The 72,089-nt window shown below is 44.7% G+C and overlaps 1 protein-coding gene across 4 annotated transcripts; it reads right to left on the bottom strand.

Moving 5' to 3' along the window:
• Window positions 1-8,329: 8,329 nt before the first annotated feature.
• On the bottom strand, window positions 8,330-51,944 carry slco4a1 (solute carrier organic anion transporter family, member 4A1). Of its 4 annotated transcripts, none has more exons than XM_088937176.1 (14): window positions 51,814-51,944; window positions 43,796-44,037; window positions 28,841-29,800; window positions 24,828-24,918; window positions 22,788-22,909; window positions 22,286-22,397; window positions 21,018-21,172; window positions 20,516-20,711; window positions 18,925-19,093; window positions 17,696-17,871; window positions 16,908-16,972; window positions 16,327-16,475; window positions 14,719-14,877; window positions 8,330-10,300 (listed from the first exon to the last, which is right to left on the bottom strand). In XM_088937176.1, exons 3-14 carry the CDS (start codon window positions 29,640-29,642, stop codon window positions 10,295-10,297), a joined length of 2,202 nt encoding a protein of 733 aa, XP_088793302.1. In that variant the 5' UTR covers window positions 29,643-29,800; window positions 43,796-44,037; window positions 51,814-51,944; the 3' UTR covers window positions 8,330-10,294. The 4 variants fall into 4 exon arrangements, with proteins under 4 accessions (XP_088793302.1, XP_088793301.1, XP_088793300.1 ...); XM_088937175.1 differs by having other exon boundaries at window positions 18,925-19,099; XM_088937174.1 differs by lacking the exon at window positions 8,330-10,300 and having other exon boundaries at window positions 11,216-14,877.
• Window positions 51,945-72,089: the final 20,145 nt, after the last annotated feature.

Genomic DNA, 72,089 nt, shown 5'->3' on the forward strand with positions numbered 1-72,089 from the left:
GGCTGTGGAAGAATACATTTTGTGCATTGCCTAGGTTTATTGCTCATTTGACCCCTATTTTAAAGTTGCGCTTCCAGATGATCATTATTGGTTTTTAATGTAGTAGAAAATGAGAGGTACATTTAGACAAGTTATCATCTAATTTGGAGACTACAGGGCTTTTAATGAGACTTTATGAAAGTACTTCTTACGTTGTTTAGCTGTTATGACTCCTTTTAGAGTGCAGTACAATTCCCACAGACGTGCTGCAGGTACAGCAGGGGTCAGGTCTACGCCACTAGCCAGCTCTGGTGAGGAACCTACAATAGGTGACATACAGTATGTTTGGCTGAGCTTGCTTGATGGTTGAGCTGGCTGAAAAGGTTCAGCTGATGGATCCCAAGACCTTGGTCTGGTGGTGTAGCTGCAGGGTCATTGCCCTGAAACATGTACTTGAGCATCGCTACCGGTACACCACAGAGAGCACCCGTATGTCGGACAGGTTGGTATTGTGCTCGCTATTCCACATGAGGGGTTTTCATTCAGACAGGAGCCTCAGCTCCGCCTGCTATTCTCCCCGGGGGCGGATGGGGGGTTACAGCCCTGGACATTTGGAAGGCAGCTCTACAGTGTTTGGCAAAATGAGTTTAATCTTCCAGTCCGTGTGTGTCTGTCATTTGCAATGCCGTGAAAAAAAACAGCTAGAGCAAAGTGCAGAGAAGAGAATTTGAACTAACAGAGCTGATGAAAGCCATGTTTGCTCAGAAGGTTTATTCACACCTTACTGGACCTGGCAAAGCAGCACCAGGAAGGAGCTAGCTGTGCACAGCGAAACATCACAGCTAATGAACAGTACAGGAGGTTACAAGGTACAAAGTTAAAAAAAATGTAAAAGATGTTCTTTTCTCTGGTGGTATTTTTTATTTCTAATATGGCTCAAAATGTACATCTAAGTGTAACCTAATTTTTCGGGGGAGACTGCACTTTGTTGCCATAGCAAAGCAAATTTGTTTACCAAATTCTCCATTAGACAAGTCTGCCTTGTACAATTAGACCTCTCATCATCCTATGTGCATACCATGAATATATTCCTGCTTAATTATCATCCTCCAGCTTTCTGCTTCATGTGATTCCTTAACCCCAGTAATATTCCTGTCATCAGTCTGAACCATGAAGCAGCTTTAACCTTTAACGAGTGCATTTTTTAGGTTCATGAAGAAAGGCAGGGGTTTCCAGTCCTGGTCCTGGAAGTCAGTGTGTCTACAGGGTGTCCAGTCCTGGTCTTGGGGCGTCAGTGTGTCTGCAGGGTGTCCAGTCCTGGAGAGTCAGTATGTCCACAGGGTGTCCAGTCCTGGTCTTGGAGCGTCAGTGTGTCTGCAGGGTGTCCAGTCCTGGAGGACCAGTGTGTCTACAGATTTTCTAGGTATTTAAAGCAGCAGCACCCGAAGAGCTGGGAGACGCTGTTATACTGGTCCAGCTCATTAAACAACCAGCTGGATTCGCGCATCTACTGCTGAGCTGGGATGAAAACCCACTGAAAAACCGGCCCTCCAGTGGCAGGACTGGACACACCTGAACTACGACAAGACATTTTTACTCCCCTCTGCTCACGTTTTAACTTCCCTGTTGAAACCTTCTCTCTCCACAGAAACACAAAAGATGAAGCATTTTATTCCGAATCTGACCTGGCATGTGTTAAAATGTATTTATGTAATAAAAACAAAGTGTTCTTTTATTAAGTGCACCTCACAGCATCACATCTGCGAACGTTAGAGGTGCTTCTGATTCATGGCTCTTTCCAATACAGGGCATTCTGATCCCCTCAGAGAAAGGATCTCAGTAAGATGTCATTCTTTCTTTCAGAAGGCATTTAAAATATCTCCATGCTCCTAAATGAGAAGCCTTTCAGGACTGTGTTTTCATCTTCAGTATTTTCTTCCTTTTTGAATATTAACAGCAGACACAGAAAAAATAAAGGACAGTGGAGGTCAGAGTCTCTGCCCTAGGCTCCCACAATTTATGAAACTGAAAAAGAAAAGAAACCATCTCTTTTATTATTGAAATCAGTAGGTCTCCAAGTGTATACACGTGAGGGGCAGAAAGGAGGACAAAAGAATTAATCTGTCGTATATCCAATGACCCGACCAAGAAATCCCTTTATTGTCATACGGTTTGCTAAGGCAGTGTTGGCACATCTTTTACCTTAATGTACAGACAGCGCGTCTGAGCTGTCATCCAAACAGGACATAAGGGGGAAGCATTCGAGTTTATGATCTATGATATATACAGTACATGTAACCATACATGCTATAGAATACTTGTTAGTGTTTGAGCCAGACGGCAGAACAGACCAATGTAATTATGGTTTGTTATTCCTCTAAGACGTTACGAAGAAGAAGGGCACTTAAAATTGAGGACAAGAGACACTTGTTTAGTCAAAGTACAGTACACGAAAGAGTTGTGGAGGTTTGGATCAAGCACAGAGTCAAATCACTTCTTTCAAGAAGGGCCTGCTGCACTTTAGGGGTGGGTCACCTGGGTCCCCTCTTATACGTAAACATCTTCAAGATCCTGTGGAATATACAAGCAAATTATTATTATTATTATTATTATTATTAGTGGTAAACAATTATGGCTTTTATATCTCATTATAAAAAACAGGTAAATCAACTACAGGGTCCTCTGGGCAAGTGATTATACAGAAAGGCTTCCCAATAAAGTGGATTTGAAAATGAGAAGGAGGAGGAGAATTATGAAAAAAAAGTTGATTGAAGTTGCATTGAATAAGCAATATTAGATGTAGGACTGTTCTTGTCAACCGAACTGAAAAGGCTGTTCTTTATGAAAATATTTTTATTTAATTTGTACATGCAGTATAAATACAATGGAATAAATGTTATGGATGGAACCAATTTCACGCATATGAATATTTTTCAGCAGATACATACAGTATAAAGTTGTTGCATTCTGAAATAGTTTGTTTTATTTCATGAGCCTCATGACACAGCAGAGGAAAGAGAAGGACTGGCGAAGAAACCCATGACACAAATGAGAAGAGGCTGCTAGCCTGTTTGCTAGCTAGTAGTTATTCATTTGTAGTTAGTAGTGGATCCATGGATCTTACTCAGTTGTATTTTTTTAGGGAAGCCAGGGTGTCGGCTTCAACAACATGGCTGAGCTGCTTGTTCCACACTCCCACCACCTTTGGTGTACAGAAGTGCCTTTTGTTCTTCTTTCAAAAGCACGTCCCTATACTGTAAGTTCCTGTGTCCCTTCTGGAGCATGAGTTTCACTGCTGATTTAGTAAGAAATCCAGAGCTGCCCTAGCATATACAGCAGAACTGTTTTAAAGTGTGTTGCAAACTGTAGCAAACCACCGCAGACCATAGTGAGTGTTTGCTATACAGTAAGTGCAAAATGATAAATAAAAAGGTAAAATTAATTAAATTAGACAAAATGTCCATGAACTAGCAAATTTCCTGTGACACATTTTCAAAGGGGTGTTTTATTGCCAAATAGAAAAGCACCACTGTGCCAATAACTTGGCCGATCCACAGCAGCATTAAAACCAGTTATCACAACAAAAACGTACTGGTGCTATCCACCAGGGAGAGAGCCCACATGATGTCATTAAGCGCTAATTGCATTTTCTCAAGATGCAAGGTTGGAGATAATGTGCTTTCGGCAGAATTTGTGGTGGCTTAATTAAATCCAGTCAAAACAAAGAACACAAAGAGAATGCAAAGGAAACCTGTATTTGCTCAACTTTCCCCAAAATGCCCTAGAGACTCCGCAAGCCCCAACATGACAAATTATATTTATTTTTTTTAATAAGTGCACATTACTTGGATTTAGGAGCATGTACTGTAAGCATAAACACTCGTTTCAGGATATTGACATCAGATCATCTGAGTGTTTGAATTCACATTGCAAAATCACAACCAAATGCAAAACGAAGGGAATTTGTCCATCAGAATAACCCCTACAGAACTGTGACTTTACTTTTCCTAGAGCAAATACGGTACAAACATAATGCATAATGAGTACAATGAACAGGTATACAATGGCAAAAAAACAAAAACCCAGTCATTTACAGTAAAACCTCTGAAATTATATAAAAATTCAACCTCTGATCAAGCCTCGTTTTCTTCTCTGTGTAGTATTCAGAATGTTTTAATCTTTTTTTAAATGTAATCCTCCACTGGTAATAGCTAAATGCCAGGGCTCTAGCGGGAAATAAGTTATCTCAGTGATCGAGAGCGTAATGATTTTTCAAAGTCCTATTAATCACAGAGCTACAATGTGGATGTGTTTTCCATCTGTCTCTGGTGAGTGCTTTATCGTGAGCGGGTCAGAGTGAGCCAGAGTCTGAAATGGGACGCTCAGTGCAGCAGGTGTGCCCACTCCACGGCCGGGGAGCCAGTCCAGCTTACACACACACATTCCCTGGGAAGCATACTGTATCTCTGGGAGCAGGGGCACCCTTAAAATAAAGTAAAAGAACATGCGAGCTTCGCACACAATGGGCCCCTGGCTTGATTCAGATTCTAAACAAACTATGAGCCAGCAATGCCAACCGTGTTCTCACAGTTTTACGTGAAAAAGTGTCAAAAGCCAAATGCTGTCTTGTGTAAGCCCTCCTAGTTCCGTTAAAGATACAGTATGCCTTCGTGATTTTCACTTCCGTATTTAATTTAAATGGCCTTGGGCACAATAAAAATGGTTCTAATGTTTTTCTCTCTTTACAGCTTTCTATTAGGAATATAGTACAGAAGGCAGACTGCTCTCTAGTCGGGTAATGTCGCCCAAGAGTGAAATACAAGCAAAGCCAGTGTTCAGATTAGAGGAGGCGGCTTCAGTGTTTATTTCTTTAATCTGTTTTATCCTAGCCATCAGCATTGACAGCTGCCCCTGATTGGCACTTATTGCAAGAAGCGCCGGCCCTGCCATCGTTAGTTTTCAGAAAATGCGTCATTGAGACTGACAGTGTCTGAGAAAACTGCCAGGTGCAAATTCAAGATTCCCAAGTGTAGCTTGGTCTCGCTGCTGCAAGCATTCAGGGGCAAAGTGAATGCTCAGAGAAAGACAGGGCCAGTTCTGCTGGTAGGCTTGTTTGTTCTGGGCTCAGGTCTTACAAGTGTGATGTTTGCTCGGGCAGTGAGGTGCAGGAGCTTGGACATGTGCCCGTGACACCGATTTGTGCCGGGGGGCCGAGCACACATGCACAGCCACCTGTGTCCTCTTTAGCGCTGCAGAAAGCATGAGCCATCACTGTTCCCTAAAGCATGTGCGCTTGGCCTCAGCCCCTGGGCAGCGTGCAGTTCTGGTTGCCCAGCGATCGGACAGCAGTGGGGAGACCAGTGTGGTCCTGCCACAGCTGAGCGAGCACGCACTCTGTGTCATGATCCCTCAGGAAGAGATGGAGTGTGCAGTCGGTTATCTTTTGTTTCCAAGAAAAAACTGCTTGCCTGCTACCCTGAACTGCAATTAATTTCACTACATGAAGCAATATGTTTTTAATATATTTTTACCCATTCTGGGTTGGCACAGTAGCATGACATTGAGCTGCACAGCCTCAGAGCTTCACTTGAGTAAGTGGATGTTGCATGTTATCCCTGCGTATGTGGTGGTGCTGTCTGGGTGGAGTTTGCATGTTCTGTCTGTGTTCATATTAGATTTTGCCAGGTACCCTCGCTTCCTCCACCTCCTACAGACATGCTGGCTGGCTTTGATCAGCTACTTTAAACCTTCCCTTTCTGCATAGCCTTGAAACGGACTGGTGTCTCGTCCAGGTGTGCTCCCAGTGTCTCTGGGCTCGACTCCAGGTTGCTGTGACCTTTGTCAGGATAAGCAGATTTCAGATAATGAACAGATGGATGGAAAAACATTCACATCAACGGGTCAACATCTTGGCCAGATCATTGGTGAGGCAGAAAAAAAAGAAATCCTTCCAAAATCAAGATGAAGCAGAATTGTGAGTGGAAAAGTGCAAAGTGTCAGTCCTTGCAGTCACATTGGACTGGCTTTCCATCTCTCTCCAGAGAGCAGCACTAACCAGTAGATATGAATTCAATGAGAGCTGCCACTTTGCTGCTTGAACTGGACTAATTTGATGTCAGGGTCTGAAGGCACAAATCAAACACAACACTGTGCCCCGAAGTGGGATTCCATAATTTATATTTGGAGCATCTCAGTGGTCAGCATTTGACATGGTCTCTTCCTGGAAGGAGAGAAGAATGCCTTCGGCTTACCCTGGAGGAAAACGAGCGACCTGGCTTTCACATCAGCACGATGGCTGTCGAGGGACAGCTTCTGAAGAACAAGATACACACTCATCTTTGCCCTTTGATCTTTAATCAGCAGCTAGGCCAGCTTTAAATAAGATGGTGTGGTCTGTGTAATCTCTGTTGAACCCAGTCACATGAAAACCATCAATGCCTTTCGGACATGTTATTAGTGGGAATTTGTGGATAGGCATTTTGATTGTGCTACACTATACAGTATATTGTTACATGATTATTAGATGGTGCCTGTTAGGAAACATGTTTAAATTCCTCAGTGTGAAAGATGAATTGTTGATGTTGGTCATAGAGCCAGAACCAATTGTCATTCTAGGTACATGTATCTGTCTTAGAAGCAGGTTTGCATTGCAAACAGAGGAACCTGGACTTCCTGTTTCTAAACACTCATCTGTTTTATTAATGAACGCATAGTATTTACTCACCATTCAGGACTACATTGGTGTTCTGAAGGGCATGCAAAACATTTTTTGATGCTGTAGCTACAGAATTGCTACATGTTTGCTACATGTATTTGGCTACAGTATGGAAGACAGCAGAATTTACTACTGTTGATACGGTGTGTTTACTTGCAATCTGTTTATAGTCTTGAAATCAAAGAAACACTGTGCTGCTCAGTGCAGTGTTTTTTTTTAAATAATCAACATTTACAGCTAAACACCGTGCCATTCACCAAAATCATTTTCCCACGTTTTCAGGCCACAAAGCATTTCAATTCCTAACATTTCTAAATTAACGATATGAAAACAGGTTGTTTCAAACTTACGTCTCACACAGTGCTTATAGACACGGAAAACATAACTCATTTCTAAAAAATACATTATTGATACCCCTTGTGCCAAAACGTGAGTTGATTTTGATTTATTTTTGTTATAATTATGAACAGTAGCTGTTGCAGGGTCGTTCTCCCTAGCTGGGCTGAGCGACTGTGTTCGTGCGGTGCGTGTGTGAATACAGCACTCCAGCGCCACACGCTTGTGGGACTCTGTGCTGACATTACCTTGGTCTCCTAAATGTGCCGCTTCAATGCTGCTTTGCTCGCAGGCGGAAGCTGGGGCCTGCATCATCCCCGCAGCTCTTCTCCCAGAGACACGTTTCCTGGACGAGCGGAGAGCTCGCCGGGAGGCGTCCAGGGGGGGGCTGAGGTATCTTTGGAGACCGAGGGCTCTCGGCTTTGAGTAGCCGACAGCCCAAAACATTTCTGTTCCTCTTTCAGAGGCACTTGCTGTATTCTCACGGGCACCAGAGATCGTCTTGGCAGACTGGTAACACAAAATTACATGATAGAGATCGGGATAATGAAATGGAGTTTGTAAGGAACGTTTACCAGGGATAATGCGGAGGTCTCTCTCACCTCCGCTCCTATAACTCGTAGTCCACCAAAACGTCCCTTCCCAAAATACCGGGAATACCGTGGAGACCCAGTTACACAATATTCCAGTTGTGTATTTCAGTGGTAGATCTGTGTGTTGAAAATCCAGTACAAAATACACAGATCTACCACTGCAATACACAAATGGAATATTATGCACAGAAAAAATATTATTTTTTTGTGGAAGGGGGGCATGACACTTTTTTGTTTTGTGCCTTTGAACGTTGCATTGACTTCTAAATTGAGCTCTAAAGTGTTTCAAAATACGTAGCTAAACACTGCTTAACTAGTTTCCCCGACTGGCGCTGAACCATGGCATTAGAGCGCCACCTAGTGAACAAACAAAGGAAGACCAGATGTACGGACACGGGGAAGGAAATGTTCAAGTTCGCAGGAAAATCTCAACACACAAATGTGAAATGTGAAGTGCGAGGCTACTGATCACCTAGGTGAGTCCAGTGTGTAGTGTACTGTAGGTGCACATTTATGATGTGTATTTAAATGTCAGTTGTCATGGACGAATGTATTGGTTGTGCACATTGACAATAACAGTGTTTCTTTGTCGTGATAAGTGTGCAATATCAGCTTTCAGCTCGGATGTGTATCTTAATGAAACTGCGAAAAACTTACCATGAATATGACTTTTTTGGGGGGATCGAGGTTGAAAAACTACAATTACTTGACATTTTTAATACGAACTTTTATTTAAGCAAATTGGTACAAAACATTGTTTCATAAAAAAACGTTGCATTGTTTAGCAACGCCAACAAATGTGCTGTCAGTTTTAGATGCAAATGTAGTTCTGAGGCAGATACAGCATGTACACTTTACACCAGACAAAATCACAACTCAAACCACATTGCATGTGCTAACAGCAGCTTTTCTTCTTAACAGCTTGTTGTTCTCTGTCTGTAACAGAGCCGTTCATTCTAGTTAATGTTAAAATGGCACTAAATTGCCTTTTGAACAGAAACAGGATGAAACAGTAGCACAGACTGCAGAACCTAAAGAACTGTTGAGCAGCTCTTAGCAAGCACTTCACAGAACTACAGGCAGATACATTCTGGGTCTTCTTCATGCTGAAAAGAGTTGCAGGGAAGCAGCTACAGTGATTGGCTTTCAGCATCTATAACCTATAATGGCATCACACTGTAATCCTCCATACAGGACTTTCCCTTTCAGCCAGTCCTCAGGAAAAGGAGAAATACCGGCACATGTGTGTCGTCAACATAACTTATAGGAAAAGTAGAGTTTTCTCTTTAAGAGACAGTTGTCCAGGTGGACTAGCTTTTCAGCCAGATAGCAGCAATACTTTGAATTTATTTAAAGCGTAACTTCAGTCATTCTGCTCTCCACGGCAATGGCTGCAATGAACATTTATTTCACGATCATTAAAGTAATATCCACTAAACTGCACACTCTAAGCACTTTACACCAAAATGTTCCACGCCCAATGAAATATTATCCTTTAACCTGCTTGCTTTGTAAGCCAGATATGTAGGTTTTGTATCAATCCCGCCTCAAAAGTGGTGCCGTGACTTTTATCTTCCACCACCTACTCTTAGGAAAGAGAATACTAAAAATATATACACGCACAAGCACGCACACACTGCACGACAATCACACCCACCAACCCAGAGACATCACGAGATACAGGATTCTCTGCCACCGTTATTCTTCAGAAGATCACATTTAAAGTGCCTGTAGCAGTACATCATAAATCGAGGAAGAGATGGAGCTCTTTGTCATTTTCATTATGAAACATGCATTTCCGAATGCCAGCATTTTTAAATAATCTGGACTACTTCACAATTTCTTGTGACTCTTTCGTTATGTTTTACACTTTGTTTTGTTTTACACTTTGTTTACATTTTTTTTTTAATTTCAACACAAAAAGTTTGAAAGATCCTCATGTTCCCGAAGGACATTCCTGGGCCAGTTCAGTGTGCAGACCAGTTCCTGACCCTGGTATTTCAATTGCTGTGCTGACTCCCTGTTTTCTTAACCTTTCTCAAATAAAACTGTGTTTTTCATCAGCGCAGTTGTTCCTCTTATTTTTCCTCGCATGTTTAACAGAGCTACGACGGCATTGGGCACAACATTGCTGGAATATGAGCAAAGACCAGCTTCTCCAGCTCCAGCCGTGCACGGTACAGTAAACTGCTTTGGACCAAAATACTATCAAACCAGACAAACACACATCTATCCGTTTTCTACTCGGTGCAGCCCTTTTAGCACACAGCCATTGAGGCAGGCTGACGTAACGAGTACTAGTTACAACTTGTTTTGTACAACAAGGAAATAAAAGGACTGGAATGTCCTGGCCTCGCATCTGTCTTGTCCCTGAATCATTTCATTTCCCTGAGCCCAGTTCCGTCGGCTTTTTTTTTATCACGAGGAGCTCTAAGAAAAGACAAATCCAGGCAGGGAAATTGATTTTCGGAGTGGTGTGCTCAAACAGAGGGTTTGGCAGTTTCTTCATTCCTGCTGTGCTTTCCCACAGGTTCGTGTGAGCAGGATGCGGCCCCACTCCGCCGCTGACCGCCCTGCGCTCGTCTGGCTGGACCAGGCTGTCCTCGTGGCCACGGGTGCTGGGGGCTGGGAGGCCCTGGGCACCGCCTGTCCCCATGCTGCACAGGCTTGTTCAGCACTGCGTCCAGAAGCAGAGGAAAAGGGAAGAAAAGGAGAAAGGTTAGTAAAATGATCAAATGCACTGAACGTCGTTTGTCACGAACGACAAAAACAGATGATGGGCGCTTCTGCAGTGCCCAGAATCCCGGGGTACAATGTGAAATGTGTTGAACTGGAATCAAGGGTCTTCGTTGTAAAATGTGGTTTTGGTTACAAGACAGGTGTTGGTGCCCCTAGAGGCGGGACAAGGGAGAGCAGCCAGAGGAACTCCTTGTCTAAAGCAAAGGAGTTGAGAACTGGGTCAGCTCCGGGAACCTCCTTAAGATCATCAGCATCGCAAGGACCCAGGGACACAGTTGGAAATGAAGTTCGGGACATTTAAGACTGAAAACAGGAGACTGTCCTTTTCACAGAGGGATTGTGGGGGTGCTGGAACCAACTCTCAGGCCCATGGAGTTGAGGCTGTTGCTGGAACATTATTTAAGAAAGGATCAGAGAGAAATCTTGAAACAAAACGTCACTCGCAATCAAATGAGCAACTGTGTCTCGTGTTCTTAACAAGGAGGGGACAGTACAGAATGGGCACACCTGGGGGGCAAAGTGATTCCCGGTGTTGAGACCGCTGGAACACTGCCCATAGGAAGTGGGTTTGGACTGCTTGGTGCACCTGTCTGTGGGATCGTTCTGCACCAACAGGTTCATTTCTTATTCGAGGTTCTCAGACTGCACCTGTGCTGAAAGGTCTATAGAAACTGAAGGGTGGGCAATGCTGAATCAGTGGCTTGTAGACAGTTTGTCAGCTACAAAACCTGTGAAAGCTGACGGTACTTATTTATAATCTAATACGATGGATAGCGGGGAATGTGAAACAACAAAAAGAAAACTCACGCTGAATGAACGAGTAAATAAAAAATGACGCACAAGACTTTTCATGCCGTGCATTTCCTGCATTTTAGTTCTTCATTTAAAAAAATGCTTATATAGAATTACATTTATGTTGCCATATAAAATAACAAACAAAAATATAGAATACTTGTCATTTCAAATCAAACGATAAATGTAGGCATTAAAAACAATCTGCTTTTTACAGGGAAATACAGAATGAGAACTGTTTAGGTCACACAGTGCCTTTTGCCACAACAGAATATATGAACATCAGGTTGTAATCACAGACAATGATAATGACAGGTTTATAAGATCAAATACCAACTGTATTAAATCTGATGTTGGCAATTTAATTAACTGCCATGTCAAGAATTATGAGACCTTATCTCCAGTATTCAGATGTTGATGTGTCAGTGACTTTTTTTTTTAAACTGGAAGAGCCAGCCAGTAGTCAATTGGGTGTTACTCACATCTTTGCTGGCAGCTTCAAACCTTCAGTATTGCGTACGGAGTGAGGAAGCAGACCCCTCCAGCCTGTCCACCTTGTCTTTTAACATGTCACAGGCTGCACCTGCCCCACATGCCAGAGGATCAGTGCTGACTGGAGGAGAGACATGTTCCTCACAGGCAGCACCGCCTCATGCCAGAGGATCAGTGCTGACTGGAGGAGAGACATGTTCCTCACAGGCAGCACCGCCTCATGCCAGAGGATCAGTGCTGATTGGAGGAGAGACATGTTCCTCACAGGCAGCACCGCCTCATGCCAGAGGATCAGTGCTGATTGGAGGAGAGACATGTTCCTCACAGGCAGCACCACCTCATGCCAGAGGATCAGTGCTGATTGGAGGAGAGACATGTTCCTCACAGGCAGCACCGCCTCATGCCAGAGGATCAGTGCTGATTGGAGGAGAGACATGTTCCTCACAGGCAGCACCGCCTCATGCCAGAGCATAAGTGCTGATTGGAGGAGAGGCTTGTTTCTCACCGATATTCTCCCCTTACCAGGGGATCAGTGCTGATTGAAGGAGAGGAATATACCTCACAGACATCACCGCCCCCTACTGGAGCATCAGTGCTGACTGGAGGAGAACCCCCGATCGTAGAGCTCATGCTGAGACCCTTTACCAGTTGAGCCATAAAGGAAGCCACTGGCCAGTGATTTCTGTATCCAGTTTAATACAAAAGAGCACAGTCACTGCTCTCCTGTTCTGTGAAATCCCAGACAGGGGGCTGTAGTGCCATGCTGAAGAGCAGACACAGTGCTGCAGTGCCACGCTGAAGACCAGACACAGGGCTGCAGTGCCATGCTGAAGAGCAGACACAGGGCTGCAGTGCCACGCTGAAGAGCAGACACAGGGCTGTAGTGCCATACTGAAGAGCAGACACAGGGCTGCAGTGCCACGCTGAAGAGCAGACACAGGGCTGTAGTGCCATACTGAAGAGCAGACACAGGGCCCCATCCTTTGGGTCTTAACTCATCTAGGACTTCAAACAGCTGAGCTGGGCAGGAGCTTTGACTGTTCCTCCTTGTTGAAATTCAACGATAGGAAGAAAGATCAAAAGGATTTTGGAAATCAGCTCTCGGGTTTTCAAAATAAGACATTCATCTTTGGAAAACCTATTGTGACATCTAACTGCTGTCTGTGGCCAACACTGGCTGGCACTCTGACAGGGTCTCTGAAGAGATGCCAGCTTGCCTTTAGCAAACAAATATGAAACCAATTTAAAAAAAAAGATGCACTCTGCAGTGTTTGTACAGTACATCACAAATAAATACTCTTAATAAATAAACTGTGAAGAAGCAAGACATAAAGAGAGCACACATCTGCACCAATTTCCTGCTCTTTTTCGTGCACGTCGCTAAAACCTTTTTAAGACATAATGGCAGAAATTTTGGCAATGGACGTCCGAGAGACAGGTCACTTAAACTGGGGAAGAACTATCGCCTAAAGTGCTCTGTTTGGGGTCGGCTACGTTTGAGTGTTTGCTTATTGAAAAATCATGAGCTTATTTAAATTACACCCCTTAACCAGCTTACTTCATTCGCCAGACTCTGACACCTGCTATCAGATTCAGGTGAAAAGGAGATGAAATACCTAGTTTCTCAAACCATTCATCCTTTTGTTTCTGTTTTGTTCATTTCAGCTATTCTGGAGATCAAACACATTTGTTTTTAATTATTTTTGTTAAATATGAACTCTGTTCTTTTGCTTCACTGCCATGCATTTCTAATTTGTGCTTAGGATTTAAAGGCTAACTACCATTTGAAAGTAAATTTAAATAATTCTCTTTGCTGCTGATTTGAGCTACAGTAAGAACCCCTGATGGCATCCTTGAAAATTATTAGCAGAAATAAAAGAATTATTTTTGTCTAGCAGTGCAGACTGCCTGCCCACCTTGTAGCTTTTTCCATCAATAAAATTGAACATATTTACAAAACACATCCATGGCCTGTATGGCCCCAAGACCACTGACTTCATATTTCACGTGTAAAAGACCTGCAGCTTGCAGCCTGTAAACACAGGATAATCATCACCAGGCCAGTTTACCCAACAGAAGACCAACCCTCAGTGTTGGTGTCAACCACCAGCTTTAAATTGACAAAAGTGCTTGTTGTCTGTCCTCATCAAGGTTCGGTCATGCTGTATCGGCTGCGAGTATCTTACACATTCCTCTCTGGGAAAAGGACGTTGGGCTTTTCAGCACTAGTTTACAGAGCTGAAGACCGATTGTAGACGGTGCTAAAACATACTGCCACAGCATTCAAATGGAAATCTGCACTGGCCGTCTTGCAGGAGCAGTGAAGCAAGAGGAGAGCAGTTCTCTCCGGGTGATGACGTACTTCACGAAGCTCCAGATTATTATCGTTATTGTTAACTCAGATAGCGGTCACTGATTGTCACTTATAGCGGTGTGTGCTGAAAGCAGTGTTAGACACCACTCTGTGAGAACCAGGCATGACCATAAGTTTTCTTTTTTGTTCAGTAGTTACAGGGAGTGTAAAAATGTGCTTGTATTAATCTAGTTAATGTATTAGTGTGTAAGTATATTAAATATTCAGCAGACATTTGCTAGTGAAAATTAAACATTTTGTCAAGAATTAAAACACTGGATATGCTGGGCCCATTGTCTGGCACAGTCTTTGGCCTGTTGAATTATTTAAGGTCCAGGAGGCTATATTGAATGAATGTAATATAAATGAATGACCGGCTCTAGAGGAGCTTTTGCCAATGGAGCCATAAGTGCTCTCTAAGTATTTGGCAGAAAAGCCAAATTTTGACATTTTGACAAAAAGCCTACAGTACAGAAACAATGTCTGTGGAACTTAGGTTGACAGAAATACTTCAATAGTTTTCAGGTTCAGCGTGTTGAACTGTCTGCGTTGATTTCTTAAGAGCTAAGAGCTCTGAAATCAGCGCTGTTGAATAGCTTGTTGAATAACTGTCCCCTCGTCTCTTCTGTGACCTTGGCTGCGCTCTGGAGGCCTGCAGGGGGTCCGGCAGGGAGGGGGGTGGATGCGGATGGGGGGTGATGTCAGAGCTTGGTATTTACGGCCTGGAGGATCTCCTGCGGCGCGGCCTTCTCGGGCAGCTCGGGCTCGTCCTCCTTGTCCGCTGCGCTCTGGTCCGTGTTCTCGCGGCTGCTCTGCGGCGACTCGGGCGGCGGCGAGTACAGCACCGCGGCCAGGAAGAAGAACAGCGTCCCCAGAGCCTGCCGGGAGGAAACCGGTGGAGCCTTCAAGCAACGCTGCCGCGGAAAGTGGGTGCCCGGCGTTGCAAACAAGGATACGAGGACCAGGGGCAACACGTGCCCATAGACACTGGGGACCCCCTCACCCGCTGGGTTTCATTGCACCTGAGCTCCTTGTGACTCCTGAACTGAACCAACAAGTTGTGTGGTTGGAGTCAATTGCCAGTTTTCTCTTCTACTGAAAGGCTGGAGACTTGAGGTTTCTTAAGGAATCCTCCTGCATGTTTAGGAACTGAAAACAATTTAAAGAGGTTCAATTAAACCTATTATTGGGTCTATTAAGGTGGAACAAACCCCAGTAGGCTTTGTGGGAGTCCCTGCTCTAGGCTGTGAATGTGCAGATCACCTGTAAGCAGCAGATGGTCTTCAGGAAGGCAACTGAGCCCCACACTATGGCGGCCCTTGTCCTTGTACTTCAATCTATAACGCAGTCTCTGTCCATCTTCCCATTATCGGACAGCCACATCTCTTCCTGGCGAGAGCCGTGGCAAGCCAGCGTGAACCCCAGAGGCACAGTGTGCAAGGAGGGGCCGAGAGCACGAGACGGCTCTTCCTCCAGACAGAAGTCAGCCCCTGGCAGGGCCCAGACCGATACTGACTCTCAGGTTTCATGCTCAGCAGGGTAATGCCCATGACACAGGTGTTTGGGTAAATAGTTTAAATGTGAATTTTAAACACTGTCTTCCGCTTAGTGTCATACCCAGACACGCAGACCAATTATCTTATGCACTTTTAAGGAAGTGACATACTGTAGCACCTGCACCAGCCAGAGTGACCTAACTTCACTTCCTGCCATGTAAAGAACAATATGTTTCACTGTGTGACTAGAGATGTGCTGCAAATGGAAAATAGTTTTAACTAACTTAGCTTCTGAAAAGTGTCCTTAAAGTCCAGTTTCGGCTAGTTACTTTTGCACAGCCCTGAAGATCATAATATCTGACTGTGCTTTTCTGGACTGTTGATGCAAACTGCGTGGTCATACTTTCTGTAAAACCCTCTTGGGAAATTTAATTCAAGTTTTATTATTCCCTAGGGGAAATTGGTTTTGTGACAGGACTACAATATTTCATGAGATAAAAGAACTATTTTGCATTATTTAAGAATGACGCTGCAGAGGGGAAGAATCATTTCCTGAGTCTGTTTCTGTTTTACCCCTGAGGGCACAGAGGTGTCTTCCAGATGGGAGGAGTGTAAATTCACAGTGGAGGGGGTGTGCCACATACTCCTATATCTGTAGAGTGCATTAACTGTAGGTTGTTCTGTTTTATCCCAGTGATTAAACACATGAATAAAACAAAGGGTTTCTAAGGGTAATCTTGAGACATGGGGGTGGCATGCAAGTTTTCATGAGGATTGAATCTGTTTCATGACTGAAGTGAGGGAAGTCAGAATAGGACTCTGTGCTTTTACCTTGTAGATGACGCCAGCTATCAGGGTATATCTGCTCATGGCTGAGTTCTGGTAGAGGTAGCAGGATCCCTGTTCTCCACATTGGTCTTGCCACAGCAAACAGGAGATGTCAATAACTGAGCCAAAGGCTATTGGACCTGGAATCCCCCCTGTCAACACACAAATGGTGGAGCTTAGATGAAATCTGCAATAACAAAGATCGTGACATAAATGACATCAATTTTATAGTGAAAGTGAAACCTTAAAAAGTACTACATGTGGAGAACCGAGCTTAAACAGGGGAACGAAATTCTAGAAAATTGCTTGCTTTTTAATAAAAAAAATAAAATGACGCGGATCACCCAGAAAGCTGCGCCCCACTTTTTTCTTAGGCAAAACTAAGACTTGACAGCACAGAAGGTTTCCTCGTTTTCTTGTGGGAATGTGCAGGGCAGATTGTGGGCAGGCATTGTATGTTTAAAAGTAATAAAAAGATGTGCTGGTTGGTCATTCCTAGTATTGAGTGTTAAATGGAGTTTGTAGTGAACTTTCTCTAGACTGGGGTGTTTGATCCGGAACGGGAGGTAAAAACCAGGCTGTACCCAGCGTTCGGACAACAATCCATTGAATCCCCAGGCCAAAGGATCTCTGACTGTCTGGAACGCACCTTTGGGAAAGACAAAATAAAGGACTGGAAGTCATCGGAATGCCACAGTGCAAATAAACTCGACAACGGGCTATTAGCAGCAGGGATTAGATCTGTCCTGGCTATGAGCTACTCGAACTGTCAAACAGCAGGCGCGTATTTTTCCTTTTTTACATAAAAAAACTGGGAGAATAAGTCCGGAAAGGGGCGTAGCTTAACAGCCAGAATGAAGCCAGACAAAATACAGCTTAATCAAATTTTGCTCCTTTGTAACTTGAAAGATGTGCAAAGGCAATGATGATGAACATTTCATGTCTGAAGGTTAAAATAACATCTTAATCATTCATGGAAAAAAACAACCTTATAAAGACCTGACATTTATCTGCCTGTTAAAACTGTCTTGTTTTAACTGCAAAACCAGACTGATCTATGTAAATGTCGTCAATTTTATTAGTCAAAAATGTGTTCATGCTCCGCGGCCCACAGAGAAGCCGATTCAAGACACATTGTTTGTGTCTGGGGGATGAACCACAGACCATAATGTTGGCCAAGAAAATGACGCAGGGCCGCGCCTCCATGTGGAAGACCTCATGCTCCCACCCAACAGACGACACTTCTGGGAACACGTTTTGCTCAGCCTTTTTGTACTGGAAGGATTTGATCTGAGCAAGCCATCATTTAAACAAACAGCCCTCCTGGAACGCTCTACCGCCAGTGCCACAGGGCTCCGGCCTCCGCTCATACCTCAGAGTAGCTGTCAAAGCGGGGATGCTGCAGAGGAAGGTGAAGAGGATGACGATGAACAGGAAAACGAGGAAGACGGGCATGTACTGACACGAAGACGTGCACTTCCCTGCCTCCGCGACACCCTGCTCCCAGGACGACAGGTTTCCCACAATGCACCTGCAGCCGGAGTACACCTGCAGCAAGAGAGAGCACACGCAGACGGCCCGTTCAGTTTGATGGCAACCTGTTATAAAGCAGTGGGCCAAGATACACATTTTAAATTTAAAATGCGTGGCTCTGTACTGGAAGAAACAATATAAGAAAGATTTAAGAGTTTGACTCAGATTCCTCATCTAGACGGCGAAGAGAAGCAGTGAAAAAAGCTAACAAAATGCTTGGCCATATTGTTAGGGTTGTAGAATTCAAATCAAGGAAAGTCATGTTTAAATGAAATACAGCATCGGTCAGAACTCTCTTGCAATATTGTGCTCAGTGTTTGTGACCACTCTGATTCCTAAAAGGGAAAGCCACATGCAAACAATGGGAACTGAGATGTTATGGCCTAGAACAGAGAAGGTTATAGAGGGACTCATATTAGGTGTTGAAAATAGTGCAAGGCGTTGCCTTTTTAGAGATCAACAACCCAAGGACCCAAGTGGAGATCGAAGCTTAAAAACATTCTGCACAGGACACAAGAAACACGGCCTTTCTTTACCCTGTAGGAGACTGAATGGCTGAAGCTGGCTCTGTGGGATTGTCTGGGAAACAGCTCTGTGGAATTCTTGGATTTTAATTTTAAATTTAAAAATAAATTAAAATAAATTTTAATTTTGTTCCCCTGGGCAGTAGGAACCTTCTGACTACAGAAACCCTTCAGTAGTTTGGTCGGATGCTAATAAATGCGATAGAACTTTGGAGAGGGAATGTATCAGAGGCTGTCCGATGTAACTCTACTGGAGCTGACTGAACGGCAGCCTAATAGGAATGAGCCAGGAAGCTGCTCTAGAGGTGTAGCTGGGGTGCCTGGAGGGACGTGAGAAACACAAGCAAAGGGAGGTACACAGGGAGCATGCCTCTCATTTCCTCAAAAGGAAGACAACAATGGGCACCGAGTGTTTTCATGGCATGTTCCCCCAAAGTAAAGTCTATTTTATGTCAACGAGAACCCAGGGTGCAGTTCCCTCTCCTGCCACCAGGGGTCCGCGGCAATGCCAAAGTGCGACCGAGCGCACTTGTTGTCGGAATACCTTTTTGCCTGCCGTGCTGAGCGTCTGGTTGATGCCGCTGCAGCCCGCGTGGCAGGGAGAATAGTACATGGTGCCGTCTGCCCCACAAACCGGGTTGTAGAGCTGCTTCGTACAGCTGCACTCCGAGTTGCAGCCCACTGTCAGGTTCAGAGGTCCGTCTGACGCTGAGCTGTAACTTCAAGAGAAAGGATGGACTCAGTACGGTAGGGTCTCGGCATCTGCGAACCAAACATTCACGAATTCGCCTATTCCTGATCCGGTTTGGCCCACCGGGTCTCGTATGGAAGGAGAGCCGAGGGGGAGGGCACCGAGATGAAGGCTGTCACCCACAACGTCCAGATTGGCCGCGCAAGAGACTGGGCTCGTGAGAGGAATCTTTCCAAGTACCCACATCTCAACATGGGCCTGTTTTTATATAATAACAGACGCTCCAGGTTCTGTGTCAGCAGAATGGCACAGGGAATGACAGGCTGGAGACGACTTTACAGGCCCTCTGGCTGTTTTATTTAAGTGTTGTGCTACACTGGGGAGTGCTGATCACCACGGAGGCACACAGAGACACAGGAGAAGGGATTCAGAGGGAGGGCTACTCATGTGTTTTAACTACATATTGTAGTACATTATGTGACGGTATACAGTAGGGGTGGCCTTGGTGATCTGTGAATTTAGCGTTTTCTGCACCGAACCCTTGCGAATGTGGAGACCCTAAGGTACACAGACTCGTATGGAAGTAACCTGTAGAAGACCCATAAGTTCCTATGGGTGTCAAGACGGCATTTGGACATTTCTAAAGAAAACTTTAGGTTATTTTTATAAGGGGGTGCCTCAATAGTTAAAAAACAGTGAAACAGTTTCAATAACCATGGACAAGAAAACATTGTTCTCAAGTGGTCGTACGTTACACAGACAGATGTCTTCTTCTAACGCTGAACATAAACAGCTTTTGACTTTACAGCACTCATTACCGCTGTGTTTGCCAGGGCATAATTTCAGGAGGGATCTACTCAATCCCTCAGCACTGGGAAAATGAACTTCGCCCTCTTCGTAGCTGTCGCCCCGCTGCCAAGTCACAATATTTCTGTTGGCCCCATTTTTGGCTTTTATCTTCGTTTTACTTGGTGGTGAAGTTGACGTTTCATTTCTTGAAGTCGCTGTGTTATCTCCGAAATCTGAAACGTCTGAAATTAAAATTCCCTGGCGATTAATGATTTTCTCCGCCTCGGCACTCTCTTTGAAGCGCGCCCCTTTTCTATCCCCCCCGCCGCTGTTGTTTTCCGTCGTTTGGGCGTGTTCTTTTTGGAAATAACCCTTCCTCATAAAACGGACGTGCACAAGCAGGGCTTTCGCATCGCTTGCGCTGCTGGCATGTCGAACCCTTAGACAAAGGGGGCGGGGCCCAGCGGCTTTTGCCACTTTGCGTGACCCTGCCTCCGTTTTCCCTCTAGTGCTCCGGGGGCTCGGGGGTGCTGCGCGAAACCAGTTGACCACGTCGGGGGCGGTGTAGGAGCGAAGGGAGGGAGACCGCGCATCCGATACGCAAGGATGTGAAAGACCCAGGCCGCCGCCACGCCTCGTGCCCCTCCCGTCTCACCTGTCCAAGTAGGGGGCGTTGACGCCCGCCATGGGCATGTTGGGGCAGTGAATCAGGAAGATGAAGATGGCCAGCAGGCTGATGACGCCGCAGAACATGCAGAACTTGATGATGCCTCTGCAGCGCAGGTTCAGCTTCTTCACAATGTAGCCCCCCAGGAACGTGCCCCCTCCCCCGGCAGGCACCACCATGTAGCCTGCAGAACCAGGCAGGGGGGGCAGGGGACACAGGCACAATAAGAAGAGGGTGACCTCAGCACAAGTACTGTACATAATGAAGCGCTCGTACTATTGAAAGAAGCAAAATGTCTTTAAACGCATTATTATTATCATAGGACGGCCACTTGCATAAAGAAAGCAGGCTACAGGCTACTGCCTGCCTGCCTCCTTCAGGTCTTTTCGGCAATGGTTGTATGATACTTGTTGAGCGTACTGCTGTGTTGGCAGAGGCGAGCCTGTCGCTGTCCAGTACAGGGAGTTTTATTTTTAAATCAAACGCTTACCAAACCATGTGGCCGCTTCTGAGGCACTGAGGCTGAACTGGGATTCCAGGAATTTGGGGCCAAAGGTGGACATGCCTGCAATGAGAGTGGCTTCTGTGGCGCCGGCGAAGCACAGGAAGATGAAGGTGGGGTTCTTCAGCAGCAGCAGCACGGATCTGGGGAGAGGGAAGGGCATTGCGCGCCGAGTAGGGAAGGAGCTCATCGACGGATGACATATTATTTTATGTTGGACTCATCCCAACATCGAAGCAAATTATATAAAGGAGATCAACACATAAGGACACACTTGTTGTATCCTTGTTTAAAAGCAAAGAATTTGAATCAAGTGCGGTTAAAATTGGAATATCGTGTACAGTCTGGGGTCTGTGTTGTAGGGTACATACGGAAGATCTGGGACCGTCCCAGGGTTTAGGGGTTTCCAGAAATATGTCGGGTGAAGCCACTAAACACTCCACAAAGATCTAAAAACATAAATACCTATATATTTCATTTCTCATAATACTCCCTGTGTTTCCTAAGACCCTTAGATTCTTCTAAAAATTAAAGTCACCTTCTTATCACCCAGCTCGGACTTAAAAACCTGTGTTTTTTAGCCACTACAAACATTGGTAATGTCCAAAAAAGCTTTTGGAAAAAATATAATCAGTGCTGTGTGCCAAGACTCTGTTTGGCTCTGGTTTTTAAATGTAGAACTTCTGCTGAACTGCCTGTTTTCCAGCTCTGCTCTAATACTGCAGCGCAAAGGAAATGTTTGCGATGTTGTTGCTTGAACAGAAAGGAAAGTTCTGCAAAGGCAAGTCCAGGACCTCACACCTGAAGAAGGCTCCACGGCCGAAACGTTGCGTTTTCTTTCTTCTCTTTTCAGCATGGAATAAACATTTACTTGTTCCTTTATTTAAAAATGGCTTCTGTATCAGGCTGAATGATTTTTGCTTAAATCAGTCTTATGATCTTACTGATCACCAATAAAGGTTATTATTCCTGAGATGTGGTAACAGTCATTCAGCTAGAGACCAGCTGGAAGCTGGGGCCAAACGTAGGGACTTTCTATCTTTCTCGGGGTGTGGTTTTCACCCTTCGCCCTAGAGAGGAGGTAATTCTTCAACCAGGCCAAAGAGCGTGGTGATTTAATGATGCTGACCAAGGGATCGCACTGCTTTAGAACAGGAAGGCAGTGAGAGCTTGTGTATCAGTTTGTCCAGCCACAGAGATTGCCACGGCAGCGGCCTGGCTGAACTCCCTGTGTAAAGAAGCGCCCAGTCCTGTACCTGGGCATATCTTTGACGGTTTTTCCAAACTGGGGGTCCGAGGCCGTTTCCTGGCTGCCGTCCTTCAGCTGGTGAGCCTCCGACACCCGCATGGCCACATAGCGCTGGGATCCTGGAGAAGAGGGAGCAGGTCGTCACGGCTCAGGAGCTGGCTGGTCAGGAGCTAGCTGGCACGAGCGCAAAGTGAGCTAAACACAGCCCGAGGGTATGGATTCGCTGGGCTTGCGGGCACTACAAAGGGTCATTTCTGGAGGACGGAAAAGCTACCAACAACCAGTACATTTTACAGCATTGGGAAAATTGTTATCCTCTTGTCCTGTGGGCACAGACTCCTCACACTAACAAAGGAGAAGAACGCCCTTGTGGCCACAAACCCACCAAGCCTTTATATGGAGCGACTAAGCTCTTTCTCCGCGGGGAACAGTTTGCACCTGTGGCGCGGGGGATCGCTAGCTCGTTGCAGCGGTGCCGCGGTGCCGGAACGGCGGGAGAGGCCGGGTACCTGGCAGCTGCCTGGGATAACCCAGGATAGGGATGGACACGAGGAGTGAAGCCGCTCCCCCCACCAGGAAGCCAATCCACCAGGCCCCCACCCAGAGAGGGTTCTCGGGGGTCAGCTCCGTCCTGGACAGGTCAAGAAGGAAGGAGCAAGGCGTCAGCGCGTGGCGGACGCAGACAAGTGTAAACCCAAACCCCGGCCTTCGGTGACCATTCGCCTCCAGCCCAATCAAACCTCATTCCAGAACAGCTCACTGCATCTCTCCCTGAACCTGCACACAGCGACTGCAGCCCTACTACACCCCAGCTTCTCCCTCTGCAGGAAACGAGCAGGAAGGAGCCGGGGAACTGGGGCACAGTTTGTGTGCTAGTGCCCCCGACAGCTGGGGAGCTGGGCGTAGAATCATGGGATTTGACACCGATAGGCTTCTGTCTCCTTTCCACAAGTTTATGAGTGTTTGGGGGCAGTGTTGCACAAGAAGTAGGATCATGGGTCACGCTTGTGAATATAATTTTTGCAGGCAAGTGGACGTGAGCCATGTAGTGGACAAGCAGAGGTCTTTGAATTTTTGGTTCAATACTCGTGATCTCTTATTCTGTTTTCTGATTATCGACCCCTGTGACCTACATCTATGGCCTTGACTACAGCTGCAGTTTGGGAGTTCTGCCTAAATATCTGTATCACAAAGGTGCTGGTCACAGTTTATTTTCTAGAATAATTTTTCTTAAGATTGTATTGGTGCTATTTTGTCCCAGTGGTGTCAAGATCCACTTGAGAGTTGTGGCATCGATCATGGTTATTTGCATAATCGTCCCCAAACTGCAACGTGTGCTCTTTCATAATTTAAGCTCTCTTTTGTAAGGACTTTACTAGATTTGCTCTTTTTGATACTCGATCGGTAAACAACAAGGCTCTGACTCTTAATGAGTTTATTATTGACTGGAAAATGGATGTCTTTTCACCAACTGAAACATGGCACCTACCAGATGTCCACTGAAAGAATGACTGTAGAATGAGGTTATACCCTCTGGTTACACTGAAAAGAATCCTGCAACTCTGGTCAGTGTAGCAGTCGTTCATCACTTAGATGCTGGTCTACAAATACAGCTCCTGTGCAGAATGGTACAGCCTTTCAAGGTTTCGTTTATAGCACAGGATCATCCAAATTAGACTACTTGCTGGGGCATCGTCAAAGGTAATATGCTACAGTATGTCCAGACGTCTTTGTCTCATGTGCTAATTAAAAGGTTTCTGCCTCAGCACATAACTCTTGTCCTCAGTAAACTGCACTGACTCTATGTATAACTTAGAATGGACTTTAAGGTTCTCTTCTTACACAAAAGGCACTGAATGATCTAGCTCCAGATTATTTTAAGGTGTTTTGCAGGGGTATAGTCCAGTTCTTAATCTGAGATCATATGATTTGGGCATTCTGCCACAGACCAGGCTCTACACTCTGGACAGTGTTTCTACTCAGCTGAAGACCAGGCTCTATTTCTCATTCTGCGAAATCCAGGTTACACACAACGGATGACAGAGCCCTATTCTGTGCAACGCTGTGTTGGAGGAACTCACCTTAGACACCGGAACCCTCCTCTGTAACCGAGGACAATCTCTTAAATCTCACTTAAAAATCTGTCTGAGGCATTTAACATGTGATTTAGTTGAATTCTTACTGTTACAGGGCCGCTGATCTGTGCTTTCCTTTTCTGTTTTCCTTTTTTCTCCTCTCTGAAGTATGATTCGCGCACTATTTTACAGCGCTTTTCTCACAAGAGCTTATAGACTTAAACGATTGTTGTTAGCAGTAATGCGGTCTTGCAGCAGGATATCTGGACCAGCATGTTTTTGATTCTACCGCTAGAAGGCGCTGCCTAGGCAAGTCAGAGCCCTCCCTTCACAAACAGTAGCTTGCCCCCAAATGAACCAGGGCGCCTGCAGGAACTGATTATGAGACGAGCCCGATTTGCTGTGTGTTACCGTACCTACAGCACTGTTGCATCTAGACAGGCAGGGTCCGGGGGCGACAAGGAAAATACTTACGTTTCGTGGATTTCCGTGTACATGTTGAGAAAGAAACCCCCTAACAAGTAACCAGCAGCCGGTCCCACGATAGCAGCTGTGTAAAAAATTCCTACAGGAGGAAAGAGAGAAGCAGTCGTGACGATTTAAAAAAAAATAGCGAAACGTTTCCAGTGGTTAAGCAGCGTCGTGGATTCTCTGTCGGATTAATAAACCACTGAAAACCAAACGAGACAGACGAGCCGATTTCTTCTATACTCTGATGCGAATGGATGTCCCTAAAACTGTGTTTGTATGTTATCAATCAGTATATTATAAATTAATATGGATATTTGTTGACTAGTTTTCGTTCATTTTAATAAAGTAAGTATAAAACAGTATGATGCAACACCACAGCAATTATTCCTTATTGCTAATATTTAAATAATAACAATTAATATTGATGCTCTTGGTGAATGAAGCTACAACACTTGTTTATCACTCATACACTGTACATCTTAACCTCTTTTTTCAATGAGAGCAAAAACAAGTTCAGATCCAAGTTTGATTTTATTGATTAGTTTCAGTCATGGGTCCAATAACAATGCAATAAAATATTAAATTATCTTAGCGATGCAAAGATCAGGTCAATCTAATCTTTTTCGGATGCACAGAAAACATCCCACGCTTTTTTCCGACCCGGATGAGGCTACTGCGAGTCTGGTGGCGGTACTATAGTCTGGCTACTGGCGGTGTCACTAGTCACGTCATGTCCTGAATGTTTCTGAATGGCTCTGTTGGTAAAAAGGCCACATATCCTGATAGATTTCAACATTCGTCTACTTGAGGTCCATACAAAACCACATGTGGTTTCGCACCAGATTATACTGATGCTGTGACTGTCTCCGCGTACCGACCATGAGGTTAAAATAACAGTAAGAAGCTTCCGTGCCTGATGAGTCTCACTGCATTACAAGCCCCGCTTCTGCCTTTATTTTTACACCTGTTCTCGACACTTATTTCTGTACGTTAGGTTAGCATTTTCTGTGGACACATTGTTCACTTTGCTCTCTGGAACTCCTCTTGTCTGTTTCCAGTTCTCTTTCCTCGATCGGACTTCTTAATTTTGCTCAGTTCCCCGAAGGTACTTTTTAAAGATGATTTTTTTTTAAATGGTTTGTAACAAATGATAACGATAAATTCAGACTTTCTTAGAAATAAGAAACAACGGTTTATAACGGTTTCAGAAGTGAACTCTTGCAGCACTGACTTCAACCTCATTGAGCAATTACCTGTATGTAAATCGGCATAATGGTGCTTGTTCTAAACACTGCAGTGTTTTTTTAAGAACAAAAATAAATATACTGTAAGGCTTACTGACTCTTTCGGGAAAAGTTCTTCTGGCCTATTTAAACTGAGACTTCTATTTAAACCAGCGCTTCCATGGCTACAACTAAGAGTTACTTTTGTGCTACAAGTTCTTACTGAGACCTTTTTTTGTTTTCTTGTCTAAGACGCAGGCAGTAGTGATGCAAGTCATCTACTTCCCAGAAAAGGCCCGGAAACTCAACGGTCAATTAAAAGCCTGTTTTCTGCCAGACAGAATGCTGGGAATCTTTGCCAAGTCAAATTGTTAGGCTTCACACTTCACATGCAGTGTTGTGGTAACAGCCAGCCTTACAACCCCCTGGTCGTGATTCCTAGCAGGTTGTTCGGTGATTCTGTAGAGTGAGCACAAGCTCTCTGGGCTCGGCTACAGTAAAAACGTTCCCTCTCTCTCTCATAAGGGCTGGTTCGGTTCTTTTTCACTTTTAGTCCACGCACGTTCTCTTGTTTTTACAGTGAAATCAAGTCAGGCTGCAGCCACAGTCCCCAAACATCCTGGACTACATTATTTAAACTGTCCCAAAATCTCAGGTCTCCTGATGAAAATACATAACCAAGGTAGACATGAACAGAGTGGCTGCACTAAATAAGGTCTTCAGTAGGTGAAGTATTTGCCCTCTGTGCTGATGTGTGTTGTCTTAGAGTTAAACTGTTTTTGTGTTAAACTGTCTATCGGTGTCTATTTATGACTACATGTTTATGAGAAACAAGTATGCTGTATGTAGGTGGGGCTGGTGCACAAGCACAGCTTCTTGATGAGCCAGGAAAGTTCAGGCATCACGTACAGCACTGCACTTTGTTACTGTTCTGTACATGTGGCTCCTGTCGGATTTTATCACTGTTGGATTACCTCACTGGCAGATACTGTATTTCATGTTTTATGACCTCAGGGGATTAAAAAACAAAATCCAAGTTTTAATAAGGGGAGTTAAAACTGCATTAGCTTTTAGCACAAAAACAAATGCATGTTATAAACAGAAAAGGAGAAAAGGCCCAATCTGTCTCGGGGCTAAAATAAAAAGTCTTCATTGTTGCCCAAACAAACCTCTCCCCAAGGGATTACCCTAGGACAGACCTCATGGAGGTTAGACAATGCTGTAAGATTGCTACAGCACCAGGAAAGGGTTTTGCAAGTAGATAACACAGGCTTGTAAACCAAAATAATACAACAAGCACAACAACTGGAAACTCAGTTGACATACAACAGCTATCTTCAGCTGCTCACATCAACACAAACATAAGGCCTGTTGCACATGGGAACAAGAACTTCAGTACTTATGAAAAAATCCCTTATGATACATCGAATGACTCCTCTGTTCCGTTGTGCCCTTAACTCCTGAATTCCCCTGCACTCAGACACTAACATTAGGGGTGTCCACTCAATGCCTCAGGCTTGAACTCCTTCTGAGAGCGGACCATGGTGGATCAGGGGTCAACACAGAGAAATGGAGCCTGCCTAAAGCAGACTGTGGAACAACCTGCTGGGATATAGTCGCCAGCCCACCCAGTGCTCTACTGCCAGTGGAAATGCATTGCCTGCACCCAGTGCTGGGCGAGCACACCACAGTGTCATGGTCCAGGTGGGCACAAAACAGGAGACCATCTGATCCAGCACTGCCAGGGAGCGTGCATGCTGCAGCTGCCCTCCATCGGGCAATCAGACGAGATTCGTCAACCTTGAAAGAAGGGCGAGGGTATTGCTATAACTGATATTTGACATCTAGTGCTCAATCACAAAGCAGTCCCTCAGCCTGAGCTATTCAAAACACCATTCACACGCGAGAGTCTTCAGTTGCACACTGTAACAGAGGGACGTTTGTAGTCTCAGCTGACCTTACTCGGCAGCCTGAGGTTCCGACAAAAAAGTAAATGACAAACTCTGCCTGAATACTGATTCTTCTTCTTGATCTGCAGAGTATTTTCATTATTAACTGATCAAGAAGGTCTCTATAACACCTAAAATTACAGTATATACAGTATGCTAAAAGAGTAAGTAAGGATTCTAACTTGCACTGAAAGATGCTATCATGAGCAGGTTAGCTCACTGGTGTTAAGGAAGCTGCCACCTATCACCTTTAATCACAATGAGGATATTATTCACAAGTCATCTGAGAAGTTCAGTTCAGAATGAGTGTATCGATCTGGTAGGAGTGGTGGTGAAATGTGGTTTATTATCTGGGAGCGACTTTAATGTAGGAGAGGTCATAAAATGTGAAAGAGTCAAGAATTTTTTTAAAAAGTCTTTAGTTTTAACACCCCCCCCCCGCCCCCAAAGTCACAAACCTCCCATGTATTAAAAAGGAGTTTCCCTAACGCTCCAGCACACTGTGAACTGCCACATGTACAGATGGAAATGTGGCGTCCAGCCTCTGAAACAAATAAATAACTGAGAAACCACATTGTTTCACAAGAGAATGGGCACAGAAGCATGTTTCCATTCGTTCTTCCAGCCGCATGTGGACAATTGAGTCATTGCTTTATGTGCCCCTGAGGAATTCTTCTTCATAGGTGTTTCAGCAGTGTGATTATATTATTGTAAAAACATTGTGTGCTTATTTTTTAAAATGGGAAGGCCCTGAATTTCCCCAAATCTCTAGGGAACATCTCCTGAAAAACAACACCACTAGCCGATGACAGGTAATAGAATCATGAAGGCAGGCCGGACTTACCGATGTAGACAGGTGCATAGTTGGACTTGACGTTCTCATCCAGGTAGGTGACGCCCAGAGTGTAAAGAGGCGTGGCTCCCATGCCGTGCAGGAACTGCCCCAGCATGAACATGTACCTGTAGCTGGAGAGGCTGGAGCTGCTCTCCTTGCAGGGCGTCGTCTGATTGTCCGAGCAGAGGCCGGTGTGGTCCAGCACCGTCACCTTGTAGCTGTCCGTGACGAAGTGCGGTAGGGAGAACACCAGGGACCCCAGCGCCATCACCAGCACCCCCCAGCCCAACCACTTGGGCTTGTGCCCGGTGCCCCCGAAGTAGCTGACGAAGGTCAGGCAGATGCAGGCGGCGATGTCGTAGGAGCTGGCGATGAGGCCGCTCTGGTAGCTCCGCAGGTCGAAGCGGCGCTCGACGGAGGTGATGACCGTGTTGATGAAGCCGTTGACGATCATGCCCTGCAGGAAGGACGCCACGCAGAGGAAGAACAGCACCCACTTGGGCGTGTTGAAGGCCTGGATGAACCGGGGCGTGAGGGCACCCCACCCACAGAGCTGCTCCGTCTCCGTGGGGACGAACTTGATCCCGTAGGGCTGGTCCTCTCCGTACTCCACAGCTCCGCTGCCTGGAGCCCCCCCAGGGGAGTCGGCAGAGGTGGGGCTGGTAGTGTCCGACAGTGCACTGTTGGCAAAGCCATCCACGGGGCTGGCGGCCTGCAGTGGCAGGTCACCTGCGCCAGCCTGGCACTCATTTAGGTCCAGGAGCTCCTGCTTGGAGCTGAAGGAGGTGTCTGTGTTTAGGAGGTTGGGCATTGCCAGTCTCGGGGCTCAGCTACGCTTCACGTACGGGTGCGAATTGCCGAACCGCACTGGCAGCGACTCCCTGCAGGTGCGGGACCTGGTGGACGGAGCTCTTGGCTTTTAAACACGGTGATCCTGAGATGCAAGCAGAGGGCTTCTGGGACTTCATGCTGCAGGAGGGAAGCCAAAGCACAGTTCAGTATTTCTTAAGAAAACATGAAAGGCGGAGTGTAGTGAGAAACATTGCATTTCAGTCTACTAGCATACTGAACCAGAACTGGAGGGGAACTGATCTAACTTGTCGGGAGATTCTCAAATTTTGAGAAACGAAAACAGAGAGCAAATTGGGATACGAAAGGAATGTTCACAAAAGTAAAAAAACTAAAGTGGCATACTAAAGTACAAAGTCTGCTCTATACAGGTGAAAAGCAGGTTCCCCAAGCTTGTTGAGCATTCAGACCAGGTGAGTCAAGGTGAAATGCAAAAACACACTCATGTCAAAAAAAATCCTAGCAGTACTAACCAGAGAGCCAGCGCTCAAGCTGCACCTTCTCTTGCCAGCACCATGACTTGTGGAGCAGCACAGCCACAGGAGTGTGCAATCACACAGATTAGAAAACCTCAGCCTGTCAGCAGAGCCCTCCTTTTTCTTTTGTCTGCTATTAAACCTTCTGCTTCTGCCTTGTCCGGAACAACTGTTGGTTTGAACCTGCTGCGCTGCGATCGAGCCTCGGCGCATTTTATAGTTAGGATGAGTTTCGAAATCACTGAGATCAGAAGACAGAAAAACATTTCTGGATCTGCCTTTCCGGGAAGTGCTTCAGTTTCTCCAAAACACGCTGAATTCAGCTTTCCAAGGCTGGCCCTTCCAACTGCTTTACAATTACATAATTCCAAGCGCTGATGTTTTTTTTTCATACTACAGGAGAGTTCACGGGGCAAGAGTGTCACAAAGAATTTATTTGTGACTGCCGAACAGGCTGGCTCTTCTCGCTGCCGGTGGAGAGTCAGGGACACACAACTGTTTAAGACTGGGACGAACCAGAGTATCATTTACAGTGTTGCCTCACAGCAGATGCTACATTTTGGAAACGCGAGCTTAGTATGTTGTTATTTCTAAGTATTGCGACAGTGGAGCACACGTGCAGCCCATCAGGTCTACGACTCAAGATCCCCAGGAGAGCGCGGACGGGGTTCGAGCTCCCAACCCGCGTTGTAGCGAAACGGCTACTGAACTATCATTTTTCCCTTTAGTGGGAAGACTCGCCTTACGGTGCGACCACACACACCGACATACCGCTCGCTCTCTGGCTGAGGAAGAGAAGCGCTCTGCTGGCGCTCAGGGAAACCCATTAAGTGCAGTGAGCGCCTGGCCTCGTTACTCCGGTTTAACTCCTTGTTCCTGCTCCGGATTTTAACTTTGACTCGGCTGGATCCCCCGGTTATAACACTATAACATAACACTAGCGGATCAACTAGAAGGATGCCCAAACTTTTGCACATACCACGTTTACTGTTTTATTTTTTTCGATCTGTTAATTTCAGCAAATAAATAGTAATTGTGCATTAAAATATTGCAGAAATATGTCAAGTTTAAGCTTGTTTGCTGCAGAGATTGTGTTAACTTCTTTTCACTTAGAAAATCAAGAAAACGTGTAATTTGGCCAGGGGTGCCCAACCCTTTGCGTACAACTGTATTTAAACTCAGGAGTGAAGTATTTGTGGTATTTGGGAACAAACCAGCTTGGACAGTGTGCGTCTTTTCCCCTCCAGCTGTCAGTAGGTTTCAGGCACCGACTGCATCTTGCGGTCTCAAATTTCCCAAATGTTGGACCACAACCATGAAAAGAAAAGAATTTGTTTGTTTTTTTATTAAGCATCTGTAATCGTGTGATGGAAATGGGTGGCTGAGCCATTTTGTGACCTGTGACAGACAATTAATTGTTTGACTGCTATTTGAAGTGGATACACATGCATCGATTCCTACAGCTGGGTATTTGACTCAATTCGGGTGAAGTGTTTTACTCAAGGGTACAACAGCAATGTGACACCTAGGACTTGAACCCACAACCCCCAAGTTGAGTTTAGAACCCTAAGCACTGCTCCCACAGACAAGAGCACGTGCTACAGGTTAACGTGTGTATTAATGTGTGTAGTAGTTCAGGTGGGCAGCTGCCTCAGCATGCGTAGGCTGCAAAGGAACAAGTAATAGGTTTATTACATGCTGAAAAAAAGAAGAAAGAAAACCTTCTGCCTTCTTCAGGTGTGAGGTGTGTATTAATGTGTGTATACCTACTGTACGTGTGCTGTGGGTTAAAGGAGGCATGATGTTACACAGAGAATATTCTTTGGTGGCCGTCAAGGTGGAGCAGTGGTTAGCTTTGCTGCCTCGCAGGGCTGGGGCTTCAGGTACAATTCTGGAAATGGGGTGCTGTCTGCTGCAGTTTCTACGATCTCCCCATGTTTGTGTGGGTTTTCCTCCAGGTGCTCCGGTTTCCTCCCGCAGTCCAAAGTCCCACTGGTAGGTTAACTGGCTTCTGGAGAAACTGGGTGTCTGTGTTTGTGTGTGCCTTGAGATGGACTAGTGTCCTTTACGGGTGCACCCTGCCTTGTGCCAGTTGCTTGCTTAGATAGACTCCAGCTGCCCTTCGACCCTGACGGGGTTAGAAAATGGATGGAGGGACTGTTCTTTGGTGTTCACATAGGGAAGGTCCGAATTGTCCCTATGCAGCTCATAGTTTTCTGATATGACACTGGTATTGTGGCTGAGCTCTATGATCCAGGTGTCACGGGATCGAGCCTGAGCTTATGTCACTCGCTGACTGAGCTGGCTGGATGCCTCTGGATGAGCAGGTTGTGATTAGTCACGCGGGGCTCTCGCGACAATCCCAGCGATCCTGCGCTGCCTGCAAGGGAGCTGAAGGAGTCTGCTTACACTTCCTCGCTCTCCCCTGCCTGAGCTGCCAACACCCAACTGGAGACTCCCAATCAGCTGGGCATGCAACAGGAAGTGACTGGCGATCCTGAATTTCTAAAAAACCTAGAAACAAAGTAGTTGGCACCATTGTCCATTGCCACCTCACAGCTGAGGTTTCAGGTTTGTTCCCCACAGAGAACAAAGAGATGTTCTGCTGTTAAACACAGTGCACAGTCAGCCGAACACATTATACTTAGAAATATTCAAGTATTCAAATATGGCTCCCGTTTAGACATCACCCTGGAAATGATGGCACCTGTCAGACCGGTTTAAAAAGGTGTGAGATAAACGTTTTTTCTCTCACCCAGCAAACTCCCCCGCTCCTGGTAGATTTGCAAGCAGAGTCAACAGCACCAGAAACAGCCAAATAAACTCAGACAAACAGAAGAACTTAAATCAAAGCCCAGTGAAAAAGTAAAAAATGTGGAGGTCGAGTAAGTACTTTTGGAATTAAATTAGCCCTCACATTAAGAGTAAATCCTCTTATAGCTTTATGTCTATTGGGACCAATATATTATTATTCATGAAGAAGAAGAAGACTTACCCAAACCATAAAAATCCTAGACATCTAAGTGTTAAATCCAATCAGCCGTCACCATAAAGCTGTTTTTTCTCTAAGAAGATTACCCCATATTTTGTGTTCTTTCCAGAAAGGTGTCACTTTGATAGGAAAATTAGCTTCAGTACCTCCGTCTTCCTCGCTCCACTCAGCACGCTACTAGGCACATTCGGCAAGAGCCCCTTCCAAAGCCCCGAAGACCAGTAGGTACCAGGAGATACCGTTTGTGAGGTCCAGCAGCGACACGCTGACACTCTGCAAGCTCCACAGTGCCTGACAGGAGAGTCAGCACCAACTGGATGAATGACATATCCCTCGCTGACATCACGAGGGCAGGCTACTTATCCAGAATAAGGAGTAGAAAGCTCCTGTTCTTGGCAAGGCTGAGGTGGACGATTGTGGTAGTTATTGTTAGCATTATTATTTGTTTTTATTATTAACAAGACTTCAGAAAATGTAAGTAAAGCCTTATACTGTATGTATGCAAAACAATAAATACATACTTATACTGTATGTATGATTCAATAAAGCAAACAGGATGCTCTGAAGTGGTTATATTTACTGTTTTAATAAAGAGCTTTAAAAAACTTTCATAGAAAAGCAGCCAGAATGAATAACTGCACAAGGATCATAGTGCAATGGAGCACGAATGGTGAACAAGGCCCAGTCTCTGTGCACAGCATTCGGCATGCTTTTGTGTGAAATACTGCCAGACTGGGCCAGATGACAATTACTCTTTTGTTATGCTTGAGAAAGATGGTTGGTTTTGCATACAAAAATTCAGAGATAATTCTCAGAGTATTCTTTCTGTTTGTGCCATTAAGGAAATGATCATTATTTTTACTTACAGCCTCTCTGGAGCCATGGCAGAAACGGTACCGATTCATTGAGATCTGATGTTGTTTCTGTTGTCCAACTCTGCAGCTACAGAGCTCCAATGTAATTAAGATTCCAAAGAAATCTACAAAAAGCTCAGTAGTCAGGGGTCTGGGCACCTTTTGAACTTCAGACCCAAAGCTTCTTAAACTGTTGCTGAAGCAACAAATGCTCCTCCAAGCACCAATCCTATTAACTCAGAAATTCAACTGCAGCGACTGTTACAAAGACGAACTCTGTTTTCCAACTCTGCTCTTGATAATACAGCCAATGAAGAAACACCAACAGCAATAAAGCTAACAATCAAGAGAGATGCTACACATTTGCAACAGTGAAGCTGTTGCTAGATCAGCAGCTGTTAAAATGTAGCATTCATGATGTTTATGCCATGAGTAGAGTGAGAAGGACGACCGTTATCTGACTTTAAACCTGAGAGGTTCATATTGAAATACGTGCAGGAACTGAAGAGTAGCCAAGTAGCTGAATGGGACACAATGAAGTTCTCATTGCTTGTCCTCCAACTTGTCAAAACTGGGCACAGAGCAAAACAGATCACAAGAAAAACAATTACAGTAAGTGCCATCAGCCCTTGGGCTGAGCAGAGGGAAATGGAGAGGAGATGGGGATGCTGGAACAGTGGGGGTCGTGCTAGGAAAGACGTTGAACACCATGAGGTTCTCCACCCACCAGAAAAAGAAAGAGGCTCCCCAGTGACTCAGCCAACAGTGGTCTCGCCCAGAGCACCGGCTGAGCCCCACAGCTAGAGGACGCCAATTTGAGATGGAAACGGTTACAAACGAGAGGAGAACATCTTGCCCATTTGGCAGTCAGTAGCCAATTGATAAGAGAGCTGCTGGGTCACCAATGCCCATGAGGATTTGGAATATAAGAATATAATATTCTGTATAAGCATTTAGGTCTGTACCTGGGACTCAGGCACATGGCTAGTCCAGCTCGACCCAGGAATGTGCAGGAATGCAGACACGCGAGAAACACGCGAGACACCTATCATTACTGCTGTCTCCACTGTCTCACACTGCTGTCAGCTCCAGGCAGCCAACAAGGTGTGCAGGAGAGTCTTTGTTCTTCCTGTTTAGTACAGTGACCTGAGATGATTAACAGAAATTGATCATCACAATTTAAAACACACACACACGCACAAAGGAGAAGTACTGCCATCAAAATATCCATGAATTTTCACTTTCCACAGTTCTGAATCGCAATGCGGTCCCAGGCGCAGCTGCTGTCCATCAGTTCTGCGGTCACCCATGAAGAATGAAGTTAAAGATCTTGCGGGATAAACAAATCATGACCATAGGCCTCTGATCACACATGACAAAACTCCTGGTCCAGGGGCTTGAAGCCCAAAGAAACGTCAAAGTAAGAGCCAAGTGATCTTAAAAACCTGGAGGAGACGGTGATGTCAGGAACACAAGCCAAGGTTGTGTGCGTTTGTTTATTCTGAGTCTGATTAAATATAAGAAGGCCCCAGTCAATAAAAGCACTCTCCCATTTGAAAACGAAATGTTTGCTTTTGAGTGCTCGGTCTCCTTCCCCTCTACAAATAATCTCCTTTGTTTTCTCCACTCCAGTCCATACATTGTCTGGAGGTTTACTTTCAGAACACAGCCTGAAAACAATGCACATAAATACTGATAGTACGAAACAATAGAAACTAGATCTGTGCCAAAGGTTTCTTTTAAAAACATTTGTTGCTGTTTTGCTTTGTTAACAACAGAAAAAGCCCTGTGAATGAATCAGGACAGCACCCCGCCTTTGAAAGGACTTTATTCTGGACCACAGGCATTTTTTTTGCTCCCTCGGGCACAAGCAGTTATCCTAAGACGTTTTACACAACACTTTAAAAAAAAGGGCTCAGCCACATTTTAATTTCTCATCATAGTCATGAACGAATTTGGTTGGTGGACAATGCAGGTAAATACAGCATGCCTTAATAGTATGGTGCAACTGTCTCCTGAAGCTTATTTACAAAAAAGTCTGGGTAAAAAGTCAGCCACAATTACACTGCTCATTACTAACAATTGAGAATCATAGTTATGGAACTCACAACAGGTGATTGTCCTGAAATCCACACATCCATCCTCATTCAGCAGGTGTGAACATCACCCAGCAGACACAGGGTCCAGGTTGGAGAAGACACCAGCCCATCACAGGACACAAGGCAGGACTAGACACTGGAGAGGACACCTGCCAATCACTGGACACAAGGCAGGACTAGACCCTGGAGAGGACACCTGCCCATCACAGGACACAAGGCAGGACTAGACACTGGAGAGGACACCTGCCAATCACTGGACACAAGGCAGGACTAGACCCTGGAGAGGACACCTGCCCATCACAGGACACAAGGCAGGACTAGACACTGGAGAGGACACCTGCTCATCACAGGAGACAAGGCAGGACTAGACACTGGAGAGGACACCAGCCCATCACAGGACACCCAAGGCAGGAACACAGCCTGAAATCCATCCATCCTCGTTCAGCAGGTATGAACTTTACCAGATTCTAAACCCAGGACACTTGTCCATTATAGAAGACAAGGTAGGACCACAGCCTGGACAGACACTTGGCCATCACAAGAGACAAGGCAGATCCATACCCTGGAGAGGACTCCAGAGCACACACATGCAAGCAGTGGGCCGGTTAGGAACATGAATCCACAGCACACCAGTCTCGTCTAACCATTAACTGAAATATTAATATTGCAAACCCTTTTTTCTGCTAGAGCAGCTAATGATTCATAACATACTTTGCAATTAGTGCACATCACATTATGGCATTCTTCAGTCTGGCTTTCCTTAATGAGCTTAATGGATCTCTGGTAAACAAACTGCATGTTTTTATCGTTAAGAAACAATACCACTATAACTTCCTAAAAGCTCTCTTAACTAATTTATAAGGGCAGCATGTATTCACTCTTAAGGACAGTTTTAAGACCCTTTAATTATGTTATCTACTGTACAGTACATTCACAAATTCAGGGTACAAATTTGTCTTCGGTAAATTACAGGTTCGTATTTTTTTATGAAGAACTCAACAAAAATGGGCACACTTACAAAATGCACAGTAACAATAATGGATTGCATTTATCTCAAGGAATTACAGAATCCGGTGTCCGAACAAGACACCATACTTTTATATGATCCTAAAACGCTCACTTGTCATTACTTGAGTAATGGATCTTTAATGTGTGTATCCAGTGCACAGACGTTTTGATGCCACAAGTTTATGAAATCTGCTCCAAGAGCATGTTGTCAAATTGTATTATGTAAAGATAATTTCTGAAAAGGTACTGTACAGTGAGGATACAAGTGTGAGTGCGCTGTCCTATCCCACCCTGGTGTGACACGGATTCACACAGGCCCAAAGCAAAGCTCAAAGAACAGTCACAATCAACACACCCCACCTATCTGTGCTTCAAGCAGAGTTGTTTGCAAACTAGAACTGGATTTTCCAACTCTGGTGACTTCATTCAGTAACAATTATCTTCCACAGGAAGCAACTGTAATGACCACTCAGCACAGGTTCTAGCAGCAGAGATCACCCCTGGGCTTTTCTCTCTCTCTGGAACCAGACAGACGCGGAGAAGTTGTGCAGTCGGGTCTGGACAAAAACATGACAGCTTCCTTCCTACCGGCCAGCTCTCTGCCCGTCTGCCACAAGAAAACATCATCACCCCAAACTTTATAAGAAACTAAACTCCACAGCTTTCTGTATTCCTCTCTGGACAGTGAAAACGAAACTGGAGCATGTGCACGGAATATCTGAGAGTTGTTTCTCCATGTTTGCATGAATCACACTTGGATCCAGGGAGCTCCCAGTTAATCAGCCAAAAGGAGTGGGTGTCCATAAAACGTGGATAATTAGGCTGCGTGGTGTTTTTAATTTTGCTTCTTAATGTACAATGGAGATGTTAGATGTTTTGGTCAAAGGAGTGTCCGCTTAAAAAAAAGCAGAGGGCAGGAACCCAGCATGTCTCAGCTGGGATCAACAGGGGAACAACGAAACTGTCAGAAACACAGCAGGCATGGCCTGCATTTTCAAAGCTCCGGGTCGAATTTTACTGATCCCAAAACTTTTTAATTTCTACAAAGCTGTTGTGGGTTTTAGAGCAGGATGTGAGATGGGGCTGCTTTTTGAGCAACATGTCAAACATGTCGCGGGTTCAAGCTTGGGTTATCGCATCACTTTCTGACTGCAACCGGGTTTCCCTGAGCAAGCTCAAGGTGACGTCAGACATGGACGAGCTACACACCAGAGATCAGTGCCTGCTCTCCTGTCTGTTGTTCTGTTGTTCCTGTGGAAAGTTCACCTGTGGAGAGCAGCACCCTCTCTTATCTAATAGTCCCTGTACTGCATGTAGGCCAGCTCTTGAGCTCATTTACTGCAGCCCTTCACAGCTGTCCTGGAGCATGGTGAGAGCGATATGTGTGGTCATGAGTGTTTCCTAATATCAGATATGAAAGACTCTGACTGAAGGTAAACCCCAGACAAATCAAACGCAATCCCAGGAAAAAGAAGTGCTAACCTTATGATTCAGGCCATCTGTGGCTTCATCTTAATTCCTTTACACTTGGACAAGGCAGCAACACATTGCAAACTATCTCCTTAGCATTTAGAGTGGCTCTGTGGCTAAGGATCTGGCCTGTGGCTGGAAGGTTGCTGGTTCAAATCCTGCAGCAGGCAGAGGAATCCTACCCCCTTGGGCCCCTCAGCAAGGCCCTTAACCCTGGCTGTATAAATGGCTGACCTGGCACTCTGACCCCAAGCTTCTCTCTCCCTGTCTGTGTGTCTCATGGAGAGCAAGCTGGGGTATGTGAAAAGACAAATCCCTAATGCAAGAAATTGTGGCATGACTGGTCTTCCTTTTTTTTAAAACTCTGGACAATGAAGATTATCTGTTCAACCACAAGCAAGCAAAGGCTTTTATGGTTAAGCATATTGTCCCCACTATTCTTATACTTATGATTACTGCTGCAGAACATCTGGCCTACTGTACTAAATGTGATTCACTGACTATATTCTCACACGGAGTAGCTTAATACCATTTTAATAACATGTATCACATGTAACACATGCCAGGGCAAATCATACTGGAGAGAAAAGGATACAAGGGGTCGATCACACCTCTCTTCCCACGGGATTTCTCACCACAGCAATGGAGCCAGCCTGCAGAGCCAAGAACAGCTCGGCGAACTGGCCAATTGAATTTGAACTGCCCGCAGTCCAGTGTGTACTGAAACGCGACCCCAGCCTCCGGCGTGACGCTATGCCTTGCCTGCGCGTGGACAGGGCTCTGCTGTCCATCGGGGCTGGTCTTGACTCGCCAGCGGGGCTCAGCGACCAGCTCACTCGAGCGCTGGAAGTGCACAACGGCGCCACTGCTGTGCCTAACCAGCTGTCCCATGATTAACAATTCATGTATCACTTAGGCAGGAGAACGAGCCAAAACATTTCCTGGAAACCTGCTGTGCGATAGGCAGTGTTGGGTAGCACATTTGACTGGGGAGATATCCTTCCATTCATCTGCTGACTGCTGCTTAAAATACACGGTTGAGAGGAAGCCAGAGCCTATCCCCGGCACACGGTGGGGATAAGAGAGATTTTTTTCTTCCACACTTTCATTTTTTCCCCATTTTCTCCTCCAGGGCTTGAACTGCCCTCTGAATGAGTTAAATCAGCAGAGGAAAACTGATATAATGGAATACCTTCCTCCCCACCCTCCAAAATGATGCAGCACCATTAGCATGAGTGGGCTCACTTACCCTAATTGCTGTTCTTAAAAAGCAACGTGGCGAGTTTTTTTTACTGCTGCTGGAAGAGCACGGTACTGTATTGGATTTTACAGTAGGCCTTGAAGCAACTATGAAACTGTGCAACAACCTCGTCAATGTGTTTAGAAAACAGAAACCTTGAAAGGGTTCCCCTGCATTAGGACACAGTTGTACTGCACATCAGGTGCACACGGCAGAAACACATCAACTCTCATCCCTGATAAAGGGAGCATGCACATTCCAGAGCTAAATCTTAATCACACTGCATCAGCCAGCTGTTATCATCAAACAAGACTGTGTCACCCTTTAGATCAAGTGGTATAAAGGAGTATTTCATAGATATTGCAGTTTCCGAAATTAAGAATGTTAATAAAGCATTCTGTATCTACAGATACAGAGTAGTGTTGGTCCTAATCCTATCCTTAACTTAGCCATTATCAGGTATCTAAGGTATGTTCTATTAGCATTCTGCAGGTCCTCAGTTTTGAGTAAACTGAGGATTAACAGAATATCATTTAAATTTAAACCGCTAATTATCTGATTTACCCTACACCCTGACCCACAATTGTGTAAAGCACCAGTGTTGTGCTACTTAAGCTGGGGGGCCTTCCTGCCCACCACAGCTAGCAGCCCACACTGTGGTTTGCTACAATCATTTCACCGTATATAACGTCATATGACCTAGATTTTCCCACGATTCCCAGAAGTGACTTTGCTCGCTTTATGCCCCAAAATCATACGTCGACCATCTTTATTAAAAGCCCTGTTTAGGGTTTTACTGTCCTGCTTTGCCTGTGTAGTCCCACCTCTTCAGAACTGCCAGGCTGTAAGAGCGATGGACAACTAACTGCCCTTCCTGCTGAACGCAGCTGACCCGACTTGATCTGTGGAGACACGGCGCCTCTCAGACAGATGCAGAGGAAGTTCTGTTTTGCAGTGGACACCTGGGAAGCAAGGCATCACAGAGAGAGACCTAAAGCTCATTATCACACCCATCCTTCCCTATGTCACTTCCTGCCATTCAGCTTTGAAAAAGTTTTTTTTTTAAGTTATTTTTGCTGGAACAGTCACCTGGTATGGAGAAACACAGTGTGCGTGGCTACTGTAGCAGAACACATTTCAGAAGATATACTGTACAGGAATGTAACAATTAATGCTAACATAAGTGGTGATTGCTGTTTCTACTGTACCTTGCTCCTTTAAAACCCTGCTCTTTAAAGATGTCTTCAACTGAACCACAGGGCCCTAGAAACTTAAGAAGGGGGTATCAGATCCGTCCTGCTGTGTTTCTGGGTCTTCTCTGGGTGACCTTTTTCAAAAGCCAAGCTGCTCGGAGAAGGGAATCTTTTCCGCGCAGGACCTTGCACTTCTCGAGAGCTGACAAGTTTGAAATGACCCACACCACGACTGCCCCGGCAGCATTTTAACAAACATCTGTTTCGATCGAGCTCGCCGCTCAGGTTACGTCGCGCTGACTGACAGTAACTGCATTGTTCGCAGCGCACACACACACACACCAAAAAAAGGAGTTTCGACAAAAACATTTTCAGACGGAGCAATTCCGCGGGAGAAACGTGCTATCCTGTACGTGCCGTGACGTTTTTTTTTTATCAAAGCCTCTTGTCAGGCTTTAAGCAAGCGTCTTATCACAGCACTGACTTTTCTCGGAACGTCCTTTCTACCGGTTCAGAAGCCTTCTGTGATAAAAAAAAAAGATGTCATTGAAAAGTTTGTGCAGTTGGTCGCGATAAAGAGATATTTTTTTAGGGAGAGGCAGATTTAAGGGTTGAAAAGTGCAACAACCAGATTTTGCGAATAATTTATGTGCTGGGATTTCTGAGGGAGGACAGACGTGCAGGTACATCATCACACGTGAGACTGAGTCAGAGCTGACCAGATCTGAGATAGCGCAGAACATCACACTCGTGGGAAGTCGTTTCATTCAACATAAACTGGAAGAAATATACAAGGGCAACAAATGGAGACAGCTCTGTCGGATTCATGGAGGTCTCAGAAGAAGAAAAAAAAACCTTCCACTCCATCACATAGAACTTCAAACAAACAGCTTTTGTCATCAGTCCAAAAGCTAAGAAAGATAAGTTTCAGCTACAGGCAAAAGATGCAGAAGCCTTGTTTGGCAGTTGGTTAAAAAAAGAAACACACACACACACACCTTTCAGACAGTCTCTCTCACACCCACACAAGCACCAGAACGCTAGTCTTACTTTCTTAACCGCTTCGCGTTAAAGTTCAGGCGGTCAGGTTACACTGCATTCTGAATGACTGCAACCTCAGGCGCAAAGAAAGAAATGCGGTGGGATGCATGATATCACAATGCAGCACCACTAGTGTGAACAGGTTCACTTAACTGCTGTCCTTCAGAAGCAATAAGGCAATGCAATTTCTTCTTACTGCTGCTGATGGGGCACTCTATTACCTTGTGAGTGCAGGTGGCTGTAAACCAGGGCTGGAGACTAGGAAGGAGCTGTACAGTGCAGCCTGGGCTCCCCTCTGCTCGCTGCAGCTCTGGGGTGGCTGCCATAGCTCATGCCTGAGTCATGTAAATAAAGCACAGGAAGGACTCTGGTATAGATACAGGAGATGAGGAGATATACAGCCCAGCTGCGGCTGTGGCAGAACGTCAGAGAAACGTCAGGCTTGTTATATTCAAGAGCTCAGTAGACGCAGCTTGTTCGGGATTTTTTTGCGCTTAACTGTTAAATAGTTGCTCATTTTTCCAACAGAGAAGGGCGACGCCTTTTGCAGAGGTATGGTTTGCCATGGATTGGACGTGACAGGAAGCTGGACGGACTGAATCTGCGAGGTGTCCCTCCCATTCCCCTACAGTACACAGCATCTCCTGAAACAAACCCCTGAACCCCTGTCTCTGTGACCAAGAGGCAGCTGTAGAATAGTGCTCGATCTGCGCACATTTACCCTCTCGTTTGTGTCAGCGGTGTTAACTGGGACGCTTACATTTTGGTATTCCAGTCTGTAAAAATTATTTTTTTATGTGCTGTGACACAAAAGAGGTGCAAAATTACCGCTGCGCTTAAAACTCTACTTCTCCTTCTCCCAAGAGCCCTCGATGAAGGCATTTGTGATTGGTTTTACAGCATGAATGACTAGAACGTTATAGAAACACGCCACATACTGCTTCAGAACCTAAGGAACATAGGTATTTTATGCCATATGACTGGCACAGGGTGACCATCAGGGACACATGTAGTGCCTTTATGACTATGTGTTATTAGAGAGATTACTCATGTACCAGCAAGAAACTCTACCATCACACTTTCAATTGTCACTGCACAACTGTGTACTGTATGTTACAGAGGTTACTGTTAGTTTCTCCAGCATAGTCGGTAGTTGGGGAGCTCTATAGTGTGACACTACACAGGGCAGCCTCTCCTCACAGTTTGCTTGCACTTTTATTTTCCCTGCTGGCTCTTTTTTTGTTTTTGTCTGTGGCTCATTTCTGCTCAGGTTGCATCAAAACAGATCAAATCTTTTTTCAAGTGGGCTCAATAGGGTTCTGTCTCTGCAATGCAGATGTCCCAGAACAATGCCTGGACTTGGCAGCCTGGGCCAGCTTGTGAACACTTCCCATCTTTTGTGTTGCAACAAGGAAAGGATTCTGTCAATGAGCCCACAAATGTTTTTTTTTTCAATCATCGCTAACACAGGGCTATTCTTAGTTTGCCAGCCCTATCATTTTCACTTTCCCCAAGTTAAAAGGAAATTAATCTCTAAAATCACGCAGCTCTGCTTGTTTCTCTGCTTGTTTTCACCATGAAAATATCTGGGGCAGCAGAGCAAACGTCACGTTTTATGGAAAAGGAATTGATCTTGATTGCATCCTTGCATACTGGAGCTTCCATAGAGAACATAAGGCTAATGACAAAGTACTGTATGTGTTTCATCTTTCCATCAGTATTTTCTGTAAAGTGGTACATACCAAGTCGCAAGGCTTCCCTTGATCGCACAGATGACTTTAAAGTTCCATGATGATCTCTGATCCTCTTCTGCCAGAGTGAAGTCTCCAGAGCTGGTCCGGGCCCCCTGTCAGTGTTATTAGTAGAGTTTCAAATGGTATCCACCACTGACACACCATGAACAAACAGGCAAACGTTTATTGAACGAATGCTGATAGTCTCTCTTTCCTGGTAGTGTGACAGTCTTCTCCAGGTAAAGCTGAGGCTGCAAAAACAAATTAAAAAAAAACAAACAAAGCAACATGAAATGATGAACTTTGAGCTGCTGGGGTTAATTATTTTTCAATCACTGCCACTCCTCTGGGTGTTTTATTTATGTATGAAAATCTCTGCCAGCTTCCACAGGTGCAGCTTCTCTTCCTGGCTCTTGAGCTGGGAAAGGAGCTGCTGGAAAAGGAGACTCGACCCAGACAGAAAATGCATGAATGCATCACAACTAATGAGTGCGTGATTAAAAGCCACTGCTATAAATTTACACAATACATTTGTGACACAATTGCAAGCTACATGGAAAAGCCAGGTGAAATACAGACATCTTTTCCTATATACAGTATTATATAGGAAGTAAAATAACTTTAATTGTGTATTATATATTATATTAATAACCATAAACGTTTTTGTTTTTTTATAGGGCTTTAAAAAGACATAGTCTCAAAGTGCTTGGTTTAATAACGCTAATAACGCAAAGCGCTTCACCTGAACTACTCCAGTTCAATGCCCAGCTGTATAAATGGGTGCAGGTGTGAAAAACCCAGCGTCTGGAAACACAAAAGGAAGAACGGAGCTGTACAGCTGCCTGCTTTCTCGGGAGTGTGGCAACGTGAATTTCATAACAGGAACCTGAGGAACTTCTTCACACAGAGCACGTGCTCATTTAGTCCTCGTCTTCACTTCTGAATATCGTTATTTTCATCAGTGGGGGTCCCGATGGCTTGGCACATACAGATTGAGGGTCAACAAATCTTTTATTGTGAATGGCTTCCTACAATGCGCTGACCTAATTGTACAGACGCGGCCACGGACTGCTGTAGACTGCAGTGCAGTGGAATTAATTCCCTTGGCCTGCGATTGACCCTGATTTTGCCTTAAGCTATAGCAGCAGTAGGTCAAGTCGTAGCAGTTATTGCAGGGAAAACAAAAAAAATGATGTCACATGACATACAGCCCATTTGTCCACATCTCACTGCGCTCGACACCGTGAAGGCACCCGTCCTCCCCCGGATCCCCGAGCTGTGGGCTCACAAAGGCAGGCGACTGGAAAAGGAGTTGGGGTGCAGCTCGACACAGATGACAAATCCATCGCGCTTTGCCTCCAGCGGGATGCTTTCAGAAAATAATTTTATTTTTCAGTCACATTCATTCACGGCTGACTGATGAGACCCATTAGGTGCATCTAGTCAGGAGTGACGAGGCAGACTATATTTAGGACATTTTATCCAGGCCACTCCCTAAAAAACATGGGCAGAGCATGGGAATATGGAAAAATGGGAATAAAGGAGCTATGGAGAAGACTTACTGTAGGTCTTGTGACACTTTCTGGTGTGATTAGACAGATCGTGGAAGGCCTTGCTGTGCCCGAGTGCTCGTACAGTACAGGTGACCTGATAGCTGGGGCAAGAGGGTGGCATGTCTGGCCAAGCTGGAGAAACCCATTCCCTTTAAATTAGCTCTGTCTTACAGGGGACAGCAAGCAGACAGCTCTGAAGCTACTGAGCTACAGCTGTGGTCATTTTATTTCTACAGCACTTCCCTCCCAGTGTTAATTCTAGTACGTACGGGACAGCAGAATGAATACAATCAAAAACACGAAGTGTGCAGGAGAAAGAGTGTCGGAGCACGACGTGTTCCGTGTGTACCGGTGTGTCGCTTTCAATCTGTCACACTCGGTAGTGAGCGTGACACCCATAAGAGCAGAACTAGCAGAGGATGCGCGGAGATTGATCGCAGCTCTGCTGGGACGAGACCATCCGCGCCGACGTGACAGCGCCTTCGAATAAAAGACCAGGCATCTTGCAAAACACACTGCAGATCTGAAGATAGCAAGTGAAATCAAAGACGGCCTGATATTTGGGTTCAGCAGAGCACAGCTTTGCCATTAGTCTTAGTGACACGAAAAACAAATGATTTTCATTGTTAACTTTCACCCAACCACAAAGCAGCATAATGTCACATGTGACATTTAACTGAGACCAGGCCTCTGCGAAGCTCCATAAAGCTGTAGTGTCAGATGAGTGCCGTGTCATTTTTTGTTAAGGTTTAATTAATATTGTGAGATAATCGAGCTCTGGATCTGGCCTCTCCCATGCTGGTGCGAGAGGGACCCCCTTTTCTGAAGGTATTCATTCTCAGTTCTTAGTTGCATGGATCAGCTCACTATTGGTTGAACTGGATTTAATGTAACAACTTCTCCCAGCTCTCTAGGTGATGGCTGTTCCAGTGTTATGATCCTTGAATCCAGTTTGCGCTTATATTGCTCATGAGGTTCTGCCCATTATCGTACAGAGCAGATGGTAATTATACAAAGTGAACCAGTTACGGGGATAAATTATTGGCATTTCTAGTGTATTTTATGCCAGTGGATCCCAGTGCTGGTCTTGGGGACCCAGACGCCTGCTGGGTTTCACTGCAGCTCAGTCTCTTTCCTTCAGTGACTCCTGAACTGAACCAACAGGCTTCTGTTTCTTCTCAGAGGACGGAGACTTTTAAGTTTCTCAAGAAACACGACAGTGAAAAGGCAGCCTCTCACATGTTAAGGAAACAATTAAATAAGTTCGGAATAAACCTACGATTAGCTCTATTAAGGGTTCATTGATTTAATCGAATACTCAGCAGGAACAAGCACCAGGAGCAGGGTGGGGAACCCCTGTTTTATACAGTCTTGGACGCAGGCAGTTCTTGTATAAATGACTTCGTTTTTGGATAGACAGTATGCAAATTGAATTCCACATTTTGATAGCCAAATACTGGCATGACTGCTTTATACTTTGCAATTTAGTGTGCACACCAAGTGCAGCCTATTCCTAACTGATCCAGTTCCTTCACCATCTGCCACACGTGACTTTGTCAGCACAGGTGCGTACTTTGTGCTCTTTTTATGGTGCAGTGTGTGATTCTGGGCCGAAGGCCTCCAGAGTCAGGTCAGTGTGGTGAATCACACGCTACGTGTCGGGGCCAGCTGGACGCATGACAGGCGATATCGGGATGCCAAGCTGTGTGCCAGTGCCCAGCCACCTCCGGGTCCGTCACAGTACGTGTAAAGTGAACTAGGAACTGGGTGCAGGGTTACCCAGCAAGCTGCAGACTGCAGGACCTTCCTGTAAAGACCATGCTAGAAGAAGATTTCGAAGGCTCTCAGAAGCGAGCAGGCTCGTTGCGTGTGCTTGCGTAAGAAGCAGGAAAGGATGGAGGAATTTCACGGGGCGAATGTTATGAGAAATATCTCATTTTATTGTTCGGTGCATTGCTGAGGTCCACGGGAGGCTGTGGGAATCAGTGCTCTGAGAAATCCACTCTGATCCAGTGCTGTGATGTCCGCCTGCTATTTAACGTCTCTCTGATAACAACGGGGTATTTATTTGTGCTTTTTGTGAGATCAGAAGCAACTGCAACAATAAAAGGAGATTTAAAAAAATGCAGCCTGTGAAATTGATTCCAGTTATGCTCCCGAGAAAGAGAGAATAAGACCGAAGACTTTAGTTTTTCATTTGTTTATACCAGGGTAGCGCCTTTAACCAGAACCAGGGATCTCAAATGTACTCCACAGGAGAATAGCAGCAAATCCAACCACAACACACCTTAGTACAACCAAACACAAACTTGAGCCTCAGTAAATGAGTAGGGCGGGGAGGGGGGGGGGGGGCAGTATGAAGTAGAAGTGAAGGCTCTGACCCTGTGTTGGAGGGCTGTTAGCTCAAGTCCCCATTGCTGTTGCATCCTTGAACAAGGTAGCCTGACAGCTCCGATCCAGCCAGTTGCACCGCCCCCTACAGGCAGAGCCTCGTATTCTCCATCCGCCTAACGCTACAGAATCCGGAACAGGCTCCGGCCTGATGAATCACGAGGCTCGATTAGGGACCCTGCTCCCTACAGAGTGGGGCAGTGGTTTATTGTGAAGATGCTAAGGCACCCTCCCATTTTGCACCTGGCGGGAAAGTGAGTCTCCAGTGCCATCCGTGTGCACTAGCAAGCAGCCAATGAGAGGAGGGCAGGCAGCCCCTCCGGGTCCCCTCTGGCGTAGGAGTGGCTGGCCCGAGTCACATGACGCTGAAAAGGGGCGTGTTTTCACGATGGGACCCTCGGCCCGCTCAGCTGGGCTTGGGTCGATCACTTACGGCTGGTATTGTCTGTGACAACATCCGTTCAAGAAGAAGTGTTGACACACATGCAGATAATCTGTGTGTTGCCACCATTTTATTTGTCTTCACCGAGACGACGCATTAGAGTGCAGCCAATCAAAGAACGTGGAGCGGTGAACCAACGGCGTGCAATTGCACATGAAGCACTCCCTGCTGCAATAGGGGGGACAGGGAAACAGTCTGCGTAGGGCCCTGCGCCTATGTCAGCCTATACTGCCTTCTCCCTCAGAAGTCAAGTCAATTGTGAGAGAGAACCCACGGCAGGATAAAAATCAAGCCGCTGGAATGTCGCTGGTTTCAAAACCAAACCAGAAATAGTGGTGTCCACATCCCCAGCACAACTGTAATTGTTAATTAAAGCCAAACTCTATGTTTTATAAGTAGAAAATAAGTAATAAAATATCATTTATGGCTTCTCTGTGGATGAGAACTGAATAAACGTCCGTAAAGCACATATTACACTATTTTATTATCAGTAACAGACCCACATCATTGAAAACTCAATGTCTTTTCAATGTAATGAGATGTTTTCTTTGGTAAAGTCGTCTTTCTATGTCTGAATTTCAGACCTAAAATGTATAGGAAAAGGTAGTTTTTTTTACTATGTTATTTGGCTAATCCTGTTACACAAAGCAAACTATCCGTTTACACAGCTGGGTACTGGAGTGTTGCTGTTTTGCATCATGACATCGTACTGTTGGTGTATTGTAGTACTGTCATATATGTTACATGTTTATGAGCTCTTGAAGTGCAAGACATTCCCTTCGGGCTAATAAAGGGCAATTCAAAGTTAATTCAGCTCAAGGACCTTACTCGAAGGTACTGTACAACAGCACTGCCTCACCTGGGATTTGAACCTCCAGCCTTCAGATGACAAACTCAGGACCCTAAACACAACTCCCTGTTTGACAGCACAAAAGATAATTCCCCAAAGGCAAAAATAATTCAAAGCATATTGCAGAAGGACTAGGATATCAGCTCTCTGTTAAGTCTTATGTAACTAGAACTTCATTCATTCAGACTGTTGCTTCCCAACTGCTTTCTAAACAAAACCCCAGCAAGAACCATTTTTTCTGAAATTTAATTTGAAAAGCAGATTTCTAACGGCACCCTCCAAACAACAACATTAATAATACAGCGATCCCTTGCATGTCTACATACAGGTCGTTTCATGCCAAAGTGTCCCATAGTGTTTCACACAGCAGCTCAGGCATGCAGGTGAGAAATTGCTTCACCGATTGAATTAAGGGGGAACTGTTGATGGACTGTTCAGACCTTGGGTGGAATTCATCCAGGCCACCAGGGTAAACACCCGTATGCTTACAAAACAGGGCTAAGGGACTGGTGATGACCAAGCAGTGTCAGGAGCTCTCTTTAACATCTCATTCAAGGGACAGTGACTTCTACAGCACAGAGCCACTGGTTCCCACAGGTTTGGCAATTGTGTTCCAGAAGGAAGACAGCCAACCTACTGGTCCACCCTCACTGCCCACAGTGACACGCTCTCCTTAAGAAGTCTCCTACCCCAGTAGTGACCTGGCATGTCTTTGCCTTGCTTATCTTCTACAAGCTATTTATCCTGCTACTGTGCTTCTCTTATTTGGTTACTTGCTGTGGGAGCAGTGAGCTCACACATTACATTTGACTACTGCGATCAAAGTGTCTTCCAGCTCTTTCCCAAACAAAAAAGCAGTACTCCCTGCTACAGGAGGCAATGCCCCGTCACTTGCGTCAGATTCAATGCAAAATGAACATCTCATGCTGCGAGTGTTATTGTCGGATTCAAATTCTTGCGGAAACTCAAACTTTGAAGCCCGCAGCTACACTATGTGACATAACAAAAATCTGCTTTGAAGAGAAAGCAAGATTTTTTCCCTCCTTTTGTGTTTCCTTTAAAGGATTGATAGCATCTCAGTTATACCGGTTTATACCGAGTATACTGAGGTCTACGGGCGACACGACACGAACATCTTTACTCTACGGGAACTACCATGACAAACGTTTAAAAATCGGGGAGTCATCACTAGAAGTAATGCCTATCTCCGTTGCCCTTTTTTTTTTTTTAAAAAAAGAACGTAATCTGTTTGTTTTATAATGCGCTTCAGCCTGTGCATGCGGGTATTTACATTGTGAACCATGCTATTGCTCGGCGCAGAACGCCGCGAGGAACAGGTGCGCGACCGCTAGTAACCCCCGCGAGGGGAGTCGCCCCAGTTCCGGTAACCGCCGAGGCGCTCGCGGCGGCGCCGCGTCACTCGGCCTCTCAGGTGAGGCGGCTGGGGGCCGCCGGTCGTAACGGAACCGCGAACCCCAAACCGGTTCCCGGGACCCGGAGACTGGGGTTCCGGTCCGGCAGGGCTGACTAAAAATGTGACGCGGTAACGCCCCGTAGTGACAGGCGAATCGAGTACCGCAGAGTTTCTCGCGAAGACGAGCACAGCGGCGAAACGTTACGGGAGCGTCAGGCAGTTCCTTCCTAAACAGCCGCTGCAGCTGCTAATTCACGTACGACCTCCCGCGTTGTATAAAGTATAAACGTGATCTGAAGGAAATCCTAAATGAATCACACCTTTACATGGTACCTGGCTCTCCTGACTCACGATTTTTATCACCCTGCCGACGCCGGCAAGGCAGGTGTACCAACATCAAGTGAAACGTACTGTACGATGGGAGAGTAATTCAAAACGTCGTGGCTTCTGGAAAGGCGAAAACAAACCCACCACCACAGGATTATTATGGCTCCCGTGAGGGGGAGAGAAACAATCGCGAAATATTGAGTGGAATATCCCCTTTTTTTTTTTCCATTTTCTGTCTGAGCGGAGCAGCGCACCGCAGGGGAGACACTATCCCTGGGCTCGACATGAAGGGCCGTCATAACGTGACAAGTCATCGATACGGCTCCCCCCCCCCGTACGCCGATTTAAAATGGATGAACAAAGCCCACCACACGGAGATATTTCTTTCTTTTGCAAAACACGGTCCTGTTTGTTTAAAAAAAAAATTCCGTACACACCCCGTAACCCACGAACTGACAGAAAAACGATCTTACCGATTGCATAGCGATGTACTGGGGGGGAGAAAAAAAAAAAGATCAAGCAGATATTTATCAGAAATGATAAGATATTCAAACGCGTTTTACAAACATCAGATTGAAGGGCCGATTTAAGACGCCGAATGTGCGCACATAATAAGGAAAATGAAGCGGGAAGCGGAATTAAGATACTTTAACTTACACAGCTTTTCCTCATTCATTATCACTGTTAGGAGGGTCAGTCTCTCTCGGCTGTGAACCACTACAGCGTGGTTAATAGGATTACCCGGCAGCCTTGCCCCCGGTTGGTAATGACATTAATTCAATATTGCACTGCTGCTCCCTTATGAACGAGGGAGAACGATTCCCCTCTGTACGCGCCGATGTTTCCAGGATCAGTATCACGGTCCCGTATCTCGCTTTTGCGAGGACAGGAGAATCACGATCTCGGTAGGAGCTGGCTAGACAGCTAGACGTACAGTAGTAGCATCCTCATGTACCCCACATGGGGCAGTGAGGGGATCTTTTCAGCCCCGCTTCCAGGCAAACGCTACGGAAACCCATTTGCCCGCTTGATACAACGCCGATCACTTACCCACCTGCTGGTGCCCCAGTTGCCGATGTTAGCTATTTTTGAGTATTGCTATTATTATTAATAATAATAATAATAATAATAATAATAATAATATTCAACGATCACCTCTCCGTAGCGGCTCCATTCCTTTCGAGCGATTCACCGGCTAAATCTGTCATTATAATAGAAAGCCACCACTCAGCTTCCGAGATAGGCAGCCAATACGCTTCAGCCCCCCTGTGGTGCTACCATGCTCAGCCAATGGGGACGGCGGCTCAGACGAGCCCACGCCCGGCTCCCCCCCGCACACAGAGACAACCTGACAAGCCCGGCGCACTCGTGTGTGCGCCCCGGACACGCGTTGCCTATCGATTATTGATGTCAACGCTGTGCGTCTGGGGGGCTGTGCGAGGTCGCTAGGCTTGGAAGTAGTTTGGTTAGAGAAGACCCACAGAAAAACAAAACAAAACAAAACAAAACAGGCAAGCGAGCTGTGAAACACGATCAAAGCTCGATGTGGCTCTTCCCCGCACGCTGATGGGATTACTTCATCACGGGGGAAAAAAAAAAAAAAAGGCAACGGAGATAGGCATTACTTCTAGTGATGACTCCCCGATTTTTAAACGTTTTAAACGTTGTAGTGATGCCGTACGAGGTTTCAAGTAGATGCGTGTTGATTCGTAGTTGAGCACCAAGCTGCGCGGCTGCGCGCTGGTGGATAAGGGAGATGAGATCGATCGATCTAACAGTCCCACCTTTGTTACCGGCCCTAAGCAAATCATCTTTTAGGGCAGTGGTAAGAAACCGCATTCAGCGTGTTCACTGTGCGGGCCGAGAGCTCATTTCCGTTTCTATGCAGCAGCCGGAGTCGTGCGCTTGGCTCCACACAGCACGTATGCGCGTCAGACAGGAGGAGGAGAGCAGACCTTCCGGCAGGTCGGTCATGGAAGCCGTTCAGACGAGCCAGGTCAGAAACATGTACAGTATACGAGTTAGGGGTGTCCTCAGCCAGTTAAGGTCGTGATTGGGGCACTGAGCTGGAGAAAACACAGCAGATGTGGGGGGGGGGGGGGGTCCCCAGGACCAGAGTTGGGGGTTAACGCGCTCCTCCTGAGCTCAGGGCGTTTTAGTCTGTCACAAAATTGTGACGCGTTCCCTCCAAACACAAGCCAGTGTGATGGTGCAGCCTAACACGTGAAGCGACCCTTTCTATACCACCCCCCCCCCAACTCTGAGGACTTCAGATCGCCCTCACTCGACGCAAGGATATTTCGCGACACACGAATCTCACTTTATTTCTGAAGTCCCGATATTATATACTGTATATATATCCCATTTATATATATATGTATATATATGCAGAATGGCAAGTATAATTTATTGTGCAACTGTTAAGCACAGGGGCCAGAGACTGTGACTCACGTGAACTTGTGAAAGTTCAGCTAAATGTACATCGGGTGAGAGCTTTGAATTCCAAGTTTGCTTTGGCTTGATATCTTAAAAGCGGGGCTACGCCACCTGCTTCGGAATCAGATCACAGGGAGGATGAAGGCCTATTCTAAACTACTTTTAGGCCCTTTTCCTGTCATCTGAGCCGCCTGCGCTGAGTGTAGGAAGAATGACACAACCCTGCAGAAAGATCCTGTTTGACTTGGCCAGAGACGGGCTGTGGCTAGTGAGCGGCTCACAGAGAGCTGCAGAGGTCTCGGGGGGTTCACCCAGGGCTGTGACAGCAGTGCACATCTGGGCTGATGTGTTCGTGTGTCGGGCAGGGGGTCGAGGGGAGGGTGTGGGGTCGGGGTGACTGGGGGCTGGTTTGGAAACTGTTTTCGCCTTCGATTTCGAAACACCTTCACTTCAACTGTTTCGCTGGGACGCTTCTCTCATTAAGTGTCTTCCTGCAGGATGACATAATAACATCCTGTTTATTTAGATCATATGTAGAATGGATGTCTTAATCATGCTCTCACATTCCTCATCCTCAGTCACTAGACATCCCTAAGTATAATGTCCCCATGTAATGACGCTGTGAAAAAGTCAGATTTTAATCATTTTTGTGTTCTTTTGATGTACAGTGTACGTACTAATGAGGTCTTGATTTTGGTGTATGTTTATCAAACACTGTAGATTTAAATTTTGTAATTTAATATGAAGGTATGGTGTTACTTAGATGTTCTTTAATGCTGTATCTATAAAAAAATATTCTAGTGTAGATTTTAATTTTTTTTGTCGCAATGAATACATTTTGCGAAGTTGACCAGTACAGTGTAACCGCCAGGGGGCGCTATTTTACCATTGGGGTCATTGCTGGAACTGCAGCTTCTTTGTTTTCGATACCGGAAGGACAAAATGGAAAATTATTTTTTTTCCCACTTTATTCAGTCACAACAACAGCTAAATGCTCTTCCATGAGAGACAGCTCTGACCTGAATACTTTTTTGTTAACAGGAAATACAGGGGTGGACAGGGAGATAACTGTACAGAGTAAAGAGGACTCACCTCGTACTGATCCAAAACAGCAGCAAAGACTACCACAGACAGGTAAAAAAGAAATAATGCCAAACACGAACCCATCTTATCATTTTCCCAATTACGTTTTTTTTTAATCTAGCTGTAGATAAATTTCAGTTTCCCTTAAAATTTCATAGGCAGCTTGAAATCTTAGACTTGAAACCAAGTAAAAAAAAAGGCGCCGTCTTCCGGATGAGACGTTAAACCGAGGTCCTGACTCTTTGTGGTCCTTAAAAATCCCAGGGCGTTTCTCAAAAGGAGTAGGGGTGTAACCAAGGCGTCCTGGCCAACTTTCTCATTAGCCTATTATGGCCTCCTAATAATCCCCATCTATGAACTGGCTTCATCCCTCTGCTCTCCTCCCCACTGAGAGCTGGTGTGTGGGGAGAGTACTGGCGCATCATCCAGGTGGGGCTGCACACTACCGTCATTACCTGTAAAGTGCTTTGAGTGGAGTGTCCAGGAAAGAGCTATATAAGTGTAGGAAATTATTATTATTATTATTATTATTATTATTATTATTATTTAATGAAAAGGATCTGCTTCAGGAAGCGGCTAGTCCAATCCAGGCCGTGGCTGAGCTGTCTGCAGTTGAGACAGGAAGAGACGGGGGTCTCTGAGCAGTCCGATGAGGAAACTCACGCAGGGAGGGACACCTGTTCCCCCAGTCTTCTGGGGTTGCGTGTTGGCTTCTGGATATCTGGGTTTTAGAATGAGATGAAACAGAACAAATAACACTTATTTCAATGGAAACCATTACTCTACGGAATGATTTGTCGAGGAGCCTGGAATATATCTGTTTGTTAATAAATAGATGCAATTATTATTAAACAGTATCGTTTGGAAAATCTGCTGAGATTGTTGCTCTTGAAAAGATTAATGTTTGTTTTCCCTTTAAAGGGATTTTGTGTCCCGAGTTTAATAAATTGCCCAGATTTGAAAACCCCTGTGATGTTTTTTGGCTGTTGAGCTAAGAGCTCAATACGCTTCCCAAATGTTCGCTCTAAAGACTTTAACAAATTTAATGTATTGCATCTGTTTTCTGATATGTGTTGCTGATCTAATGTTTTAAGTATCGCGCTGTAATTTAATAACCTCATTATTCGTTGATTCTCTCCAAAATATCGAAGAAAAAATGTTTATACTTCAAGCATTCTTTTCCTAGACAAATAATGCCTGTGTCCTATTACCCACCAGATTACAGAATAGTAGAAATCAGAAGACTATGAGTGTTACCGCCACTTTTCATAAGTTCCTTTAACCTAATATAATTCTGTCATACTATCAACTCTAAAAAATGCAAAAAGCCGTGTGAGTAAACACGCAAAGTGACTTAAGCCAGGAAATAAGATGTTGTTTCTAGGATATCCAATTGTTATTTTATTTGTACAAAATTGTATGTAAGTCTGTCTCTGTTTTTCCGTGTTTGTGACTGATTTAGTATTGGACTCCACGGCAACCTTTGTTTTTCTTTTTCTGTTTTTTTTTTGTCCTTGTTCCATGTGTTGATATTTGAATTGTTCTAAAGCTCTCTGAGCGAAATTATTGATGTGCTTCGCCCAATCAGCGCGGAAGTGTTCATTGATCTCTGGTGTCTTTTCAGACACTACACCATGTTTTACAGTAACAAAATCGGTTTTGCCCTGCTTGCAGAAATAACAGGTGCTTATTTTTTTTTTCCCACATGAATGATAAAAAAAAATCAAAGGTCATCTTTACTGGCTCATGCACAACGCGGTATTGTTTCCCGTGGGTATATTCATTCATTCCTGCGGCTTAGGTTGCAGCACACGAACTCGATACTGTATTAGTGAGCTCAACACCTGGGTGCGGTACTTTCCACTTTTGAGCATTTTAGCTGTTCTGATTACTGGAGCTTTTGTGTCATTTATCTTGCCTTTAAAAAAACAACTCCCCGTTCAATATTTTCTTATGTTTATAAACTGATATTGGAAGCGTATTTCTTATAGAAATGTTGTTTTTTATAGTGTCTGGAAAGCATTGCGACCCGTTCACAAGCCAGTTTTAATGTCTACCGCTAGAGGGCGTCCTTACACAAAAATGGTAAAAAAAAACTTCTTGGGCTTAAAGGCTCTGAAGCATCTTTTTAAAAGACATGTCTCTTTGACGTTGTTCCATTGATTTTACAGGATTTTCAAAAGGCAAAAGAAATTTCAGTTTCCTAATGTCATTAAGTTTTGAACAGAGGCAGCTCTGTCCAGCAGCAGGCTGGGTTTTTTTTTGGAAAATGAACTAAAATCTATCCTTCCATGTGGGGGGGAGCTGGAGCCTGTGCTGCTTAACAACAGGTGCAAGGAAGGATACACCCTGGACAGGATGCCAGTCCAGTGCAGGAGCGACACGGACACACACACACTCACGCCAGTGCCAGTTTCCCCAGAAACCAATTACCCACCAGCGTGTCTTTGGACTGTAGGAGGCAACTGGAGCACCCAGAGGAAACCCATGTGAACCCCACACAGACAGCACCCCAGGAATTGAACTCCGGGCCGCAGCGCAGAGGGGCAGCGATGGCGACCACCATACTGCTCTGCCACCCCAAAACCACAACGGAGCCACAGCATTCCGTGAGCTGAGGTTTGAGATCTTTGGACAGTGTGCTTTTGTGTCTCTAGCTTGAGAGGAGTGCTTGAAACCGTAGCTTAGGCTTCTGTGGAACAGTGCAAAGCTGGCCCTGGCTGTTGTCCAAAGTGTTCACATGAATGGCTGGTCTCTGGCTGATGTCCAGCTGAAAAAACTGGTGCAGAAGCACTGAATTGCTCATCTATGTATTGAAGAAACCAAACATAATGGAATTTAAATATATATATAGTGGAGCAGGAAAACAGAGATCCGTAAAGAGTGAACTGTAGAGACAGAGAGTGTGTGAACATTGAAAGTTTTCTAGGTGTTTTGTTCAGCCTTGTAAGTTCTTTTAAGAATGCCTGGCCTAAAAACAAAGGGCTATTTTAACAGACTGATTTTATTTTAATCAAGGTGTCTCCCTTAGGATTGTTTAGTTATTAGGTATCATTAAACAGGATTGTTTCATACTCCTCTACGTGTTATTTGTAATGTAAAAAGGTAGTTATTTGTAGGGATGAAACAGAGTATAGGTAAAATACTCTGATGACGTCTTCTATGTCTCAATGCAGGGTAATTAAGAGAGCATGCTTGGCAGGGAGCCTGTGGTTTGAAAAAAAAATGACTTGTGCATTTCATACTGTGCATTTCAGACAATGCCTTTTGAAAATTGCGTGGTGTCTCGCTGTAGAAGGCCGAGGTGTGCGGACAGCCCAATTTTGAATTGATTAATGCCTCTACCGCTAGTTAGCAGAGCTGTAGCCAGGAGGGTGTGTAGGAAGTTGAAATTACATCTTCATTAATCAAGCATGCAGCCTGTCGAGTTAGTATTCATCAGTGTTGCATTATGATTTTAAAATGATTCAATACAAAGTGAATTCTGTGCAGAAAATCAATGTGCATAGAAAAGGGTTTAGTCAGCAGTCAAGTCAGCCTTGCTGGTAATAGAGTCTTACTGGAGAATTGGGTGGCAGCCGGGATTAATGACCTGGCTATTTTTTATGTTAGGCCTCGGGGTTTCAATTCACCTTAAAAAGGTCAAAGAGCTTGATAACAATCAAAATGGGAGGAATAGCAGACTGTACATTCGCTATGATCACAAGTATTTAAAAGTACGCCATCGTTTATGCATAGCTAAGGTTTTAATTCACTGGTACATCATGACAGCTGCGTGAAATAGCCAGTACCTGGATGCTAGGATCTATCACGTCTATGCTTTTAGTAGCAACATTAAATTAGATTTTTACAGGTTTCAAACCATCAAATATGCAGTACATTGTAGCTTTAATCCCTCTAGAGATTCAGTGTGAGCACAAACCAGATACAAGACAATAAATCTGGCGTGTAACTGCTGACAAAATTATGGTTGCATCATTTCACTCACATATGTTATAGAGAGCCTTTTCTTTGTGAACCAAATCTGAAGGTCTTCACATAGTGCTGCTGTATGTTTCCAATAGGCGTTACAAGCTGTTTGGACCTACGTCATCATCGGCTGGGGTTTGGACACACTGAGGAGGATAAAATTTGCCTCTGGTGAAATACAGTAGCAGCAATGCTTTGGGTCTTAATTGGGCTATTATATTGTGACATATCCCAATTTTTGCAGTCCTTACACAATTGCTGGATTAAATGCAAAAAGTAAACACATTGAAACAATAAATACTTTTTTTGCACCCCCTGAAGCGTAAGCTTTGCATTTGAGAGGTGTTCATTCTTAGTGGGGTGTCAGTTTGGGGTTTGTGCAGTAGAAGATATGGGGATTGTTTGTGGCTGGCCAGAACTGAATCTGTTTCAGAAGTCAGCTCGTTTGGCCATTCGGCTCCAGGCTGTTTTAATTAAGGAGAAACTGAATCTTTGATTATCCAGGAGGATTGATCGGAGAGATAATTGCCATTGTAAAACATGGAAGGCAGAGAGCATGGGGTGCTAGCCCACCATAGCTGGGACTGCAGTCTTCCCCAGGAGTGGAGCCCTAAAGCGGTCTTTGTCAGAGTTCAGAAATCTCAGAAAAAAATAGGATAGCTGAATTAGTTTGGCTGATACTTTAATCCCAAGCAATTTACATTTGCTTTGCACTTCTACAGCAGAGCGTTGCTCTTTTATTGGAGCAATGTGAATGCACTCTGCACAAGGGCACAACAACAGCTCTCCCTCCACAGTTTGAACCCACAACCTTCCAATTAGGAGCAACCCTGCACACTGCAGCCACTGTTTAATTTGATCACCATTATTCTTATAACGAGCCGAGGCTGTGATACAATCAAACAGCAATAATTAATTTAAAGAATAACCTATAATGTAGGATTTTTTTTTAAATGAAAGCTTATTACAATAATGATGATTAATCTGGGAAAAATAATCTTTTATTGCTTCTACAACTTCCTGGTGTATAAGGATATTTAATAATCAGTTGATTTATTGTGACATTTTGGTTCAGCAGTTTTACCTCTAAAATTACCACCAGCAGATGGTGTTGTTATGGCCAGTGAGCACATGAGTACGTCCTTTTTTATAGCCTGCTGTCATGCACTTTTTATTTTACCACAGGAGGGCGCCATGCTGTTTCTTTTGTAGGCTCTAAGAAACTTGTCTCAACAGGCCTGGGACGGTGCGGTCAGAGATCAGTTCTGCGTAGTGTAGTGCTCACTGTGGTGGTTACACAGCCTGTGGTTGTGGGTGTGGACTGACCAGGTGTTGAGAAGACAATAAAATGAGTTCACATAGTTTGTATTATTATTATTAATGTGTAATTCACATTCATTTAAAATTCATTTATTGAAAATCAAGTGTGCTGGACTTTATACTACTGTTACAAACCTTTGTTGTCTCCCCAGAAATTACTTTTTGTCTCGGATGAAGAGCCTCATGTGGGCTGGCAGATGTGCTCATAGTACAGTATGAAGTACAGCATAGACCCCTGAAGAGGCTCAACAGTCCAAATGTTGTGATTGTTCTTTCTAATCTTCAGAGTGAAATGAACTTGCACCTGTCCCTTGACAGCCAGAGCAGTTCTGCACTCGTACAGTTTACACGTCTAGTAAATGTGATGGCTTGTTAATACAGACAGGGGCCTCCCAGCTTCTATATTAAGAAATAGCCACAGAAGCATTAAATAAAAACACGAGGTATATAAAAATATACAGATATAAGACTGTGTGAAGTATACCGTACATAACCGTTTGTAAAAAGTAATTGAAACATGTAATGTGAGAGTTTGAGAGTGAGCTGGACCAATCAGACTAAAGGTGACTGAGCACATGGTGGAAGGCAAAGTTTTAAATAAAAAGGAACTTCAAGAAAAACTCTTGTTTTATATAAAGACAGGACACAGGTATTCTGCGGGAATAATTGTAGGTAGCACATTTCAGTGCAAAACTCTATTTTACACTTCAATTTGTAGAGTGAATGTGAGATTTATTTCTTCAGTTCAGATGCAAAGCTAATCTATTTAAAAATCAAAAACATCTTGTCAGCCCTTTGATGAAGCTGGGGTTTGTCGCTGTCGGAGAGACTGGGGCCTATTTGTGCTGTGTGACCCAGGAACAGCAATTCAGCAGAGGGATTGACATTAATTACAGGTTAGAAACAAGCTATACAGCCACAGTGGGTTGTACTTTTTGTCTTAAAAATCTAAGTATGATTCACAATCGCTCATACCTTAATGCTGACTGTTGTTTTGTGTGTTAAACATCTCTGCTCATTGCGATTAGCTGAAGACATCGACAGCAGTGATCATCATTATCCAAATGATGATCACTGCTATCACTGCTTTTTACAGCTAAGAGGCTGCAATTAATTAAGAATAAAACTGATTCTTTACACTTGACTAAAACCAGTCTTAAGTACTGATTTTACTCAAGTGTAAAAAATCAGTTTTATTCTTAATTAATTGCAGCCTCTTAGCTGTAAAATGCCTTGCCTCCTTTCCTTTGCTGTTAAATTGAATGAAGAAATAACGCATGATCCTGAAATAAGAAACCTCGCAAACCGAAAAAAAAAAATATTCTGACGCTGAGGCTCTCCCAAATAAGGCACCCTGTGGTGTGTTTACGCATTATTCACGAGCTGTCTTGGGGAAGGCTGGTGCTGTCATCTCTTTGATCACATTCCTCGATGCAGGCCTCGCAGGGCGTTTAGCAATCACCTGTGCTTCCGCGGTGGCGAGAGAGCAGCTGGGAGATGCAGGGTTTTCAGATTCAGATTGCACATTGTTCCCAGGTCAGGCCCAGCACGTCCCGGCTGGGCGAGGACAGCAGCGCACACCGTTCACAGGCTTACAGCTGTTCTACTGTGAGACCTCTGGACTGCAGAGGCTCCCAGCCCTGGCCCCGGTGCCCCACACCCCTGCCGGGTTTCAGTCCATCCCCTCCTTCTCAGATAATCGCTGTCTTAATCGATCTAAGGAGTTGTTTGCATTGTGTTTCCAGTCGCAAGTTTGGGATTTCGTTTCACTAACAAAATACAACAACAGTTAAGGCTCCAACATACCAAAGACCTGGGAGCAAACAGTTCCACTCAGTCTAATTATTATTAAGTCAATTAAGGGGTTGATTGTGGAACTGAGGGCTCGATTGGAAGGTAGGTGGGTCACCAGAACCAGGACTAGGAGCCACTGCTTTAGGTGGAGGAGAAAAAAATGAATCCTGTCTCAGGGAAAGGTCAATGTGTTGAGAATCCCCGTTTCAGTTTCACCATTCAGTCTGCCTCCAAATCTCCCATTAGCTTTGATGAATTACTCTGCAGCAATTAGACCTGTACAATGAATTTATCCACTGGCATTTAAAAAAAAAATACACCTCGAGATTCAAATAAAGGCTCAATGAAAAAGCACTTCTGTGTCAGCATTAAAGTTTTAATTTGACACAGCTCATCTGACTGGACAGAAATGTGACATGAAAGACACTTTGAATTACTTCTCCCTCCCAATCACCCTCTCCTCACTGAGAGATCTAATTTGTTGTAGAAGGGAAAGAATTAACACTTCAAGATGCAAATCTCTTTATAGCTGTTAGTGATTTAAATTGAAATGTATTTACTTTAATATTACATTTCAATTTAAATCAGCGCAGAGTGATGCTAAAATAACCGATAGATCCCTAAGAAATGCGTCCTTTAATACAACCCTCGTTCTGTAGAGTCGCAGTCTCGCAGTTCGTGAAGACGTGAAACACACGTGGCTTTTTGGTCAATTTAGGAAGTTAATTGGTTCAAATTAATTCTGAAATGGCCACCTCTGGTCATTGTGATCTACGGGGTGTCGGTGTTCTTATTTCAAACGATTCCCTAAAATAATTCAACGCACTGCCTGCTTACAGCAAGAGGCTGAAACAAAAGTTGTTCCAGCCGTTCTGAAACGGCTCTGTTGATTAAAAGGAGACTTACAAAGCGGTTCTCGGGGACCAGGGCTGGTAAGACATATATATTTTTTCTCCCGACAGAGTTACAGTCTTTCTTTATTCGTGCAAGTGATTTGTAAAGATACCTTTCGCCTGCCCCCTGGCGTAAAGGTCTTCATTGTGGCGCATTGCAGTACACGTGCGCACGCAAGTCTGGTGGGGGGGATAAATTGAATAACAGTTAAACTACTTTTATCGTTTTATTATTTTGCCTTAGTCGTTCTGGCCCTAGTAGCAGCTGCGGGGGCGGTACTGTTGTCTTGGGTAAGAGCGTTATTTTTTTTTTGTCCGCCAACGATGTAGGAATAAACCGTGCATTTGGAGTGCGCTCCAAAGGAAAAACGTTGAAAAATCGCTTTCTGCCCCCCCCCTGTGCTGTTTCAGACGTGCGGAGGGGTAACGAAGTGGGATCAGGAATACCGCACTCCTCGTATCCCCCCTTCTGGGGAGAACCAGCTGTCCTAAAAGTGACTTGGGCCGCGTGTAAATCTGACACTAACTTTTTATAGCTGTGGAAGGAATAAAAACCACTCTGTAAAGTGATTATTGATTTTTCCGCGTTGCCTTGATTCATTCAGCGCCGTGGCGTTTCCAAATGTAGGCTAATTTATTTAATTTAATTTGATTTAATTTCTTTCGTTGAGAGCGTGATTTTTTTTTTCCCTCCTCCCCCCGAGTGTTCGCGAGCACGGCGGAACCTCGGGAACGAGTGGGGGGTGGCGAGGCGGTGGGAGGACTGGGCCTGGGCCTGGGCCTGGGCCTGGGCCTGGGCCTGGGCCTGGGCCTGGGCCTGGGCCTGGGGGGGCGAGGCGGTGGGAGGAATGGGACGGATCCGTCCTGACTCCGGTTAGACCCAGCGGCCTGGGGGCGAGAGACAAGATTCTCAAACTCATTACAGCCGGTGCTCTACGGGGCAGATCCATTCACTGTTGGCGTGGCAGTGTGTTATTTTATTGAATGAAGTGGGTAAAAGCCACCACGTTCAAAGAGAACACAGTCGCTACGGTGTCTTCACACCCAGGACCACAGTTGAAGTCGCAGTGTTTGGATTATTCTGTGGAGGTTTTTTTGTTTTCTTGAGAAGTCTGGATGTATCATGGAGGGGATGTTCCCAAACGCAACATCTTTTGAGGATTTTTGTGTTTTTAACCAGCTGGACTCCGGAAGGGGTCAGCTTGTCTGGGCAGCTCGTTAGATCATATCATACCTGAACGTGCATTCCTGTCCTTGTCAATTAAAAACAATTTATGGGATTGCTCACATTTTGATGAGTTCAGCTTCACTCGCAATGTACCACAGATTATGCATCCTTCTTCTTTAAAAAAAACCTGAGCAGATTCAAAAGCGAATTTGCCAATGGCCATCCATGACGTGTATGAATACTGTATAACGCAGGACACCTATTGTATTTGGGCCACTGCTGCCCGTGTGACGTGACAAAGTCCTTCACTGCTGTTTCACAGGGGTCTGATGGAGAAAGCAATTAGGTTTTCAGAACATATACAGTGAGCAAGCTGTGCCAGGAGGCCAAGTGGGGTTTCGTGAAGTGTAGTGAAAGCGCTTGAGAGCCAAGGGGCTCCATGGGTGAATTCGGGTCAGCTTGCTTGGCTAAGGGCCAGCTTCCTGGCCACAGGACGGGGAGCCTGGGATCCCCGTGTGGAGTGAGGTGTGACCCCAGAATCATGCAGCTGCACAGGTGCAAAAGCAATGGAGGACAGGAGCAAAAGACGAATGCAAAGTAAAAGATAGGCTTACGTGTGGCAGCGATGGTTTTTGTTTCTAATTCTAGGGGAAGTGGTTCCAAGTTAGAGCAGCTGAGGTGAAAGCACAGCCCCCCTCACACCCCGTGACACCCATGTGCTGTATCGAGAGTAACGAGAGACTGGACCGTGTCGGTTCTCCTACCGCTCATCTTGGAGGGGTCTCGGAAGACGGCCACCCCGATCCCTCTGGGTCTGGGTTTTCTTTCAGTAATGTTGTCCAGTATTAGCTCATGGCTGCTGTTGCCGACCGGTCTGAGTGATCTACAGTGCATCAGTGGGGAAACTTAATTAAACCAGCAGGCACAGACATTTTCCCTTTCTTCCTTGTTCTTCAGACCTCCTTAATCTCGGAATCGGATGCCTTTCAGTCCTCCCTCTCCGTCTCCTGTGATGATCAGGCCACCCGGGCAGCCCTGAGAACTCTCCCGTGCTTTGTGACAGACTGTCAGCTTCAAATCTCCATCACAGCTACAACAGCAATGGGAAGTACTGTGAACTGGCAAGTATCCCAGTGGTTTAGACCAAGTTGTGTAACTAGTGAGATGGCATTTTTAGTTTTTTTTTCCTTCCCCTCTTCTGAAAACCATGCGACAATGACTGGTCGTGCTGTGTTTACAGCCAGCAGCAAACAAGATATTCCCAGAGAAAGTGCCAGCTGGAGAAACACCACTGGTTTGGGTTATTTCCAGAGCCATTTGACCCCAAACCAGGAGAGAATAAAAGTATGCATACGCTGAAAATGAAAGGGGGTGGTGGAAAGTGAGGTTATTCGTTTTTGCTTTTGTTTTTAGTTTAGTCAGGGAAGACTAAGATCCTGCCTAACTGACTCTTTAGGTTTTCTGGACTCTGTCCTGTTCATTGCTTATTCCCCGCGGTAGTTTCTGCTGTACTGAGCAGCACATGGCTCGAGGTGTGAGGGGATACCGGGGGCGTCGAGCTGCAGGGAAACTGCTGCCAATGTGGCACGGTGACAACCACTTTAAATACTGCTGAGTCAAAACCACTGAGCAGGACCTTGGCATGCTGCCGCTGTAATCCTCTGGTCAGAGATGGTTTAATTATTAATCACCGATGGTAATCAATATGAGAGTTTACAATAATTTTTTCTTTGATTGGGGAATTTTTTGTCTGCAGAAATCTGCTCTGTTCAGGAAGGGAAGATTCTAGCTGTAGAAGATGCTTGTTCGTGCATGCCTATGGAGCGGTGAGGAGATTTCTGTGAGTTAGATTAATAAACTGTGAACACTCAGATCTGGCATTTAAAACGTCTGCTGAAAACATACCAACATGGCAGAAATGTGGGTCTTTGCTTTTGACTCCTGGGGCACTTTTAAGTCTAGGAATACTGTGCCAGGATTTATACAGGAACAACCTATTGTAACTGTAACAGAACTCTGCTTTCATCTTGTACTGTAAGTCCCGATTTTAGAAATTATGGATTTTAGCCAAGTGCTACAGGCACAGTACAGCAGAGTGACCATTGCCAGGGCTGTAAAAGCAGGTACAGTAGCTGGTGAGTGCTGCAGGTCTGTGTCATTATTTAGGCTGAACTTTTCTTATTGCCTCTTAACTGAAGTGCCATTCTCTCTTAGACATAAGGCAAGCTTAGTTTTCCAGCAGTCATTTACTCTGAATCATAGTCAAATGTCTGGACCTCTGTTCCTAATGACTCAGACAGGAATCGTCTCCATTTTAAACACTCCGTCAGCTAAACCCCCTCTCGGTACGCGTCAGGACTGAAAATCCAGTCTGAAGACAAATGTAGACTAGTATGGAGAAGAAGATGTGCGACACTTTAAAACAAGTTAAATTTAGGCTCTTTCAGGGGTTTATTTAGTGAAGGAATTGGTTAATCACATTATCTGCTAGAAGCTGGATTTAAGAAATATTTATATGTAACAAACAGGAATTCAGAAGAAACTGTAAAGAGATCTGTATTCTTAGTGGCATTTTTACTTCCTCAATACCAAAGCAACAAAATGCAGAGCAAGTGTAACAACACACCTGTTCCAGTGAAAGCACGTAGCCTACAGCAACAGTAAAGCATCTGTTACTGTATATCCAAGGACAGTTTATTTCAACAGCAGGAAATCAGCACAGAGTGTTCCCCTCCAGCCCCTGAGCTGTGGGAGTCTGAAGAGTAACCGTCTCATGAGAATCATTGATATCCATCACAGAACATTATACCGGCCAATCGCAGCACAATATGTGATGTATTATAACTTGGATTTGAAAAAAGTCTTATTACAGTAATAACTATGGTGGCACATTGGTTAGCACTGCTAACCTGGTTTCAGTTCTGCACCTTGGTTGCTGTCTGTGTGGAGTTTGTATAGTCTCCCCTTGTTTGTGTGGGTTTCCTCCCAGTCCAAAGACATACTGTACCGGTAGGCTAATCAGCTTCTGAGAAAAATGGGTAGGTTTGTCTGCCCTGCCCTGAATAACTGATAGATATTCTTAATGGGAAGTGTTATTATTTCTGTTTGTAATAGCATATAGTCCCAAGCTGGAGTCAGACAGGAGAGGGAAAGCAAACGGATTCCTGCTGCAGGCTGAAGTGACAAAGCAGTAATTAAGATCAAATGAGAACCTAAACAAACTGTTTCACCAAGGCATTAGTTGGGCTTAGTCAATAAAATGATTTATACGCTGTAGCAGAACAAACAGTAATGTGCAAAGATAATAAGTTTCATGAATACAAATTATCACGCAGCAAGAGCCCCCGATAAAAAGTCGGGATCGGTTTCAGATATCTGTATATAGTATATTGTATATATGTATATTAATCTAGGACCTTAAATGAGATTTTCACTTCATTTGCATGGCATGAGGGAGAGGTTTAACCAACTGTAGGAATGCTGTTTGGAGTTCTGAAGCTAGACTGAAATGTTTAGTAACATTATATCATCACAGGTCTGTGTGTGTTGATGCATTGAGCTGGGGTGAGGAAAGCAAGCGTCTCTCTGTCCTGTCTGTTATTGTGGCTTTTCCTAAATATCCATCATACACAGTGTCATGTGCTTACACCGTGTGTTCTTGCTAATATAAAGAAGCTGAGCTTTCCAATGCACATGTGACCTTTTCTTTACTCATCGCAATCTCTATCTGAGCAGAAGTCATGTATGACAACACACCATTCCAGGCATCTGAGCTTTTTCTTGTACCACTCTTGTGTTAACACGCCACGTTCAACAGTGTCATGCAACTTTTATGAAACTGCCTCTTCAGGTCAAACGGTAACAGATGTAAGATCCAGCCTGGGCAGAGGTAAACTTTTCTCTTGTTTCACTCTCTAGGGATTTGACAGAAGCACATTTTTTTTTACATTAGCAGGGAAGGAACACAATATTTTTGTGGCCTCAGAAGTGAACTAGATTGTTGCTTTGTTGTCTTCCAGTTCTCTGTATGGTACCATAACAGTATCTCGGTTACCTTCGATAGCAATCAGCTGGGTCTCTGTCTGCAGGTACGGTACAGCAGACAGCCTTTACTCCCAGCAGCAGACAACAGAAGGCATAATAGATTCAAAGCCCATCACCCCTTACTTCCTAGCAGAGAAGCCCAGAGGGAGAGAATAATGATTTTACTCCATCAAGGTTAAATTGGACATCTGATTCTTAGCTGTGTAAAACAGGCCCGTGATCCTGGGCTCATTTAATGTGTGGGGGATTTTTTTTTCTTTTTTGTTTTGTTTTGTGCCAGAGGGACAGTTTAGAGGGGAAGGAAATTGTTGGTTCCTGGGGACCACGATAAAACAGTTTATTGTATTTATGAAAAGATTGACAAGAAGTTTGATTGTGCGACACAGAGAATTACTTAAACCTGTCGTGCTTCCAATGGACTGGAAACAGCATGCGGTAACTGGAGACTTATGGGCTTTGAAGCAGCTGTGGTACCCAGGAATTGAAAAGGGAAGGGAAGAAATGTGCAGTGATTTTCACTTTAGCTCTTTATTGATTTTCCTCTGTTTGCTTTCTCTGGGGCGGCCTCGCTCGGAGCACACAGCACAGCAATGTTCAAGCTATCGTCTCTATTTAAGCAAGGCTTGGCTGACCTGTGCATGTTATCACTTGCCCGGCGCCTCTGTTTTGGAAAGAGGAACTTCAAAACCTTGTATGAGGCTCTAATTAAACAAGTGTATTGGGTCTCCTCTGAGCTCTTGGCTGGCAGTGCCATTAGAATTGCTCTTGAGACAAACCTGGATCCAATCAGCCCCGTACAGTACCATTCAGTTCAGTTCAGTCATTCATCTCTGTTCCTGCCTGGGCTTCACTGAGATCCAGATGTGGTTAAGGGTAAGGCTTTGTAGCCCTACATACTGTAGATCTCCGTTTGAAGGAGAATTTCTTTTGCAAGTAACACAACTTCACATGGGGTTTGTAAAGTGAAGTGTTCTGTAGTGCACCATAAAGGGTTTTGTGAAACACCCTTGATATTTCCCTTTCTACAAAATAATGAAAAGATTTGGACAAACATAATTGAATACATGAGTGAGCTGCAATTTGAAAACCTCATAATAACACAACAGATTGATTTTATAGATGGAATAAACAATGCCAATATAGATATTCAAAGTAATCGACCAGGAATAGTACAGCTAGTAGAAGTGATGGTAGTAATTAAAAATTAATACTATGTTCTTATTTATTTATTTTACTTTATGGATACTTGAAATTCAAGAATTTAAAACTCCAGGCATAAATGATTCTCAAAGCCTGATGACCTCATTGAAGTTTTCCAAAAATAAAATACACACTTCTGGTAAAAAAAAAATAGAAAAGTATGGTAATTTCCTCTTCTTAATAATGTTACTTGTTAAGTGACTAGTTTGTCCCTTATTGTGTTTCCTTTCTTTCTGCAGACAGACAGCTGAGGCAAAGCTTTGTAAGAACTGCCACATTCAGGGTCATTAGAGACCAAAAGACCTCATATCTCCTTTTTCTCTGGCAATAGCTGTATGAAACACTGTTGTTAATTACACCGCCTCAATAAAGATGCTAGACATGTACATTAAGTTTATTTACAACTTTAATTGTCAGTTAGTGGTCTATGGGAGGCTTTCACCAAAGAGAGACACTCGCTGAGATAGCTCATTCTTATACAGCTTATCTCTGGGGCAAAAATGGCTGTCAGTGAGCAATGACTGCAGTTCATGTATTCACTCACATTTGGAATAATTTACGTTTAAACTCTAGATGTATCAATGAGTGCTATATTCTCACATTTGGCATAAAAAAGAGCTTAATTGATTTCCCTTGCAGCTCTGAGTGCTAATTTGAAGGTGCATTATCCTTTTGGAGTGGTAAGAGTCATTATCATTCTGCAACAAGATTTTTTTTTCTTTTCTATTCTTGGGTGGCATTATTATATATAAAAAAGGTAGAGGCTTTACAATCTCAGTAGCCCTTGGCTACTTAAATATTAACTGGGTTAATAAAGGCTCTGATAACAATGTCTTCCTACAGTAGTTTGTTGCTTGGTTGCCTGCTTTAGCTGTTTTTCTTAATTCATATACCCAGTGTTGGTTCTGAATTATTACTCTCTTGCTCAGTAATCCAGCTGTTAACTTTAAAATACAGTACTCATGCACTTAACTGGAAAATTAGAAAGTTAATAAGCTATAACTGTAAACCTCTATAACATTCTGTAAAGTATTACAACACCTACATTCCAACATAGAATTCTATAGAATTACAGATTCTTTCCAAACAGAATAACTTATTAATTTTTTGTCTTTGTATATCCGGTGATGGACTGGTGTCTAGTCCTGGGTTTGTCCTGCCTTGTGTGCATCAGTTGCTGGGATAGGCTCCATCTCCCCCGCTACTCTGTAAAGCAGTTAGATGATTTGTCGCTTATGCGTGACTTTGGTTTGTCTGTAACCAACTGAAGCCTTTATCCAAAGACCCCTAATATTCGAAAAGCGTACAGAACTGTAAAGCTTTTCAAAGGTTTCATCTGAAATGGTGTCATTTCCTCATCATTCTTGAAGTAAAGGTATGTTTCTGTGTGTGCAATAAACCCAGACTTCCCAGGAGTGTATACTGAATACTATATTCACAATGGCTGGGAGAGTCCATTCACCCTGGTGTTGATTTCCCTCCTAGTGTCCTAGTTACACATTTCATAGACCCTCTCAAGTCAAGATGCTCTGTCTGCCACAATTTTTTAATTCCTGATCTAGAGTAAGCACTTCGTGTGTGAAGCAAGACCTTCCTTCCTCTGCTTGCAGGAGCAGTGTTGAGCCCAGAATCTCGCACTCCGTTCGGCCGAGAGATCCCAGAGGGCCTGTGGAGTCCCGGAGGGGGAGAGGGGATGCGATACTGCCAACGGGCTCCCTTGATTTTGTCGTTGCGTCTTGGGTGCAGTAGCTGAGGCGCAAGCGGCCGCGAGCAGTCGTGGAGTGCTGTCCCTTCGAGAGTGAAGTCTGCCAGCCGCATAGAGAGGTCCAGGGAGGGAGGTTGCTGTAGTTCACATGCAGACAGCATGGTGCTCTCTTGGACACATGCCCTTTAATGTTAAGTCCCAGATAGCAGTTAATAACCTTTTTAGCCACAGTTGATTCAAAGGCGATTTCCCTCTTTGGGTTTCCTCCATGTCCAGCTTGGTCAGTACAGCTGTGTCCTGTGCTTTTTTTCTTGCCTAGAATTTAAGTAGTCTCCCAGAATGCAGGGAGGAGACAGCACTCAACCACGTGAAAGATGCAAGAGAACGCGTGCGTTCACATGTGAACAAGATAAGCACTCGCTGCAGTCATGTGCGCTCAGTAGTGTTGGGGAGTCCTTTTTACATGACAAGGAACTCGGCTGGTTCTTTCCACAATCTTTGATGTTTAGAATTGATTCAAGCCCAGAAATCACAGAGTAAGGAGCAGGCTGCTTACCAGCCTGCTTCTCTCCAAGGACAGTTTTCGATTTGTTGTGAGAATGTGGGCAAGTAGGAAGACCCTGCCGCTTCTCTTGTATTAAAAGGCTGGCTTTTCCTTGGGGCTGTGGCAGCGGGTGCAACTCGCTCCACGCTCATGCCTTTGCATTGCCCTGACGTTGCAGTCTTTTGTGATGGCTGCCTGGTTTCCACGGAATTGATTCTCGGATCTTGACTGTAACTCACAGAGCTCTGCCTGGGGAACACTCTTGTGTGGCACAAAGATAAAAAGTTAAAGTGTTCGAAAAGACAAGCCATAAAGTATTTTAATTACACGTTTCGTCATCCAGCTACCACCGTGCTCGGCCTGGATCTCCACACACAAGATGTCTCTTTTTATTGAGATGTATTTATGTGAATAAATGTGTCATAAAATAAATGCATGTCGGAGCCATGCTTCTGATGTTTAAATCTGTTTGCAGTGTTCTGGCATGCAGTATTGTAGACTAAACTGAACCTTTTATTTTTATTTTTTCTACTACTTGATCTCTCTTTGCTGTTAAAAGGACGTCTGACGTCTCTCCAGATGGAGAGGGATAAAAATGAGCATTCCTAACTTGCAAATCCATTCACACTCTCCTATAAGAAGCCACTGTCTTTTGTAAGGCTTTGCTTCTCGTGTACAGCATTACATTTTTATCTGGGAATTAAAGAGCTGAGCTTTCGTTGGACACCCGTGACAAAACTGAGTGATGAAATTCACTGGAAAGCATTTAACTTTGATCCCTTTGATCTGCTAAAGATATGACCAATGAACTGCTTCATAGGTGTGCTGTGTATAATTGCATACACCAAAGAAGCATTTGTGATTTTGTACATCTAACAAGCCAGCACCGCCTTCTCAAAAACTATATGGTATAGAACAAGCAGTTTCTTAATAAAAGCATACTGACCCCTTCCTTTCTGTTTGATTGGCCTACCTGACATTTAAGGGCAGCTTGTTGAGGTCTAATTTTATTCACGGCACTGCAGGTCATCGGAGTGGAATATAGAATGTGTAAAAGCTTCTCTCTTTGTGCTATTCATATCATTCCCGGTCACATTTCTCTAGAGAGAGGTTACCTCGAGCAGCTCAAGGACAAGCCGAACACTCAGGATCTGCCTGTGTGTATCTGTC

Source organism: Atractosteus spatula, chromosome 19 (genome assembly GCF_055471065.1).
Source record: "Atractosteus spatula isolate fAtrSpa1 chromosome 19, fAtrSpa1.hap1, whole genome shotgun sequence".
In the NCBI taxonomy this organism is placed as follows: Eukaryota; Metazoa; Chordata; class Actinopteri; order Semionotiformes; family Lepisosteidae; genus Atractosteus; species Atractosteus spatula.

Coding starts and splice junctions, on each gene's coding strand:
- slco4a1 (XM_088937173.1), bottom strand. CDS start 29,642: ATGCCCAACCTCCTAAACACAGACACCTCCTTCAGCTCCAAGCAGGAG. Junction 17,872..18,924: donor TCAGCACGGCAGGCAAAAAG/GTATTCCGACAA, acceptor CTCTTGCTGCAG/GTGTACTCCGGCTGCAGGTG. Junction 16,973..17,695: donor GCTTTGACAGCTACTCTGAG/GTATGAGCGGAG, acceptor TCTTTCCCAAAG/GTGCGTTCCAGACAGTCAGA.